Source organism: Vanellus vanellus, assembly GCF_965231255.1.
Source record: "Vanellus vanellus genome assembly, chromosome: 2".
NCBI lineage: Eukaryota > Metazoa > Chordata > Aves > Charadriiformes > Charadriidae > Vanellus > Vanellus vanellus.
Genome location: NC_138906.1, coordinates 114,514,853 through 114,586,941, shown reverse-complemented (window position 1 = coordinate 114,586,941; position 72,089 = coordinate 114,514,853). Strand labels below are relative to the sequence as shown.

At 38.7% G+C, this 72,089-nt stretch overlaps 1 long non-coding RNA gene across 1 annotated transcript; it reads left to right on the top strand.

Moving 5' to 3' along the window:
• The first annotated feature begins 13,306 nt into the window (after positions 1-13,306).
• Positions 13,307-38,071, top strand: LOC309686749. Its single transcript, XR_014270574.1, has 3 exons — positions 13,307-13,568; positions 14,716-14,752; positions 38,050-38,071. It is a non-coding gene; the product is annotated as an uncharacterized lncRNA (long non-coding RNA).
• The last annotated feature ends 34,018 nt before the right edge of the window (positions 38,072-72,089 follow it).

Sequence of the window (72,089 nt, the reverse complement as noted above, 5' to 3'; positions counted from 1 at the left end):
TGAAATATTCAGCACTGTGTTATTATATCAAACATGTGGCATCTAACAAAAATTGTCTGTGCAAGACCAGCTATTATCTGTTTCCATTATTATATTTTATGAGCAAGAATGGTTTAGGTCATATGCTTTTTGTAATAAGAGTTACACACTGTTTTCTGAGCTTTGCTAAGCATGAACACTTCCAGAACATGACAGATGTAAAAAGCTGAGCATACAAATTGCTATGCTATTCGTTCTTTAAACTGGAATAAACCAAAATGCCTTCCTTTCACTGCACTGCATACTGATGGGGTTTTCTTACTCTACAATATTCTGATGGAAAGAAAGTGTTTTTAATACAAATTTTGAAAGATGCGGGCAGTCTTATCATATAAATAACTGTAAACAAGATTGGAGAGAAATACTTCCTAAACCTCGATATCTTTGATGATCAGTGGTTTTCATTATAAGAGCCTCCCACATAATTTGGGACTAAGTGGCATTCCTGTTCCTGGCAGGATTTTACAGAAATCTCCCCTCCTCTCTGCCTCTCCCTCTCTGTCTCCCCCTCTTTTCCTCTGTGTCCCTCTCTCCCCACCTCCCTCTCACGCTCTTCCTCCTTCCCTCCCTGTTTTGAACAGGTGAATGCTGGGAAAACATACTCAAATTAAGACAGAGGTCACCAGCAGAATAGTGTAGAGAAGCTCTATACTTGAAACAGTTTGTTAATTCTTTGATATCAGCAGAAATAGCCTCCTGAAACATCTCTCTGCAACGTTTTTTTTAATCATTTTTATTTGTTTGTGCACAACAAAGTCGCCCAGATAATGAGTAGGCCCATCTTCCCCAAGGGAGAGCTCTGCTGCAGAGATGAAGAGGAGCTAAGACTGTTCAGATGGCCAGGAGAGGAATTACAGTGTATTTTTGGTTATTGAAAACTATCGTCTTATAGTCTGTGGTAGGAAGGATGGCCTAGAAGATAGAGCACTGAGGCTCGAGGCAGATGGGAGCATGATTTTATTTCTGGTTCGGGTAGGGACAATCTGTGTAGCTTTCTGCAAGTCAATATATCATGCTTTCTCCATTCCTATCTCTGAAATTAAAATAAATGGAAGTAGCATTTTCCTCTCTAAAGGAAAAGATAACTATGTGTGGCTGTGAACAACTTGGCAATGGTGAGGCGTGTCGTAACAAGCAGGTATATGTATAGCTAACTGTCTGGAGAGAATTATTTAATTTTTTTTTACTCACCTCTTCCATGATGCCCATCAGAAGATCTCACAATAGTGGCTTTGTGGAATATTTTGTGGAATTATCCTCCTAACAATCCATCCCTGTTTTTCTTTCATTTTAAAGCCATATTGTGAGCAGACTACAAAGGAAGTAGGAGGCATCCCTATTTGATACTGCTCATTAGTGAATTCAGTCTCAGAGCCCTGAAGAACATGAAGCCTTAGGTTAGTTCTGTTTTGACCAGCATCATTTAGGGTAGTGATCCTGCTACTTGGACTTTAAATTAAGAGCATAAAGCCTTGTGGAGTGAGATCAATAGTATCTGGTGTCTAGAGGGACTGAGCCCTTATACTCAGTAGGAATAAAACTTGTTCACTGGTAAAATGAAGAAAGGAAGTACTCCTTGGTTTGTGTGTGCAATATAACATATCCAAGATAAGAATTAAATTTTCTAGAACATAACTAAGTTAATTTTTACACCTGATTTTATCATAGTTTCCTAAGAAAACAAGGCTTATGTATCATACTGTTCACCTGTCCAAATATTCCTTCCTTCCCTCATTAATATTGAACCTCTTGGAGATTTTCAAGCACATGTGAAATAGTTTAAATGTTTCATAAATATTAAGTTTCTCCCAAATTTTGGAATCTCTGGGTACAGAGGAAAGACCCAGATTAGCATCTATGCTGAAGACAGGCTGTGTTACCATATGAACTAGTTAGTTCATTTAATTTGGTCCGTCAGTAGAGATCTACAATTCCCATACCAGCAAGCCCATATGTAACCCAGAAGCAGCAACAGCCACAGCATGCCTCTTTTCCAGCCAGTTATTTGGGAGATGCTAAAAGGAGCTGAGCATATTGAGAGTGGGACCTGGGTATCACAGATAACATGTGGAATATAGATGGGATTCTCGCTGTAAAACTTGTAGTGTGTTAGTCTATTTATAAAGCTTTGAAGCATCTTCTGTTTCAAATGGCATTTAAAGAACCCATTACTGGATCAATCTAAATGGGATGTTGTCCCATATACATGAAAGAGATAGCAGCAGAGAAGCTTTATGTTTGCCAAAAATATAATGATGACATACCTATTAGAAAGACTATCAGTTATATATACCAGAGTTATTTATGGAAGAAGCCAAGTATCATTTGGTAGAGCATTTAAAAAAATACTCAGTAGATCATCATGACTGTAAAGAGATCTTGTAGCAGTCATTCTTGGATAACCAATTTCCGTCCCGCCCCCATCTTATAAAAATACATGGTGTGATTTCATAACTGTATTATGAAATATAATAATTTTATAAATTACATGTAATATGTTTGTAAAAAGTTTGAGTAATATAGTTGTGAAATCACAGAATCCCAGAATGGTTGGGGTTGGAAAGGACCTTCAGAGATCATCTAGTCCAACCCCCCTCCCAAAGCAGGTTCACCATGAGCAGGTTGGACAGGAACACATCTGGGCGGGTTTTGAATATCTCCAGAGAAGACGACTCCACAACCTCTCTGGGCAACTTGTTTCAGTGCTCTGTCACCCTCAAAATGAAGAAGTTTTTCTTCGTGTTCAGATGGAATTTCCTGTGTTCCAGTTTGTGCCCATTGCCCCTTGTCCTCTCACTGGGCACCACTGAAAACAGTCCTCTTGAAACCCACCCTTTTGCAGGACCCTACACTTGCCTTTGCTGAACTTCATTAGGTTCCTCACTGCCCAACACTCCAGCCTGTCCAGGTCTTGCTGAATGGTGGCACAGCCTTCTGGTGCGTCAGCCACTCCTCCCAGTTTTGTGTCATCAACAGGCTTGCTGAGGGTACATTCTGTTCCCTCATCCAGGTCATTGATGAATATGTTGAACAAGACTGGGCCCATTACTGACCCCTGGGGAACACCACTAGTTACAGGCCTCCACTTGGACTCGCCAATCACAACCCTCTGAGCTCTGCCATTCAGCCAGTTCTCAATCCACCTCACTGTCCACTCATCTAACCCACACTACCTGAGCTTGCCTATGAGGATGTTATGGGAGACAGTGCCAAAGCCTTGCTGAAGTCGAGGTAGACAAGGTCCACTGCTCTCCCCTCATCTTCCCAGCCAGTCACGCCATCATAGAAGGCTATCAGGTTGGTCAAGCATGATTTCCCCTTGGAAATCAAACACCTTTTAGAAACATATTGCATGTAGTTTATAAAATGTAGCTGACTAAGTTGTTACAAAATGCTTTGTTTAAAGTCTATCTGCATTAGGTAGACTTTATTTTTATTTTATCTTTTCTCCTACTGCTTTTTTTTCACTTCTTGTTTATCAGAGGTGATCATACATCTCAACCTGTTTTCAGTATATTATCTGTTCTTTTATTTTCCTTTTATTTTCTTCTCTACGTTCTTACCCTATGTAATCTTTTGTATTCTTAAATTTTTCAGTCCTTTTCTGCTTTTGTTTGCTCAGTTTTCTTTCTCTTTTCACATGCACTCTTACTTATCTGCAAACTAAAACTATTTAAATGTGTCCTTACAGTCTCTTCACTCTAAACATTTCTTTTGCTACAAAAAATACAAATACACTGCCAAATCTCTGGTGCCTTCCTTAGCTTGTCACTTGCAGTCTGTATTCAGTAGCTAGATCTCATTGATGAAGTGTGAAGCACATTAGGGGACATCTATAACTACAGGTGTCTTTTGCTTGTCCAGCAAATACAGTTAATAGCTGAGAGAATTTATGAATATAGAGCCAAGTGCTCTCTTGCCTTGTATTACTTACACCTGTAGAAAATGACCGTTATAAATAGGTTTAATTTTATTTTCATTTTGCGCTCGCTTTATACTGTGCAGAACTACGGAATATGTACAAAATCTATATATTCTCTTGACGTTTGTGAGTTTGAAGAAAATACATCCAAATGCATGAGTCCATATTAAGTACGGAGAGCACAAGCCACTGAGAGGTCGTAAGGGGTTCAGAAAAAGTATGTTTCTGGTCATCGTTTTTTTTATGGCCTTCAATGTTTTAGAACACTTTTTTCAGCAATAGTAATAATAATGAAAAACTTTACCTTCAAAATGACAAAGGTATGTATATGCTTATCTTTATAGAAAAAAAAGGGTAGAATTATGTGGTTATTTTGAAGTATGGAGAGTTACTAATACACTGTCCCTCATCAATTTGACGGTATCAGCATAGAATAATAGTAACCCTTTAGAGAGTGGGGGTGGGGAAACTTTATTTCAGGATTAAGGAATTTCAGGTGTAGAAACGTATGTAACAGTTGTGGAGATATAGTTGCATCCTTGTCGTCCTGTTTGTCGCAGTTCTGACAGTCTCTTGCTCTTGTGTACCAGTGTGGTAGTATGGCTCCCAAGGCCTAGTTGGGCACCAGTATTTAAATAACTAGAAATAATTAACCGTGGGGTTGTATACCCAGGGAGAAAAAAAAAAAAATCATCAATATTTATCAATGATTTGGGGGGCTGGAGGGGTTAAGAGTACAGTTCTGATTCCTTTGCCGGTCAGTGAATCTCAGTTAACAGGAGAGCAGTCTCTTGTGCCACAGTTGTTGGCATTACGTCTAAACACCACTTATATATGTCTTGATCAAATGGTTCTTATCAATTTTAATATGCTGTTTCAGTAGTAAACTAATACTTGCTTTGAATAAGGGTATGTTAGCATATGTATTGAATTTATTGATTTTTTCACAGGGTGGACTGGGCAAAGTTAAAACTGCAGTCCATCAGCACGCTATATATTGTAAAATGGAATCGAGATTATCTACTACCACTTACCTGTTGGCATTCTTTTATTATCCTTCTAAAACAAAAGTATTACAAACTGAAATCCTTGAAGGGTTTTTTTTCCCCTCTCTCTCTCCTTCTCTCTCTGATTTATTTACTAACAAAACAAAGTTATATTTTGAGTCATTTATGATGATTGAATCTAAAGGCAGACAAACATTTCATGAATGGCACGTGATTGCTTGCCATTACATAGCTGAAGATCTGGTGGACATTCTCTGCCCCTTATGTACTGTGCTGAAATTCTCTAAGACGGTGAATCCATGTACTAGTAAATAAGACAAAAAATTAAATACACTGTGTCGCTGGGACTCGGTGGCACCCATTTGACTACTGGAAGATGGAAGAAGCATGCGCCATTGTCTCCTTTTCCTTTCTTGCAGGTTTTCTTGTAAGAATTTTTGGAGTCCAGGCTCTCATGTTTCCCTTAAGTCCTAGGGAGTCTAAACTCACAAAAGAGAAATCTATCAGTTCTTCTGTGTTTGGAAAAAATATTTAAATCCATGATGAACTTATAGTGGCCATTGCTTTACTACTTTCAGAGCCCATCTGACTTTTCTGCAATTAAGATATTACGTAGCAACTGTTTTCCTTCTCAAAGGAATTGAATACATTGTCATATACTCCCCTGCTAACTGTCTTCAGAGGAAAGAACAAGCAAAATATCTTTAACTTGCAGTGACATAATGCTCCCCATATGAGAACTGTCGGGGTTTCCTGTATAACGCCATAGGAATGCTAAGGAGAGGTTTGCTTGGATGCATTTCTCCCAGAGAATCCCTGTTGCAAATACTGACTTTTAAGTCTTTGAGACTGTCCGTACGAAAGAGCTGGGCAGTCACAAAGCAGCTTAGGAGTTTTAGGTTAAAAAACAGATACTGCTCCCCAATGGACTTGGGTCTGTGAAGATAAAGCTTATTATGACACCTGAGAGTTTACATTTGGCAGTATCTCTAGGGACTAACCTAAGCCGTTTTATCTCCTCCTTTACAGCTGTTTAGGTACTTCTGCTTTGATTGATCTGAGAAATAGGGCTCCTTGCATGACAATGGAGATGCTGTATAATATTAGTCCCTCTTGTGTTCGCTCCAGGTCTGATTCAGGAAGATTCGTGGCTTTCTCCAATTTGACTTTTCCCATGGGCTGGAAATTTCAGGTGCCAGTAATTGTGTTTCCTGGGAACGAAGACAGACCCTGCCTCAGAGAATCTAACTAGCCTTATCTCTTGACTTGCAAAGCCAGTAAATAAATAGAAGTAAAATCATTCTATTCAAGTTTCAACAAGCTGCTAGCACAAAATATTTTCTTTTCTTAGTCCCTTTGCTACACTTCGGAAGCACCAACTGTCCCACAGACTTAGGAACCTGCCAAAGATTGTGGAACTTTTGTTTGCATAAAACTTCCTGACTTCAGGTAAAAATGCAAACAAAAAGTTACGGGGATTTAAGACTCCCTTCACTCGCAAAACGAAAAGGCAATACACCTTTAACACTGGTATGTCAAACACTTACATATGAACAGTTGCAAGAATTTTGATTGCTTCTGTGTTGCCAGTATGATTTGCAACATTGCCTAGTTCACCTTCTTTTTTCCCTTTTATAAATTTGATCTTAGTATATCAGTTTAACAATACTTGCATCATTGTTGGCATTAGTAGAGCAGCCTTGATTTGTTTTTTTTTTTTTTCTTTTTTTTATTTATTGTAAGTTCTGTATTTTCGTATCTGAAGCTAATGTTCATGGAAGGAGTTGGTTTTTTTAAGCTTCTTCATTTTTTTCTCATTTTGGAAGCTATAGCAGGCAATGCTGTAGTTTGCTAAAGCCCAGAAAATCTCTGATCTTCCAAATAAAATGTTCCTGAAATAGAGGGGACTAGCTCGAACGGGCTTCTCCATCACTAGTAGGCATACTCCTTTGTCCTTTTGCTAGTCAAAACCTCCTTAGTCTTAAGTCTACTCCATAAACTCTTAAGTTTATAAACTTAAACTTAAGAGTTTTAAACTTAAGAGTTTATGGAGTCATTGACCTAATCCCTGTCCCACCTGTAACAATGCCAATTCACTCTCAGAAAAAAAAAATTAAAAATTCCAAACTCACACAGATTACTTCATTTCTAATGCTTGGACAAGAAAAGTCAACCCTCCCAAATAAACTCCCCATTTTATGTTCTTTCAGACTACCCCTGTCCAGACACCATACCCTCCCTAGGAACAATTATTACTGCATCCAGTTCTTACGGCCTATACATCCTGATCTTGAATATAGCAATGGTCTCTGTGTGATATGCAGACAAAACACAGTTGAACAGTGTCTGCTTCCCCCTTTGACAAAATGTGCAAAATTCTGCAGTGGTCAGAGGGTCAGGACCACTGTTCAGCTGGTTCTCTGGCTTCACATCTGTACTGAAAATGACTGCACATGGAGTATTCAGTATATATTATGTGTTGCTAGAACTCCTGGCCCACTGGCAGAGCCTATGTAGCTATGATGGTGAGACACGTGATGAATCGGGGCCTGTCATTATCACCTTTGTTTTAATGCCACCTATAATAAATATACAGACTCTACTCAGTAATAGGAGAGTTAGTGGCAATTTATTGTGGCCTTCCTCTAGTTGCCTGCTAGCCATAAATTATTCATTCCTGTCCTTTAAAGAGTAATTTCCCTCTTCCATTTCAAGATATGGTTTACATATAATTTCTAGTACTGTAAAATTTCAAGTTACAGGATGAATTACAAGAATTTAGTATAAGGGCAGGAAGAAATAGATTAAAATCTCCAATGTCAATTCATGTAGACATGTTATGAACATGTCAGAAGCAACCGATGACAGAGATGAAGAGGAAGTTATGTTGCAGATAATATAAAAAAGGTCCAAATATTGTGTCTTTTTAAAGAAACAGTGTTAAATAATAAACTTTTTACTTAACATATGATGGGCAAAGATACATGAAGCTCTGGATGCAAAACATGAACAAAAGAACTGATATTTTTAAAAAGTGCTTATGACTTAATGCCAGTACAATAGAAGCATGGGAATAAGTAACTAAAATAATAGTCAATGTGTAGATTAAAGGTTATTCTATTGGTTGAATGTTTAGCATTAAAACAAAGCAAGCATGGAATTGACATACAGAAATAGATCTATAAAAAGTACCACTTATATACGTTTATAATAAAGCTTGAGACTAAGAAGCAGCTTACTACAATGAGCAGAAAACTTCACTCTACAGTGTCACCATAAACAGTCCACAAAAATAGCCCAGCAGTTTACAGAGCTGATCAGGGCACTGTTAGTGGAGCTGAACAGCTTCAAGGCTTTGTACGTTTCCCAGGAAAAAAAAAAAAAGGATAATAGAAAAGATGGTCTTGAAGAGATTTTAGTTTTGAACAGTTGAAGCAGGTCAGAGGGAATCAGAAACTTTGCAATTCTCATTTCACAGCTGGAGAACTGAGGCACAAATGATTTAATTGACTTGCATAGGATCACACGCAACAGTTATATTAAGACTAGTATATAAATTCATATAATCTTAGTCTAGATTCAGGTCCTTAGGCCATCTTTCTTCTGTAAAATACATTTTTAATTTTTTTTTTATGGCTTCGGTGAGTTGCTTTCACTTAGGTGAAGCATCAAGACTGTTTAAGAGGAAAAAAATAGAGCTGAGATTTCAATGATGAAGCAATATCAAGCTTGTTTTCCCTTTGTTTTTGATTTGGAATTACTTTTGCTGGAGATGTAATTATAAATTCGTAAGTTTCAACTGATAAATATCTAGACTATACATGTTAAAAGCTTCTGTATTAACAATGCTGAAGTCCATGCTGGTATCCAATAGGCTCTTCTTGGAAAATTATTTTGTCTCCTTGGATGTGACTTTGACTAATTAAAATTTGATTTACTGCATTCCAGTAATGTGGAATAATGTCCCGATTCCACAAGTTACTAAAACCCATCATTTCTTATACTTAGGAATAGATATTCACTTAAGTCTTCGTTTGAATTGTTTGGTTAATTTGTCTAAATATGCTCGGCATCTTTGATTACTGTGTTAACATGTTTTCTTTCTTCTTTCATGTTTTTTTTTCAACTCTGAAAAAAACGGTATATAAAGCAGACATTGATAGGCCATTTTAATTTAAGCAACCCAATTTCAGTAAATATCTGAGAAGCTTGGTATGTCTAATTTCTAACCAAAATTACAGTCCTTATTATGTTCAGATCAGTATCTCGGCATAATCATTTAAATTTGGAACTGTTTTGGAATTGATAAAATAAAAAGTAGCTTAAAAATTACATCCAATTTTTCTTTTCCCAGACACCTTTTTTAATCCCCAAATTTGAAATATTTGAATTCTAAGTCAAAAATAATTCCCATGTGTTCCTTTCTTGATGCAACAGTAAGTTTCAATCTGTATAAAAGTAGATTTTGTGTTTAATTTCCAAAGCATTGGAATTCTATAGTAGAACTGCATAACGTGAATTAAACTTAAATTACGGTGTGTTTTTTTTCCTTCAGGAAGATCAATTTAAGTTCTACCCATAGCTGATATGCTTTGGGCACCTTTCGCTGTAGTGTAGAATTTATTTTTTGGATTGCAGGTAGGAAGATTTTATTCTCTGAAATGTAGAGGTGTGGAAAAGGAATAATGCAAATTCAAACAAGCAGGAAATCTGACTAATACTTAAGAGGAATAATAGAGTCCTGGTACAGTGCTAGCTCAATTCACTAAGCTTGAACCCTTTTCAGCGTAGGCAATTCAGCTGTTACATATTAAAGAAAGCAATTTGAACAGTAAGAATTAGAGGAAGCTCTTGGATTATAATTGTAATTGGGGTAATTTTGTAAAATTCATTAGCGAGATGATCTCATTTGTACAAATGTAAAACGTATCACTCATAAAGTTCTGTCATGTTTCCGTTGACCCAGGTGCTTATAATGTGTTAATTTCATCAGAGAAATAGCAGTGTGTGGAAATTGGGCAGCCGATAGGATTTAGTTATTTTTCATTAGCACTTGGACTTTGATAAAGGGGAACAGAAAAGAGCTGCTTGACCTTTCAGTGCTTAAATTATTAAAGAGCAAATAGATTTGAGGTTTAGATGCTTGCAAATCTAATCTCTCTTGTGGAGAAAGGATGAAAAGACATTTTGAGTTTGAAATTGCTCTAGTCAACTTAGTTCTTTCTTTAATGTATCTGAAGATGAATAGATGGCAGGCATTTAAAATGTAATATACAAGGAATAGCACATAGGGTATAACTAACATGAATTTGCCAGAGGAAAAGGACCATTTTAATGACGGATTTGTTTCTAAAATATCTACGGTCTTTAGCTTTAATCACTGAGTGAAAAATAAAGAGAATCCTCATTTCAGCCAGTACTGAGACAGGTCATACTACCTTGTCTGGTCAGAGGTCCCTCTTATATTCAGTCCTGCTGCAATAAAAAAAGGTAACAATACTCTCCTGAAGGTGACAGCCAAATAACTTAGTTTACTTCATCATGCTTTAGTGAAACTGAGGGGTTGTTATCTTTGCTGCAGTATTAGGCAAGTGTGTCCAGGTTCACTACCTTACAAGAATAGATGTTTACATCACCTTCTACTTTTTTTCCAATACTCCATTTAAATTCACAAACAGTATTTATTGTAGATTCACTGTAAATTAGTAGTTAGAGAAGGCAACACGCTCTCTTCAAAGTAGCTTGAAATCCCAGCTCTAAGCAGCTGTGTTTTGTTCTAGAAAACTAACTGCTAAAATCACATCAAACATTGATTTGGAAGAAAAAAAAAAAAAAAAAAAAAACCAAAACAAGATTGTAATGACAGCGATTAATTTTTAAGCTTAGATATTTCATGGCTAGTTCTTACAGATCAATTCTCATAGGATCAAAGAAAGGTTGCCATGTATTGACCTTCATTTACTACTCAGCATGGAATTAATCAGCTAATGAAAATCTTTCTGCTAGAAGTGTAGACTTTGTTGTACAGAACTGCAAAATGTACAGACAGTGGCCTTCAAGTGGACCCTCAAGACATTTGTTTGTCTTCCTGGCGGTACCAAATTTTACTTATACATGGTTTGATTTCTGCGTGGGGTTCAGCATCAGATTAAAACATCTAAATTTGGGTGTCCATTTGTAAATGTCTACATGTGAGCTGAGTATTTAGTCAGTGGAGCCTAGAAAGCAATTAAGTTGACCCAAAAGTAGACACCTCCTTGCTGGTCAGGTCTTTAAGATTGTTGCCTGTACTGAATAGCTCTCCAGTGACTGTAATGGGAGTTTACAGATGTATAGACATCTTCATGAAGACACTTAAATTTAAGTGTCTTAACATTAAACTAAATGTCCACTGTGGTGAAAGTCTACATTAGGCAGGAGAGGTATTAAGCAGTCTCAGTGGTAACTTTCTGGGCATTTTTTGTGAGCATAGGAAGTGCAGCATCTCCTACTAGAGGTGCTAGATCTTAAAAGCATAGTGAACGGGGTCTGCTGCACGTGATTAGTAGATCTGGTACAAAAACAGTGAGATGGCCCAGAGAACTGGCGTTCTTCTGCCTCTTGGTGATACTCAGCTATGAAGGCTCTGCAAACCTAGCATCGGGCTGTCATAGAATCATGAAGTCATAGAATGGTTTGGGTTGGAAGGGACCTTTAAAGATCATCTAGTCCACTCTCCCTGCCACGAGCAGGAACATCTTTCGCTAGATCAGATTGCTCAAAGCCCCATCCAACCTGGCCTTGAGCAGTTTCACTTATGGGGCATTATTCAAGCACTCAGCATTATCTAAACATGCAAAGGCAGCTTGAGTATAGGAGTAGGATGTTATTCTGGTTGTGCACCGAGTCAGTAAGGCTCCAGAGAGTGCAAGAGCTGGAGAGCTCTATGCTAACATTCAAAGCAGAGCCCCAGCAGGTGCAGGAGCTCAGTGGCTATGAGCTGGCTTGGTGACTGCACAAAGACCTCTCCTTTATTTCTAAACCAGGTTTGCTTTCAGAAGTGGCATAGCCATAGCTGTGCAGTGATATGACTAAGACAATAAGCCCTGTCGGGTCCCGACTGAGACCTGCAGAGCCCAGCACATGTGTCCCTGTACTTAGGGCAGAATCTTCTGTAAACATAATCATCTAGCAACAGATGACAGAGAGGGAACAACATGTCAGAAGACTGTGTGGATATCTCATCTTTAAGCGACATACCCTACTCAGAGATTGCTGCTTTTTATGAATTTTCAACTTGAAAGATCAGAAATTGTTATTAGAGTTAGATGATGTGCAAAAATGTAGCGACATTGCCTCTTTAACAGCTGTTACCTACACTGACTTGCTTACCGGGATTCAAGATTCCCAGAGACAAATAATGATTAAGAATCACTGCCCCCCAGTGAAGCAATAAACTTGCAAGCCAGTCCTCTTTAGAGACATGGACTTCCCACTTCACAAATTTGAAAGCACTGACTCAGGCTTTTACAGCAACTGCAAGGGGATAATGATTACACCATTTGCATATACAGCAGAAATCACAATTTCTTTGTTCCCCCTAGAGTGTCCATAGCACCTTTACAGTGGAGAGGGATGGACTGTTCCCTGTAGGTCCCAGTACAGCAAAGAATGCAAGTACAAACGGAATTGCGTTGCAGAATGCAGAAACACTTAAAATATGCTTATCTCTAAGATGTGTAAAAGTGCTTTGCTGAGTAAGAATGACTTTCATTAAAACATGTTTTATTCTTGCTCAGTAACAGTCAATATGCCACCAAAATTTTAAAAGACTGTAATTTACTCTATGTGTGCTTTTATAAATAGTTAATAATGTCAACAGTTAAGAAAATACTATTCCCCATCTCTTTGTAGTTTATTTCTTCATTTTTATCTTACTGCTTATTTCATTTCATTTAGACAGGTTAGAGGATGGGATCTATAGCTTTATACTTACTTCTGTGAACAAAATAATACTCAATTCTACATTTTAACACTAATCAAGCAAGCTTTTTGTGTACAAAAGTTTGAACAAGGAAGTGTTCTGTGCATTTGCTATATGAAAAGCTGTGGTGTGTATGGCTAATTTTGTTTTTCCAAAACAAAATGAATTCATTTGAAATGAATCTATTCCACAAATTCTTACACCTGAATTGCATAATGACATTTTCTTCCCATGTCCTTTGCTTTTAACAGTTCTTTTTCTCCATAAATACTGGTATGCTACTATGGTTTCAGAACGAGTTGACTGCCCGAGTCTTAGAATTACCCTTGTGTTTCTTTTGTTCTTTCCTTTCTACGCTCTTAGTGTCTACCAAATAGTTGTTGAAGAAGAACGCCCACGGAGAACCAAAAAGACAACTGAAATCCTGAAGTGCTACCCAGTGCCCATTCATTTCCAGAATGCCTCGCTTTTGAATTCCCAGTACTACTTTGCTGCAGAGTTTCCAGCCAATGGTTTACAAGCTGCTCAGCCTTTTACTATTGGTGACAACAAAACCTACAGTGGTTTCTGGAACACTCCTCTTCTTCCTCATAAGAGCTACAGCATCTATTTCCAAGCTGCAAGCAGAGCCAATGGGGTAAGTTTTATGACAGGTGGGGTTTTATGCAGTATTTGTGTGTAGATGGATGATTGGCTCCAACTATCAAGATGCCCGATTCGGTTGCTAATGAGAAAATGAAGTAACTGTGAAATTTAACACACTGAGTTTAAAAAATAACGGTTTTCCTTACACGATGTTGCTTGATGATTAAAGGTTACAGGAAAGAGGAGGGGAAAACAGCACATTTTGTCTATAGTGAGTAAGCAAAGTAGTGTGTTACCATTCTGTCTTATTATCTAAAAGCTGTCCAATGAGTCTGACTGGCTTGTTGTCTGTCTTTTTTGGTTTTGTTCTTGTTTTTTTACTTGAAGAGTGTTGTGATTTCTTCTGTTAAGTCTAAGCCAAACTTGATTGTGGATTTTAGCACATCTGTCTTGGCCTGTCCAGTCCTATTACCTTAGTTTGTAATGTCTTGAACTCCCATTTTCTTATTTGTTTGCCCTGACTGAATTAGAAACTACTTTTTTTTTTTTTTTCACCTTTCTGCAAACAGTAAAAGAAAAATAAGTAGATGGAACTGAAATGAAAAGTGTGTAAGAAGGTCTTCACAGATCATGTTTCGTCAGGCTAATTCTTCCTGGAATTGTTTTTCATTTCCCGGACAGACCTACCCAGAGCCCTTCAATTCTTGATAAGCTTTGGCTGTCTGTGCTGACAGCCTGGAAATGTTTTCTGCCAGAAACCATAATGGTCCCTCTTTCATAGTGCACTGACAGTGCAGAAATGTGAAACACCATTGATTATTTTTACTTTCTAAAATTGTCTAGCATGATGCCTCAAACTATACTGTCTGAAAGAAAAAGAAAAATCTCCCAAGGTCGTTATGTTGCCAAAGAATAAAAAAAAATGCTGCACACTTGCCTGTGCTCTTGTGAATATCCTTCACATACTTTCTGCTTTTAGAGAAATCTTAAGTGAAATGTTTATGTACCATACCCAAGCAGCGTTTGGCCATATTATGAAAGCACATTGGAGTTGCTTAATAAATGGTTAAATATGTCATGAGGCACATTAAATGAACACTTCTCTGACATTTTATCAGTACTTTTAAGAATAGACTCATGGATGACTTTCTTTGCTTAGAAACACAAGATGTGACCTTTTCCCTCTTTATTTGACACAGGAAACCAAAATCGACTGCGTCAGGGTAGCCACAAAAGGTATGTTCATATTAAGTCACGTATTCTGTATTTCAGCCTGCTGACCTTTCCCTCACATGGTCTTTGCAAACTTCCAGAAGTTTTTGTATTGCTAAAAGGCATCACTAAACCTATTACAGAATTTTAAATGATTCATTTGTGTCTCTGGCTGAGATTTAGGAAGTTTGTTTGTTTGTTTGTTTTTAATAATAAACATATTGCCCATTTTTAGTTGTCTACTTGAACACAGGGTTTTTAAAATATATTCTGTGGGTTTTTATATGATCTCACAATAAATATTTTTGACTTTTCTATATATAGTAGAATTGTTAAACTGCCAGTTGCAGAGTGCCTACTAGCTGCTTATACATCCATGGTGAAAAATTACCCCTTACTTGTAAGCAATTATCTTATCTTAATTGCTTTATAAAGAAAAGTGGAGAAATCTTGTTCTTCGTTTTCATGGTACAGATCAGCTATATTTATTGGACTGTCAGCACATGATACTACCATTTGTGAGACAAGTTTGTATAATTGAGACAGTGCTAGCTGTACTTTTGATCCCCAAACAGGAAAAGATAAACATGCTGCTGATATATTTAGCTTTGGAGGCTAGGATCTGGCTGAGGTTATCTTTGTAGTCTCACCTTTTTAGTACCTCTAGCTTGTGGCAACTTCAAGGCCTGAAAAAGAAGCGATGGGATAGTATGATTATTTGGAGACTGTAATAGAGGAAAAGGGAAGTGCCGTGAGTAGGAACAGGTAATACCACTTTGCAATTTGGGCACCTGGTAAGAGTATGAAACAAGAACTACTTCATCCTCGTACCACTGTTCCTTGTGGGAGATCATGCATGTCCCATAGTGGCTATCTCTAACGTAACTGATTCCACCATGAGTTTCTTCACATGTAGACTTCACAATTCCACCACCACCACCACTAAATCTAAATAGGATGGATGAGAGTCTCATTACTTAAAAGTAACAGAAAAGTTAGCACACAGTTGCCTCTGTTGAAAGGCTGGATCCTCGCAAATGTGAAAAATACAGTTTTTATGGTGCTTTGAACTGGTTCCTGTTTTGTTGGGGTTTTTTTTGTTTTCCCAAACAAAGGAAGTAGTTTTAATTCTAATTTACTGACTGCTTGCAAAACCATAGAAAACTTTCAAATATCTGACGTGAAACCCAATAAAATATAGATGAGAAATTAATTCCAGATTCAAGTGGAATCCTGTGTTGATGTTTTCCAGTAGCTTCAGTGATACCAGGAGTGGACTACATTACCTCAGAAATCATAATAGGTGATTAGAGGAATGGATTTTAAATTATTTGAAGATTTGTATTCCTAACCACTAAAGGATGTTCAACTATTTCAATTACCTGACTGACTGAAAAATCTTACTCTCATTTGAGAAGCAAGGGTAACTTTATGGGTTGGAATAGCTCCCATAGCAACAAGCTACTTTGAGCCAACCCATTTGGCAATGGACATGTGAGAAATGCAGCTTTTATTTTAAACAGATCTCCATACATTTCTGTTTTGAAAGCACGAATTCTTTGTGGTACCTTTGTGAAGCCTGTAAAATAATGTGAGAGGTTGTTGTAAGGACTTTGAAACCAGAGATGTCCTCTATGGCATTTATAGTCCCTGGTGCAAAACTTTCTTGGGGGGCTTCCGTAAAGCACTGATTTCCATGCTTGTAAACTGAACAGCTGTACTATATTTTTAAACTATTTTAATTTAAAAAAATAAAATGGAGGCCATGACATATTTTAATACGATATTAATCATACCTGTCTGTACAAATTTTTTCCCTTTAGATGTAACAGAGATACTTGAGAGAAAATCAGATTTCTGTACTCTCTTTGGGATTCCCACATACGGACTAGAAAAAATAGCAAAAATGCTTAATGTCTGTAGGTCCGAAGTCACCACACCTGCAGTGGGACAAGACAGAGATTTGTCCTCTCCCATTGACCTCCCCTTCTGTCCGCACCCTCCCAAACAGCTTAGTACAGCATTCATATTGCCTGTGCCCCAGGAAACAAAGGCTGCTCTGACCACTGTGCCTGATCTCTTACAGACAGGCGCCATTTTCCACTGAATTTTGTGACTACAGTATAGCTACTAGACAGTAAGCTAATTAAGTTCTATCATGTGCTCGTTGTGTCAATCTGTTTATTACAGTGCTTCTTACAAAAGGGTGGCAAACACTCTCCAGCACAACATCTAGTTTTCGTATACTAATATAACTTCCCAAATGTTTGTATTCTGGGCTTCTGTTATCTTTAAAAGTTCAAGTTTGGTGTTTTTTAAAGCTAAAAGGAAGTGCTTTAGGCCATTCCTGTATAAAACTGATACAATCTTCTTTTAAATTAAGGTCCAATCCTGAAAATACATACAGCCTTGTGTCGGCCATTGGAGGTAGTAGACATACTCTAGAATTTAATACGTATTTGGAAACCATATGCTTTGAGGCCCTAATCAAGTCAGTTATGTGCCTAATTATGAGCACAAAGAATAATCTCACTGACTACACTGCAACTATTCTGTCTTAAATTAGACATGTAAGTATTTTACTGGGTAAATGCCTGAGCCATAAAGTATACCCTGTAAAACAAACATGACAGTGCAGCCAACTGCTGGCTTGTTTCTTGATTCCCTGACTGCAGAAAGCTTCTGCAATCCCATTCCTGTGGAATTTGAGGATTGCACCAAGCACGCTGGCAGCCCTTCCTGGGATCCACGTCACCCAAGACAACCTCCAAGCCACTCCACTGAGCCCGTTGTGCTTGGCCAAGCCACCTCGTTGTCTGTGTCAAGCGTGTGTGGTTAGCCTGTTTGTAGCCTGCCCTCAGGACCAATATGAGAGTTCGGAACCTGACATGAGCATAGCTATATCATTTGCTAAGCTGTATTTCCTTTAACTATCCCAAGTCCAGAGAATCTAAAAATCGTTGGTGCCCTTGAGACCTTCTTAAGATCACTGAGATTCTGTTTTTTGCAGTGTTCGTTCCATGGCCCACTACGTACTCTTGTATTTTTTGTTAAAATAAAAAATAAATTCATAAGTGTAGTATAAAGATGCAGAGCGGTCTTGCCCCAGATCCAGCAGAATCCTTGAGCAGGTACTTCACTTTTCACTGCAGTTGGTGTTAACAGGAATAATGTATGTGCTTTCTGTCATGTGTGTGTCCAACTGGCACACACTGACCTCTGTTGCTGGATGTCATGGTTTAACCCCAGCCGGCAGCGAGGACCGTGCAGCCGCTCGTTCAGTTCTCCTTGCCTCTCCCAAGGGTGGGGAGAAGAGGGAGAAAAGGAGGGGAAAGGAAAAAAGCCCACAGCATCATGGGTTGAGATAAAGACAGTTTAATAGAAAAATAACGGGAAAGGAAAATAACAATAATAATAATAAAAATTATAATAGTAAAAGTATATACAAGATAAAGTAATACAACACAAGTCACACCACCCGGTGAATTGGTGTTCCAGCCCATCCTGAGCAGTCATCACTGATTCCCACCCCCTGGCCAACCCCCATTTATATGCTGATGACGAACATTTGTATACTCAACATTTATATACTGAACATGAACATTTATATACTGAATGTCTATGATATAGAATATTCCATTGGGCAGCTTGTTCTGTCCATGATCCTTCTCAGCTTCTATGGGAAGCTGAAAAAAGTCCTTGACTAACACAAGCCTCACCTGGCAACAACTGAAACAATAGGCATTATTGACCTTCCTTTCATACAAAATCTGAAACACAGCAGCCCCTAGAAAGAAAATTAACTCTGCCCCAGCTGAAACCAGGACACTGGATCAGAGCCAAGTGCACTTGATGGCCTATAATCATAATGACTAGCATCTTGTTAGAAAAGTACAGTCTAACTCTAGTGGGTGAAATGCGTGTGTAGGGTCAGTAGCTAGATACTACGTTCTCGTTCCGTCAAGTATATTTTAAACAACTTCAATTGGTAACATTTTAAAAAATGCTCTTGTTTCATGGCGATTATATTTTGACAAATTAAACCTCTGTTAAATGCCTTCTTTCAGAGATCATATAAAAATCTTGATTGCAATGGTTGTAAGTGTAATTTAGGATCAGGATATGGGGTTGTGTAGAGCTGCAAGGTCTCCTCAAGTTCTCCTGCTGAAGTCAAAGGGAACCTTTGCTACGGCCCTTGCTAGGAGAAGGATCAGACAGCATATTCTTCTGATGAGGAGTCTTCTGATCTTAGTTTTCTGTAGAGAAAGGCTTCTAGGACCTCTGTGACTATTTGGTATATATACAAATGTGGAGACTGCAGGTTTCCACTCCCATTATTTTTGACAAGATAATTAAACAAACAAACAAACAAAAATCAGGAAGAGATTTTTGTACCACTGGTAATAAAGGTTGTCATATTTTGCTTGAAATATGGCTTTCATATACCTACTCTTTCTTCAAGCTAAATGACTGCAAAATCTCAGCAGACAAAGTTGAAAACATTCCAAAACTCCTCCAAGTTTATTGCTATCAACTTTGTGGTGCTTTGTGATTTATATTAAGACTATATTTCCTGATATGACTTACAACACTGTCTGGATGGAAACATCTTGGTTATCTCCTAGGATTCCAGTTCTCAAGAGGGAGACATTATTGTTCTAATTTTGCAATATTGGAAGGCTTTCATTAATTATGAGAGAGAAAAGGATATTATAATATTTAAAATCCAATAGCAACAGTACTCTAGCAGCTACTGTCAACACTGCATTTCAGTGTTGCAGAGGGATATTTCAAAATATTATGCAGCAGCAGTTTTGAGTTTAATTGTCTGCAGATGGTAGATGATCTATTTTCCTCACTCGTTGCCACATTTCTAATAGCACCCAGGCTGTTCTATGTAAATGAGTGATCTTTCATATAATTTTGTCCTTAATTTTCCAATATTTTTTCTTTGCATCATTCTCCAGCTGCATCATGTTGGATCTGACCTTTTAATTTTTTTTATATTCCTTAATATATATGTATCATAGTGTGCTTAACCATTTAGAGGCAATCCTAGAACTGCTGGCAAACAAAGAAATAAGAGATTTTATTAATGTGAGCCATAGTAATAGTTATCTATACCAGTCAGTGATTGTTACAGCTCCAACAGAAAAGTCTGAATGCTTCAGGCCCACAAACGATCCAGGTTTCTCATCTTTTTCTTGTCTTAGTATCAAAACATGAACTTGAAACTCAGACCTCAAACAGTTACATACGTGCCTATCGAAAAGTGTGTCCACTCTCAGTGGTCATCCTCTGTATGCTGAAAGTTAAGCGTATGTGTAGTGTGTGCGTTTTCAGAACAGAGACCCAAGTGGGTACAAGAGAAATGAATCTTAGCTAGCTCAAACATGTTACATGAAAATTATCTTAAAAAAGAATTATAAGAAAAAAGGTACTACTGTGAAATAAGAAAACAAAAAGTGAAACTAGTTCAGAGTACCTGGAGAGGTTAATACCAGAGTAATCTGACTAAGCAGTTAACTTTCACTTAGAAAGCCCAGTGCTGTGACTGGCAGAGCCAGAGTCTCCGGTTTCCTCAAATGCATTCTGTGTAAACAACGTGCTTTGAGTCCTCTCCCTGAATGAAAGTCACATACGAAAGCTTATTAATTTGCAGAATAACCAAACTAACAACTGAAGATGAAAAGGAACTTGTGGGAGTTTTTTGCTTTTTATTTGTAAGAAGTTCAGACAATAAACTATTGACCAAGATTCCTCTTGCTGGCCTAGCTTCAGTCTGGCTTTTTTTTCCCTCATGCATGCTGACCTGGAAATCTTCCTTTGCCTTAGCTGCGATAATCGTGACTCAGCTTACAACACCATACATTCGCATCGCCCCTGCTGCAGGCGACGACCAACTAACAGGTCAGATGTTCAAGTACAGACAAGTCATCATGCCCATTTTGTCTCATTTTCTTTGGCTCCTTTTCCCTGACAGTTTCTTCGTTCTCTGCGCATAAATAGTTTTCTATGTGAAAAGTTTCTTTCTGTTTATAAACTTTTCTTCAGCTCCATTAAATGAAATTGTGTGCTTGGCACCAAAACTTACACGCACATCCCTGTACGTACAACTCCGCTGCATGTGCCCATTGTGTGTGTGATCTGTGGAATGTTCGTTCAAGCCTGATGTTGTAAAGAGATCTAGTGTCGCTCCATCCGTAAATTAAGTGACAGTTTGAATATAGATATGTATCTGTGTACCTGTTTATTTTTTTCCGCGTTGTTAGATCAAGACGCTAGAATTTTTGAATAATATAGGCTCAAGAGTTGCATGTGTAAGTTAGGACAAAGATCTTGTCTTAATGGATTTTTTTTTTTACTGCAGAATGTTGGGAAGATCATATTTTCTGGCAACACTTCAATATGCAAAACGTTAAAAAAATAAAATCGATTCCTTTTTAATTATGTCATACATGAGTTCTAGGATTAAAACAAGATAACCTAGCATGTGACATAGGAGAATGAACAAGACTGTAAGGTTTTTAAATCTGATTGTCAAAGTAAACTCAGTACCAGAAGACAATTATTAGGCTGTGTGTGGCTTGAAGGCCAGTTCAGAGTGTACCAGAAAATCTTTATGAACTAGCATAAATGATTCATTTTGTCAGAAAATAAACGCATGCGTAGAGCTTTTAAGGGATTTGAAAACCTTTTTATTTTCAAACAGGAGCAAAAAGCATTACAAACTCTAGAATCTAAGGTGCGTTTGATGGAATATGTAACAGTGGAAGTTGGAGCCGGTCCATCAGCATTTAGCATATGATAAAATCTTTGCCTTTTTCAAGAATACTGGCATAGTTACTTGGGAAGCGTGTAAATGTTGCTACCGTGGTGCCTAAGGGATGAGGTGGAGTTCAGATGCTTAGCATCTGGATACTGCTATAGTCAATAAGAGACAGTTAAATGATTCAGCTTAAGATAAGAGGATTAGTGACATGTCTGCTATAGCTTTTAATTCTAGGGTATGTGTTATAATAACAAAGCTAAGTGATCCATAATGCCCAAGTTGCCATGTCGATCAAGACAAAATTGTTGCACGTATATTTGTATTATGTAATAACACATGAACTAACCGGAATACCGTATTGAGATGGTGCCAGGAAGTACTAGCTTATTCTTGTTAGGGCTGCTTGTCAGAAGCTCTGTCCACATCCGTTTTTATAGCTCAATTCTTTTTTACTTGAGAATACAAATAAAGCTTTGGAGGGACAAAGAGCATCTCTTCCACATCCTTGAACAAGTTTTGATTTCTTCATCACAGGATTCAAACAAGCTTATGTATTTTTCCGTATGGAGAATTAAATGTTTTTCTTCTCTTATTTTGCTTTTTATTTGTTTGAATGCAAAAGTGGGTATCCACAGGAAGCACTGGAGATATACCTGCTCCACAAGAGGGAGATGGCTATAGTAGTTAACAGTGAAAGAACAGAGATATGGCTAGCATAGGACAGCCAGCAAAGTATTTGTTTGATTGCTTTGTCACTGTTGGGTCATGGCATTGGCAGTCTGTGGTTGTCTGTCAGATCTGTGACTTTATTTCCTTTTTTTTAAAAAAAAAATCTATTCTATCAGAAACTAATTTTTTATAGTGAAAAAGAAAGTATCAAATGATACCTGGAAACAACATTTATGGCTATCTGTGAAATGTATCAAAAAGCCTCTGAAATCCCCTCATCATTTTCGCAACCCCTTCTCATGCTTGAAAGACTGTGTGATCAAAAGGAAAGAAGCATCTTCCTTCTCAGTTGCCACAACTGCAATAGGGATTGAAAAATCCTCACCCAGTCCGCATGGTTGGTCCCATGACAGCAGCAGGAATTCATATTTTTTTTATGGAGACATACCGTGTCGGGGTCCCTTAGGCAGACTTTTCAACTTCGGGGCAGTACAGCAATAATGGTATCTGCAGTATCCATGAGAAACCCAAAGATTTTCTTAAAGGAGATTTACAGGAGCTGGACTGGACAGGAAGCAGCAGGGAACGATGCACATTCTCTCCACATTTGTCTCTTACAGATTCCCAGAATGTGGAAAGGATCTACATGTAAAAGGACTTCTTTACGTGGATATTGTAGGACTGTTGTGAACCGTAGTTACCACAAGCCCTACAGTTGTAACTGTTAAATAATGGTACCTAGTATTTCCTATTCAGTGCCTTTGCCTCACTTCTTTGCTCAGCACCAAAGTAATTACATTTGAGATCAAGAAATTACGTTGGTCTTACACCATTTGAGGAGATACATAACCAGCAGTGGGGAGGTCAGGGTTGGGATTTTCTTTTTTTCAGGTGGGAAGACGAAGCTTCTTGCATAATGAAAATTTAAAATCTTGGCTGAACACTGTTACCAATTTTGAAAGGTCTTCCTCTTCAGAAAGATCATAATAATACAGCTCAGCTTTCACGCCGACCTCCACCTTTTGTAGGTGGGTTTCCTCCACCCTTGTAATCAACTCATCCTGGAGCTTACTGGTGCAGTTTATAAACAATGCATTATTAGCTCTTCGTAGTCCTTCTTTTCTCCTTCCTTTTTGTATGAAAATAAAATGACTTCCATCTATAGGATTACTTGCTATTTGCCCTAAATATCTTGACAGCCACTCCTTGCTTTCGTAGGCCTTTGCAGCTTGTAGCAACAGGAACTTTTCCTTGCAGTTGCACTTCAATACCTACAATGTATTTGCCCTTAAGTTGTAGTATAATATAACACGGTTTAAAGGCAGCTGTGTCCTTTTGATTCTTACAAGACAAAATAGGCAAATAAGTGTTGTTAGTATTAGTGAATACATTATTATCACTGATTCAATAACTTAGTAACTAAGGAATTCAAATTTGGGGGATAGTGCTTAGCTTTCAGCGTTAACCTACAAAAAGTAACTACCTTGAAATCCACTCAAGTGACCCTATCCTCCAACAGACAGGGGGAATATCTATCTAACATCTGTCAGCCGGGGGAAAAGACTGGGTATACATGAAGCGTAATAGACCTCACGGCACCGTCTCCATGTTTTCATAAACAAATAAGGTTTAATGGTACAGTTGAAATCATGTAGAAGATTAACAAAAAACTTATCACGTACATAGGTGACTATATCATCTTGACTTTCAAGTTGAATAACAAATAGATGTTTTTGAGAAAGCCTGAAAGCGTTTGCAGTTTGCTTCACTATTTTGTAAGAGACACTTCATGTAATAGGTTTAAATTGGCCATATTTCTTATTCACTTGGCCCTCATCTATTTTGTTCTGTCTGCATTCTGATAAAATAGCATGCTTGGAATTATGATTAGGGTGTTCATTCTTTCAGGCATTTTCTTAATTGTTGAAATATGTCTGAGCTACTTATATTTAAATTAAAATATTTCCATTTGTGATTTAGTAGGGCAGCCACTACTTTACTGGATATTGTTAAGACTGATTTCCATATAACGCCCTTTTTACTACCCATTGTTAATTACACATGCAGCTGGAAGGAGAGCTCTGTATTGTGCACTCTCCATAGATTAAATTCTTCGTACAAATCAGATACAACCAGATATGTCAGAAGCTTTGTAGAATAACTGATACTTAAGAATTGGGAAGAATTTTTAAAAAAAGATAGTGGCAATCTTAAAGCTTAAATGACTTTAACCATGCATACCTTAAGGTCTAGATGAGCAGCATATTTTATAACCACGTTAAAAGCAGCCATAAAATAATCCCAATTGGTTTCTCCTCCCTTATGAAGTTAGTGGTATAATAAAATACACATATCTTCAGATGTGTATTTAATATATAGCAAGATTTATTGCTATAGTCTGGGTCAGATTCTGTTCTTGGCCATTCCACTGTAAAAGTGAAAAAAATCAACAGAAATCATTGATTGTTTAAATCACAACTTCACTGATTTTTTTTCTTTAGGTCAAGGGATTTACTCCAGATTTGTGTTTCATTACTGAAAACACGGTTTATTTATTAACACAAAAACCAACACCGTGAATTTGAGAAGGACTGTTTTCCTTTTTAGGTACTTTGTTGGAAAGAGCTGGGGTAATTTCTTTATCAGTGTTTGTGGTTTCTCCTTTACAATGTAATGCATGTGAAGTATAGCAACAGAGGCTGGCCAGACATTCGCATTCATTTTTCTCCATCCTGAGCCACGTGGCATTGATTTAGATGTATTCTGACATGTTGAAACTTGAAGTGCTATGTTGGGTAATGGAGAACCCATGATTTCCTAGTTGAAACTACAGCGCTGTCTGTAGTAACAAAGCTATGTGCAGATAAGTCTGTCTGCAAGTTGAATACACTGTTTTAGGAGCTTATTCTTCTCTTGATACTTCTGAACAGCATGTACATCAGTGGGAGTTGTGTATAGTTATCCAGGGGAGAGCGAGCACCTGTACGGTGCAATGTCAAAGCCATATTACGATGCCGTTGCAAGGCCGAGTGACAAGGAAAGCAGAGTGAGGATGGATCCGACTCTCCCAAGTAATGCTAAGCCTGTTTTTACATGATGGCCCCAGCGTTTTTTGTACCGATTTTTCAAGGATTCTGGTCCTCTTGCTCAGCTAGGCAGAATGCAAAGCAAAAGGAAATCTTCCTACTTTCTGCCGCACCGGCTGAATGCATTTCAATGGGCTGGAGTGTCACTTGTGATTTATTGCCCATTTTTGTTCTTTTATGTGTTATATTTGTCATTTTTGCAGTGACAGTTTCATCTATAAAACAGTATAGTTACAAGAAAATGTTAAGAGGATACAGGAGTGCCGTGGGAGCTACTGTTTCCTTTTCTCCTTTTTTTTTTCCCTAGTACATTAGAGAGTCAAATGTCAGGTTTTCTGTTTTTTAGATAGTGTAGCCAAAGCATCTAGGATTTTATACGTAAGTACATTTTCCACCAAAAAGGGCCTAAAAACAATGTCGATAACAATTCACAAATGCTGAAATAACCCCTAATATGAATACAAGCCCTTTCCAGCTGTAGACAATAGAGAACCTGAGCTGATTAAAGTCAGTTGCCAGTGTGATTCTTTTAGTGATATTAAGTACTCCAGTTCACATTTTACATTTTACAATAAGAATTCCTACAAGGTTTTCTAAAAAGGAATTAGCAGCCTTAGGTTTGAATGTGTTTGACTCATTACAGAGAAGCAAGGGGCTCCGATCAGGCGTTCAGGACCTCCTCCCATTCAGCTCCTCTTACTCCGAACAGGTTGGGTTGGGGACGGTGAGACCTCTGCAATGCTCCTGCATAAAGAGGAGAGTAGGGAGGATAAAGTGCAGAGAGTCATGCCAGCAGTTCTGCTTTGGCCAGTGATGCTTATGGTTGGCCAAGGAGGTACGGGTTCATCAGCTACCCTGGCACTGTATTGCCAGAGCCAGCGGTGTTACAGACCTGGGACGGGAATAGCTGGAGAAGATCCCATGACCTAGAAGAAAATGTCAATCTTTCCCCACCCTTTAAGAAGGATCAAATAGCCTAACTAGGTATGTTTTGCCCTGTAGAGACTGGTTGTCTTTTATTCAGAGGAGTTAAAAAGTTGATTACCACAGAGTTAATAGGCAGTCATTGCAGGAGCTGTGTTACATCCCTCAAGTACACAACTGATTTGGAAATTCGAATGTTCCAGTCCATAGCCGAGAGAAGAATATGATTCCGAGTGTCAGCGTCAAATGTCTCTTTCATGAAGAGAGCGAAACAAAATTTTACTTAAGCTACTAAAGATGAGCTTGAAAAATAATCTATTTGCTCAGTAGCGTGTAATCTTAATATGAGGATACCTGTGAGGCAGTTTGAGGTTGGACTTGGGGGAGGACACTTTCCTTAATCTCATTACAGAGAATGGAAACATAAAACCCAGTCATGAAAATAAAAATATGAATGAACTGACCAGGATAAATTCTTAACAAACTGAACGAATCTCTGCCCTCTGTGTGGTATCGGTCAGTATCACATCTAATCCAAAATATTTCAGCATCAGCAGTTTACAGAGAAGCAGAAAATATAAAACAAAGCAAAAATACCAGTAGGTAATTTTTAGAGCATGGTTGTATGTCATATAATATGTTTCTTAATTTCTGTGTAAAAAAAAAATATGCCTCTGATTTTTACATTCAAAGCAGAACGTGTTTTGCATGTACCACAATGAAAAATTAAGGCGAGACAAGGGAAGAGAGAGAAACTCAGAGATATAATTAGTAACTAAAAAAACTCTGTGAATTTCAATGTTTCCCATCTGTAGTTACTGACTGTATTCATAAAATGCTAAGCAATTAGAATTTTAATTTGAAAGAAAATGTGGGACCAGTTGTGGGTAAAATAACCTGCAGTTCTTAGGAACTGCAGATCTGGTGTTTGTATCACTGGAGAGTTTGACCAATGTGTAATGCAATATTACACGGATTAGCCCTGTGTTAATGTATAGTTAAACGGTAAAATGTGTTATGGTTAAATAGAGTAGTGCAGCAAAGAGGAGAGTAATGCTGTTGACTTTAATCAAGAGACACAGACCACACTACCTTGGGCAAAATAATGTTTCAGCAATTCACTTAGTTTAGATTTTAGATTTCAGTTATTTCAAACTGAAATCTTAATAAATATCTAAGCATTTGTCTTCTTGGAGCAATAACTCAAGACTACGCAAGCCATGACTGTAGTTATTGATGGCATTTTAACACCTGCTTTCCCATACATTATATTGAAAATGTCCTTTTCTGCAGTAATGAGAGTTTGACTGCAAGAGCCAATGATTTTAGAGCTCTGGGAAAGGCATTTAAGTATATGTGTGTATTTTCAAGTCTTTCTTTTTGCGAAACTTTGAACTTTCATTGCCGTCTTTTTGTCTGATTTTCTGTTATTGCTGACCACTACGAAGTTTTAGCAAACTCCCATGCAAATGAAAGCTGAGTCAGTGTTGCATAAAAGGGAGTGGAAGTTGCTGTCTCACATGGTTTCAAGCTGACAAGAGGGGAAATACAGCAGTTCAGGTTCTGTTTCATCTTTTGAGTTCACATCGGAAACACAAAGGGAAACAGAGGAAAAATGGTAAATTGTCATTGGTCAGAAGCAAACAAAGTATTCATGAAACCTTTTTGAAGCAAAATGGTTATATTTTGCATTTTTCCGTGTGCTGGCATTAGATTAGACAGCTTCTGGTTTTGAGTAAATGTATTGATAATTAAAAGTGATGCAAAAAACCCTGACAGGAATGGCTATATAAGGCATTCTCAGTCAAATAGGACAGATGGAGATTTGTCTGTAACCCCTAAAACCTACAGGAAATATATGAAAAATGAAACGTAAACCAGTGATAACCATTCAGAGGAGGCCTAGTCTATTCTTGTCCCTGTATTAGAATCTTGGTTCATCTACCATTGCCTCAGTTTGGACAGGTTTTTTTATTTGCAATACTGTAAACACTTCTGAAATGTGAACAAAAGAATTGCTACTGTATTGGCACAAAGACAGATTTAGAATTCTGCGGTATTATTTTTCCTTTGTTGTGCTGATTCTCCCTCCCAGTTCCTCTAGCCAACCTTTCTGCCCCAAAACAGTGTTGACTCTGGAAATGCTTTAAAAAAAATTTTTACGTCTTTCTTCCTGCTTTTTGTAAATATATCACAAATATATTTTTATTTTTCTATGTGCATCATTGCATATATGATTCCATTTGTCTTTGAGTAGAATGAGCTACGTTATCTTTTCCTCCAAAAAAAATAGGCAGGTAGTTAGTAATGATAAGTAAATTTTGAGCGTGGTTGTTTTTCAAGGATTTCTGAAAAACCCTTCATAAGGGATACAATGGGAAGGGAGGCTGGGGAGCCTGGTAGTGGAAATCACCAGAAAGATCAGCCTCATCTATGAGCCAGTGGCAGCATAGGCCAAAAATGCATGGATGTGGAGGCCCACCACTGGGATTCCTATCCTACATTGGCCTTCTGCCCCGACCCCCTACTCCCCCATTCCTCCTAATGGCAAAGTAACCAGATCTTCACTCGCCTTCCATTTGGAACTGTTCAGTAGTGCTCCTGTAGTTAAGTCCTCAGCGGCAGCAAGATCAGAAGACAGTACCTCACTCCACTACTTCCTACCCATAGCTTCAGATTACTCAGTTCCCATGCTGGATGTGTCCCTTACATTCATGGATGGAAAATAAAACAGTTGCGTTTTTCCATGCCAAGAACATCTAGTCCTGTAGCTGAGTTTCACCCTGAGTAGGTCAGCTCCAGAAACATTACTCTGATCTGACTTAACATCTTCCCTGCCTGGTGGGGACCAACATGTTACCTCCCCTAAAGAGGGCAGAGTCACAGTATCACAGTATCACAGTATGCTAGGGATTGGAAGGGACCTCAAAAGATCATCTAGTCCAATCCCCCTGTCGGAGCAGGAACACCTAGATGAGGTTGCACAGGAAGGCGTCCAGGCGAGTTTTGAATGTCTCCAGAGAAGGAGACTCCACAACCTCCCTGGGCAGCCTGTTCCAGTGCTCTGTCACCCTCACTGAGAAGAAGTTTCTTCTCAAATTTAAGTGGAACCTCTTGTGTTCCAGCTTGAATCCATTACCCCTTGTCCTATCATTGGTTGCTACTGAGAAGAGCCTGGCTCCATCCTCATGACATTCCCCCTTTATATATTTATATATTTATATATTTATATATTTATATATTTATATATTTATATATTTATATATTTATAAACGCTAATAAGATCACCCCTCAGTCTCCTCTTCTCCAAACTAAAGAGACCCAGCTCCCTCAGTCTTTCCTCATAAGGGAGATGCTCCACCCCCTTAATCATCTTAGTTGCCCTACGCTGGACTCTCTCTAGCAGCTCTCTGTCCTTCTTGAACTGAGGGGCTCAGAACTGGACACAATTTTCCAGATGCGGTCTCACCAGGGCAGAGTAGAGGGGAAGGAGGACCTCTCTTGATCTGCTAACCACCCCCCTTCTAATACAGCCCAGGATGCCATTGGCCTTCTTGGCCACAAGGGCACAGTGCTGGCTCATGGTCATCCTGCTGTCCACCAGGACCCCCAGGTCCCTTTCCTCTACACTGCTCTCTAGAGGACAGAAGAGCCCTCTTCAGGCTTCATATCCACACTTTACCTGTTTGTAGAAGATAGTTGAAATAAACTTGCAGGGATGTCTGATATTTCTTGACCCTTTTCAGTAGTTTTGGGAGTAGATTTGGTGTTGAAAGCATGAGAGTCAACCAGAGGTCTCCTTCAGCATAGGTGAAATTCAGATGTCCTTGTGAGGGTGATGATACCCGCTACTTCTATAGGAGGTGCTGGAAAGTGCTTCTGACTAGCTTAGAAAATGCATTATGTATGGGCAGGATCAGTCTGGACTGACTGCTTCCATTTCCTTAGAGCTAATTTGAGAGTCACTCTTCTAACCTGAGTACTATTGGCTTGAGGTTGTGTAGAGAACCATAAAATCAAATGTTTTAGGGCTAAAAGCTCTCCTCATTGTAAATTATACCTCTAGGACTTCTTGTTCACAGAAGTCAAATTTATAAGATGCTGCTGCGCTTCCAGTGGCTGCAAGTGGGACCTCTTACGCAGCATCAGCTGGTAACCAGCCCTACATTTCAAAATACTGAGACATCTGCAGTTCCAGCCCTTGTTGGTGCCTCGTTCTCAGACCTCCTCATCCTTACTCAGTACAAGACGTACATGTATACAGCTAATTTGATACAAGTGTGTTCTCGTTGCTTCTCAGTCAACCTTCTTGATCAGAAATTTGCATCTCATGGAGTCATATTGACCTTTGTGGTGCTTGAGGAGTCAGAGGGCAGTTTGGTAAAGGAGTCCAGTTTCTTCTTTGCATAGTAGTCAGGAGGATTTTATCTTTTATTTCAGTGGCGGGGTCTGTCTTTCAAATATGCTGCCGTGACCTTTCCCTTTCTTGACATATTGGTCTGTGATGTGCACCATTGTGGCTGCTTCCTTGGCCGCACGGAGTGAGTACTTATAAATATGTAACCCGACTTTTTTCATCATAAAATAGTCTAAGGTGTGTGGGGGGTACCCTTTAGGGCCATTTGAAAACTTAAGGTTCCAAAGACTTTATGTTTTTTCCTTAGGTAATTATTTATTTCCAAGAAGGAGATACACCGTGTCTGTATATTGTAGAATTGTTATTAAATTCTGATTGTGGTGTAGCTGTTGAGTATGCTTTAGACGTTCCGTAATGATCTCAGTGCTATTAAAGCGTAAGGACTTAAACTTTCTTCCTTCCAGTATGAGGGAGAGATTCCAACTGCTTGGTTGCCCACTGGAGAGGAAAATTTTTATGAATTTTAATTATTTAAATTTCCTTGATTAAGAGAAAAGGGGAAAAAAGAGCTAGCAGAAAGGTTGGTAATTTTGTTGCAAGGGAGCAAATGAGCTGTTTATCAAGGGTTGCTTGCTTGTCTTCTTGTAAGTCCTTTTTTAAAAAAAAAAAAACAACCACAATCTCCAGAAAAATCCAGTTTAAGGACCCAGGATTAATATCCCATTAAAAAATAAATAGTGATGAGACCAAAAGGTACATGTCAAACTGGGAACTTTATTTGTTTTAGGCATGTTTTGTAAAGAGCATTATTATTCCTGACAACCAGAAACACAGATGTTTAACAAAAAAAGTCTTTTTGCTCACATGCACCAACATGAATCATCCACCAGTGAGAGATACAGTTCATTTGATAGTCTAAATGAGTCATATTCATCAGTGAAGTAGTTCTTTGCATTTCTTTTCATGAAGTTCTTTGTCACTCATATTTACATTTTCGTAAAGAATATCACAAACAAAATTAATAATTCATAATTATTGTTACACAGTGCAGCCTTATTTTGATAGTCCCTTCTTAGCATAGATCTTTTAATAAGGCTGTTTTTTCCTGCATTTAAAAAACACCAAATAAACAATGTACCAAATCAGCACGGTTGTCTTGTAGAAGTACAGAAATCTTTTTTAGGAAAGGAATATATGGACATAGCAATACGTATTGTACTGATGATCATAAATTATGGAGAAGATACACTCCTGTGAAAATATAAATGCTGTTTCCCTTTTTCCCAGACATTCAAAAAATAGATTTAGTGAGTGCTAACACGTCATAGGAGGGAAAATCGGGATACATGGATTTCAACACTTAAATGGCTCCTGTGCTTAGCAAAACAGAAAGAAAACATAATCCCTGCCCCATGGAAAAAGCAGTTTATACATAAGCATTTCCAAAAGCATTCAGGAACAGAAAGGGAAAGATACTGTAAAAAGAGAAGTCGAGCAGACCTTACTCTGAGGCATTTACAAAACTAATATATTCAAGGCATGGAGCAGAGAGAGAAAACTGCAAAAAATACTGATCAAAACCACCTTCTGTCACAAATTATACCCTGCCCAACACCACCTCATAACTTCTACCATATGGTCAAAAAAGCTGTTTCAAAGGAGAACTGGGAACACTGATTTGAAAGCTAACAATGAGGAACGGGAGGGAGAACTTTCTCCCTTAGCTGGAGTTCCACCAGGAGTAATAAAACAAAGGCTTTGTTAGCAGAATACACGCTGGCTAGCAGATGAGGACTGAATGCCAGTCACTTACAGTATAAACAGACTAGCCAGGGTGGTAATTCATTTCATCTACAAATCCGTATGTGTTTTGGGTCTTCTCCAAGACAGTCACAAATCCTGGCATCTGGAATGAACTTGAAACTCAAATAAAAAGCACGTTGGACTGGCTTGTCTTTTCGTAACGCCGGTAATGCTGCCACAGACTTAAAGAAGAAGGTACAGTTTTTTGCAGTCAAGGGGGGAGATGGGGGTAGAAATGCCGAGGAAACTTCTGGGGAAAACTGAACATTTTGTGCTACTGCCGTATTCGGGTGTATTTTGCAATCTGTGATGTAGGATTGGAATTCCTGTTGATCATCTGACATTTATAAGAAGGACCTACCTCCGTGGAGTACCTCTTTTCATACCAGTAGCACAGACATATTTGTGTGCTTTCTTATTTTGTCATACTGCGTTTTTTTGCCAGCCCTTTAATTCTGGCGCCTCTGCTTTTCCTACCTTTATGTTTATGAACCTTTATGTTACTTCCTTCGAACACCCTAATCGACGTCATCCACAAAAGCATTACTCTGTCCCTCAAATCACTCCTGAAGATATCTTCCTGCTGTGTTACTAACTGGAAATGCTGACAGATACCAGCTAGCTAAAAGAGCAGGAAGGATAGAAGCGTTCGTTTATTTGAGTATTTTCAATGCATTTTCTTAGGGGTATTTGCCTCCCTCTCCCACCTACGATGGCTACACCTGCCTATTACAGCCAAGCTCAGCTAGACAGCGTGTTTTAGTGGCAAAGGTTGCTTAGCTGCGTGCTTGCACTGGTCTTAGAACAGTGGGGCTCCCAATCTGATTTAGAGCTTCTAGATCCTACTGTCATACCGACAGTAGTGAGTAATGATGATAGTAGCCTTTGTAATTTGTGTTGTCCTTGGAGAACGTGGGCAGAGTCTTTAAAGTTTTCTGATCTTTTCAGTCTTCTTACTTTGTGGCAGAGACCACGGGACTCTTGTGACAGGTTTTCCAAGGAAGCATCACATCTCTCTGCCTCCTTTCTGCTTTGTACCATTTTGCATGATTTCTGCTACCTAATCACAGCCCAACTGTCGTACACACAAGGGTATAACGTTTCTTTTTCCTGACTTACTGTGTGAAATAAGTTAAAAGTAGGTGCTGAGATGTGATAGTTGGTTCGCACTGCCTGCATTCAAAAATCATGGGCTGGTTACTAATACAAAAGCTAGTCTTAAGTTTCCCTGGAGACTACGATGGTCTGGACAAACTGTTTTATTACTTTAAAGCTTTGTAAAGCTAGCCAGTACATCAGTCGCTGGAACACCTGTGAATGAAATACGGTTGGAAAGGATTGCAAGTGACTTACCAAGAAAGTACCTTTGGAGAGCTTAAAGTTGCAGAAAGGAAGTAAAAAAAAAAGGCAGCAACTATGGTCAGCCTTGAGTGGAAGAAATAAAATTAGACCGGTCTAGTTAATTAAAGAAATGATGTTACTGTCTTACACTTTATTCACTGCAGGAATCCTGTGGAAATACTTTGCTGGGTTTTGTGGCACCTTGGGGTTTATCTGTAAGTGTATCTCTTGTTTTTCACTTCTGGCAGGAAGCACTCCAGTTTTTTCTCATCAAGTAAGGACTTTTCAAAGTCAGCACCTTAATCCTTTTTAAACCGGAAGGAAACATTTCCTTGTCCTTTCATTTTCTAAGCGTCTCCCTTGAGCTGTCCTGCACTCATTCCTCTTTACTGACCTGTTGCCTTTCTAGAGGTGGACCACAGTAGATGTGTCAGTTCAGCCTTGATTCTTCTAACTCCACTAGCCCAGACAGTCTCAGGGAGAAAACAGAAGTGAGATTATTGTGCAAGGTTTAGTGTCAGGCTTCTGTGTGCAAGGGTAGAACCAAAAGCTTAAAAGTAAAATGAAAAAAAAAAAAACAAAAAAACACCCACAACAAAAAAGTCAGTAGGTCCTCTGTTGTGAGGAAAATGCAGTGGGCTTAGCTCAGCTGTTGGCAACAATATGCAGTCTGTCATTAAAACAGATCTTTTACTGGAGGTATAAAACTCCACTGGTCTTGTAGTTATGTATTTTTAAAGGCTCTAGGGTGGTCAAGGAAATTAAAAATGACTATGTCAGACAAACTGGTTAAAACAACAATAATAAATAGAATAAAATGCCAGGACTATAACATCATGATACAGTATGGTATAGTTAACACTATTTCTGTAAAGAAAAATTACATTTCACTCAACTTTGTTAGTATGTGTCAGTACAGTGAAGTAAAAGAGAACCACAACATCATTTTTTTAGACTTGCAATAGTAATTTTCCACATCTCTGTTGAAAACATGCAAACAAAACTAAAAGCACAATTTGCAGTTTATCGAGTAGCAAAATGAATCTCAGAACTACTGCCCCTAGCTGCTGGGATCCCCTTCCACACAGTTCACCTTTCTCTCCGCAGTGCCGGTGCAATTGCCTGTGTGGCTATAGGTTCAAAGTCAGTTAAGAAGTAATTATGAGGTGAGAGACAAATATTACCCTGGATCAAAATCTACCTATCATACAGAAACCAGAGAGAAGTGAACTGCCAGCTTTTATCGTAGCTACTGCACTTAAGGGTTTAATATTATATGCTGTACAGAATGTTTATTAAATATGTGGAAGAGGCAGCGTTGAGGCAGCAGCTCTCGGGTATGGCACTCGGTGATGTGGATTAGCAGAATTCACACAGTACTATGAGGAATTTCAGCAGGACAAAAGCAAACTGACGAAAGAGGTAGGGCCAACTCAAATTTCAGTCTTGAGAAATACTACGTAGTGTTCAGCAGAGCTAAATTTGAATGACTTCTAACTCACAAAACAGTCAAAATTGAACACTGCACTGGAGAAAGGAATGCAGGTTTCACTGTAAACAATGCGCCAGTGACCTGGTCAGTGTCCATCTGATGTCAAAATGAAACCAAACAGAATGCTAAGGGGGATAAAGAATGGGGTAGAACACAAAATTTTTTAAAAAATCCTGTTGTAGAAAACCTGAGATATGTTAAAGGAATAAGCAGTATTAAATAAACTTAAGAAAGTCGATTCAGAATTTCTAATACTAGAAGATTCAAGGGATGCTCAAGAAAGGTGAGAGTTAGCAAATTTGGTTCTTTTTACCAAAGTGGATTTTGGAACCCACTGACACCAAGAAAGGAGCAACATTCTGTCAGGGAATGAATGAGGTGCTGAATGGAACTAAAGGAGAATAGAGTTAATGCCAATATTTTGGTTTTTATAATAATGAATGATAGGAGTTTTTAAAAGGCATGTCAAATATCGTGTTTCCAGTTTAAGACAATCTCTATTATGAGTCAGGCTGAGTCCATCATGATCGCAAGCTTTATTCTGTTTTTAAATGAGGATGGCATTACCATGCACTTTTCTTAGATAATTTGAGATGATCCCTCAACTGGATAATCAACAGATGATGCAATATGGGAGTTTCAGTGTCCTGGTGTTAGGCTCTGTATCTCTCCTGGTGTAGGCTTTCTTTGGAGAATTTGCAATAGCGGTGGATTCCCCAGCTTGTCCGTGGCGCCCAAAAGGGTAGTGCTTTGTGTCATTGAAGGCATTTCATGGAAGTTGTGCTTCATGATATGCAGAAAATGTGTGTGCTTTGAATAGGAATTTGATATTATCTTCTCTGCATAGTTCACTGAAGTGAGGACCCTGTGCTGTCAGAGAGACGTGATACTGAGATAAAACACGTTGGGTAGTTGAGAGTTGCACGTGAAAATGCAGAAAGGCTGCCTTCACTTACTTTTAATGTCTAGCGTTCACGATCCCAAAACTAGTGCTGGAAGCCTTACAAAAGGAATGAAACCATAAGGCAGAATTTGATTTTAAGAAGGCATTACTGATGAGTATTCCAGTAGAATGAGGTAGCCTGAAGGAGATAATGAAGAATAGACTTTGGAAGGAACCAGTCTTAGAAATTACGTCTGAAAAGATAGTGCTTCTTGTTGTCTTTGCATTCTTCCTTGCTTGGGTTTTAGATTTAAAAGAGGACCGTGAAGTCCTTATCACGTCTTACCGTTTGCAGGATATTTGATTCAGTGCTTCCTGTTTGCCACGTTCAACTAACAGCTGCCTTTTGCACAAAGATACTCTAGATGTCTTCTGAATGTCTGCTACACATTTGAGTGCCGTCCAGCTTACAGCAATGTAGAGTTTAACAAAATTATTTATATATGGCACAGGAAAATAAAAATAGAACAGTTTATAAAAGAATTTTATACATCTGCATTGAAGAAAATACAGAGCCAGATTCTCTTACCTTTACTCATATGGAGTAAGAATTTTACTAATTCAGAACTGCAGTGTATTGCTTTCAAACTAATATTCTGGTGGGACTGGGCAGAGGCGTAGGCAGCGGATCATCTTCTTTGAATTAGCACTCACACAAAGTACCGTGGCCAGAATTTTCCAAAGAACGTGGTTCCTGCACTTACCTCTAGTTATATTTTGATTAAACATTGCCACCTTTTCTGTCAGCAATATGAATTGCCAGGTTGTCCTGGGATTCCTGGTGGTAAGGAGTTTTGAAGATGTAGGCCAAAAGTGTAACTGTGGGTGCTCAGAAGTACTCACTATCTTAGAATATCCTGGTTACAACCGAAAGTATCTCTGCATGTAATTTGATCACCATTTTTTTTCCAAAGAAAGGAAGTGAGGAAACATGTAAAATATAATGGGTAAAATATAATTCCCAAAAAAGCCATAGCAGGAAAGTGATCCATAAATCCCTGTGTCCACTTTACGGCATGGTGCCTTAAATGATGAATACTGTCACAATGTGATTTAAAAAAAATGGAAGTCCATAAAAAAAAATCAGTTTAGTGAATTTAATGTTGCTTCCTTAACATTTTTCATCCTGAACTCGTTTAGCAGAGGAAATGGATATTTCATCAGACATGGTTTTGACGTTCCATCACATTATACAGTAAACAGTACAAACGATGTTATTTTTTTTAAATGGAGAAGCTGGAAGAGCTAAGACAGTAGCTGCTGTAAGGCACTGGTTATCTCATTTAAACAGATATTAAATGTGGGTGCCAGTGGTGTGATCATCAGCTGCTTCCCACTTTGTGAATAAATTGCTTAGAAGGAGTCTTTTTGCCTACCAGATGTGACCTAGATTTAGATTTCCAAAGGCAAAAAAAAAAAAAAAGTCTATTGTGTAGAAAACAATCGCGGGTAAAATGCATGGTAAATGAGCTTATCTCACTTTTCCAGGTGTTTAAGCTAATATGTTATGGAATTACAGCTTCATTTATGAAAAATAATTGAGGAAAATGTTCCAGCGAATCAAATTTGGATAAAGGCTTAGGATAGTTATTGTGTTGTTAGCAAGTTGTTAAATGGCAGAAAGAAAAGGGAACCAGCACAGATAATAAAAATACAGAAATTTGTGAATCTGTGAAAAGGCTCTTATAAAAGGGTCAGGGCTGGCAGCGGCATCCCACCTGTGTTGTGGTCTAGCAAAATGTCATGGAACAATATGAAGAATTATATTCCTGTCAATGCATATGAAAGCAGGATTTTTTCTTAAAATATCAAGCATTGATATCTGTTGGCCCTGGGTAAGACTAAAGACGTTGATAAGTTAAATGTATAAGCATCAAAAGAATAACATCCTTATTCTTTTTCTCTCTCCTCTTTTCTTTTTATTGATTCCATAGGGGCTGCCACTCGAAAGCCGGACCCAGAACCTGAGAAGCAGACTGACCATACTGTTAAAATTGCTGGAGTCATTGCAGGCATCTTGCTGTTCGTCATTATATTTCTGGGGGTCGTGCTGGTAATGAAGAAAAGGTGAGCAATCAGTAGATGTTTTCTATGTGCGTATTCATATCACAGCATCTCCTACAGCAGTTCTCAGTTTGATATTGGCAAAAGCATCCAGCCACCTTCGCGCCCTTTGCCACAGAGTTTAAGAACTGCTCCTTCCCGCCCCCTGAAGCTTTGCTGTTTTTTTATAAAACTACAATATCTGTTTCATCCCACAGCATTTTCTGTGAATTAACATTTGTGGCTTTGTCGTAGGAGAAAAACAACTCGAGGTTAATGATTCTAGCACTCCGTGCATTAGTACTGCATGATGGACTCTAATAATAGAACAGTTTCTCTATTCTGAAAGTGTGAGTCTCCACTCTACTTGACAGATCATCTGAAAGTTAGATGTAGTTTCATTCTTGAATGTAAAAGAAATCCTCAGTCAAACGGGAACTAGAGCTAAGGTAATTTGTGCTGAGAATGGGGTCTGTATTGTTCTGCATAAACTTCATTCCCTGAAAACAAATGAAAATGTTACAATGGTGCTGAATGTTTCCAAACGCTGGTTCAACACACACACGCATTGAGATTGATTAGAAAATCATTTGTAAACCGCTACAACATAAGAAGTGTGAGGCTTTTAAACCTGGTTGCCTTTCTCAATGCTGTAAAAAGGAAAAATAATAAAGGGAGAAATACCTCACAGCTAAGGAGGTGGCATGGGTAAGAAAAAATCCGTGTGATTATAGAAGCTAAGTCTGGATTGGGACAAATTCTTTAGCAAATAGAATCAAGGTTTTAGGTTGTATCCTGAGCGATGTGTAGAGATGGGGTTGGGAACGTGAGAGCTGTATAGAGGGGCTGAGTCACGAATTCTTCTACCACGCCTGCCATAGTCTTCTTACTGTCCTGTAACCCTTCACCTCCTTGCCAGTCACCCTGTATTATCCCCTTTTCTTCCTTTGCGAGCAATCTTGGCCCGATTTTGCTCACCCCGACACTATGTGATTTAATTGCATGTTAACTAGTTTGGCGGGTCTGAGGTAGTCCAAACCCCAGAGCTGCCTGAAATTCTTCCAGAATTTGAACAGTGGAGGTGCACAGCTAAGGAGGCAGCTGCCTGGCAGTGCCTCAGGGCAGGCAACAGAAGTAGCTGCTTTTCAGTCTCCTCAAAGACAGAAGCAGGACCATGAGTTAGAAGGGCTCTATGCAGCGAAAGGTGAGCTGTGGCCAGGACTGAGGGCTAGGTCGCGGCAAGAGGTAGGTGAAGCAGTCAAAACCTGCCGTACAGAAGAGGTTGGGATTTAAGCCCCAGGGTAAGCCTGGCCGAGGCAATGAAATTGCCCCAGTAACCAAATCTTCTCAATAAAGTACAGCGTAGCAGAGTTAAAGTCTGCGCTGACTTTGCAGTACATTTTTCTTCCCGCGTCTGGTTTCTTGCATCATTCATACCTTCAATTTTAACAGTTGAACTCCCAAACTCCTCCCTAGGGCCAGACACAGCACTTGGCATGCAGGGAAGAAGGCTTCTCGCAGTGTCTGGCCAATCCTTCTTCACACAATTCCTGACTGGCGGTCATCACTCTTTCTCTTCCAGTTCTGAGCCCTTCCTTAAGCGTTTGCACCAAAGGTAGGATATATTCCCCCAAGGGAGACAAGTTCTTCTTAATCATGAAGGGAGAGCATTGCAAAACGATCCAAATAGTTTCAAAGTAAATAAGGTGTCAGGGTCTCTGGCTAAATGGATGCTATACCGGCTCTTGCTTCATTCTCTAGGGAAAAGCACTTTGATAATCTAATTGTTAGAGGCAGGAAAGCTCGAATCCTAAGTGTTTGCATGTTAATGCAGAAGGATACTTGATTCCTTCTGTCTACCATAGCACAGTAATTATTATTCATAGTAATTCTGTTGTTAGAAGAAAAGTGCATTATGTGAGCTTCTGTGGGGTTTGGGATAAATCTGCTTGTGACAGAGATGAAACTATTGAAAGTACAAGTCCAGGAACTCTCTTACCAAATACATACAATTTCATTGTATAGTACAGAAAGAATGATACCAATAAGTAAAACATATCCCAGAATGACGCTGCAGCCTTGAAGAAAGCAAACTGTGAAATGAGTTCAAGTGAATATTAAAAAGTCAGAATGGTTCAGCTGTGTAACAGGATGTGACTAGGCTTTAATGAGAGTTTCAGGAGGTAGGTATATTGTGTCCCAGACCTCTAAAGCAGATGCTGTAGCATAGAAGGTCTTGAATACAATTACACTCATGACTTAAGCAAAAGATGAACCGATTATTCAATAGATTGTTATTGGTGCATTAATTCACTATGCTGCTGAGAGCCCCTATGGTTTCACCTTGGTTCAGTTACTGTGTATACATTATGCACTTGAAGAAAATGTATAAATCATTCTGCAAGCTTAGTATAACTGTAGTGTTTTTGCAGTTTTATGATACTTTAGGTGCTACTTTGTGAAACAATCTTATCGAGCTAGCGTGTCGTTTGACTACTGCACTTGATCATTTTATTTCATTTACTTTATCAGGAGTTTTACTGGAGTAAGCATCTGAGTGAAAAATAAAATTGCAGCTTGTAATTCAGCTGCACCTTTCCCCAGAGAACTACTTTCCTCTCTGCACTGTTACTTGCAGAGTCTCCGGGCTGCATTGCTCTGCCCTGAGTCTACGTGTTCTGAAACTTGTCTTCCTTGGAGTTGGCTACAGCAATATCCCATTCACACTCCCCTACCCCAAGGCGTATCCCAAGGCATATCCCAAGGCACATACTGTCTGTTATTCTTTCATGGAAATGGGTCCTTGTAGACTTGATCTCCAGATCCTACCAGTAGAGTAGATTTACTCTATCTCTGGGGCTTCACGGTGCTTAATTAACTTTATTTCAAACCATTTCTTTCCATTGTGAAGAGATTTGGAAAGCGGTTTCACTGTACGTGCTAACCATTCCTTTATCCAACATATTTATTTAATAGCCACCTCAATTCAGCCAGCAACCGTTCTTCGCATGGTCGGTGCCAGGCACCACAGATTTTCACAGATCAACCGCTTTGACTTTTACGTCAGTAGGCAAGTAGACAAGACCGACACTCAAAGCCAAGTTTTCAGTGCCTCACAGACATGCTTTGGATATGGCCCCTATCAAAGCACTAGGTAGAGAAGTTCTGCAAATATCAATCGTCATTAGGCATCATTATTAGTTTGAATATATAGCGGTCTTCTGAAGTAGTTACACTGGAAACGGGGTCACAGAGAGATTAGGTGGCATAATTATTCAGTGTATGGTACAGAGTCACCAGGGGGGTGGGAACATCATGGACGCTGAAACATTTTCTGTGTGGACACCTACACTTGACTAAAGTAAACCAGGTCTGTATGCCTGTCACCTGGGTCGGGGGAAGGCCGTTAGTATTTTCCTGGTTTTCTCCCTACTTGGTTGTTCAGAGTTCTTTATCTGTGCTGTTCTATCTTTTCTTTATCCGTTCAACCGCATTCCTGCATAAAGATACCATGTAATGTAGACTATCAACCTGCAAGCTATTCCTAATACCAATATGGTCATATAAATGACATGATTCTTCTCTGTGCAGTCAGAATAACGTCAGTAGGTTTTCCTCTCAGCTTTGCTCCGAATCTCTCACATAAGAGTTAATACAAAGTCAGTGGAAACCAATCCATGTGTTTCCACAATATTGCTCCACAATAAAGGGGATTTTGAATCTGATCCTGAATATTAAATCTCAGGCAAGGCCCTTGATCTCTGCCAGTCTTTGATATACCTGTATAGGACTCTGTAAAAAATAAAAAAATAAAAAATAAAAAATGCAGCAAGTCAGTTCACCTTTTGGTCAACTTAAAGTAGAGCAGTGAAAATGAGAGAACTGTTCCCACAATCTTTGGAAAAGCAATAGCAATTAAATCAAGACTTGGAAGTATCAGAACCTTACTCCTTTATTCTTTTCTCTTTTCCTTTTTTTTTTTTCCCTTATATATTCTGTTTCAGCTAAGTTTAAAAAATATGCAGAAGCTGAGAAATTAGATTTATTGGTCCAAGGTTTGCTTAAAAATATATATGTCTTTGGGGCGGCTGTTTCTTTCATGGCTACCATCTTGCTGCTGCAGTGGGAGTGCAGCAAGGAAGCGGTTATTAAAAATTAATTTCATTGGCTTCTGCTGCAGTTGTAGGATGGAGTTTTTTCTGATCATTGCATTTCTCCATAAAAAGGTTATTTTCTTTTGCCCGTCTTTAATTTCTGTTTTCAGCTGCCTCTATGCCTGAGCCTTCCAGTAGTTTCTAACGTATGTAATTGTGGCGTCTGTTTAACTCCGAGACCCTGGTTCTTGGCAGTGGATAAGGAAGGCTTTTGCACTCGGTGGAGCTGGGCTGGGAATGCATTGGTCCCGTTCCCTGAAAACAAATCAGGCTGTTCCGTTGTACATCTTTGCCAGCAATTTCAAACAGTTAGGGTAGAAACTGGAAATAATGGGGCTGAAGGAAAACTCCAGTCTTCTCCCAGTGCTACTCCTGAACCTTGTTTTTCCCTCTGGGCCAGCTACCAAAGAGAGACGATGAAAGAAATCACTCTGGTAATTACACCGTTCCAGAAGTTTTCCCTTCCAGTGGGACAATCCTCCTGCGGCCAGCTGTGTTGGTTTTGATAAATTTTATAGTGGGGCCTTATTCTACAAGTGATATTTATGAAATTTATTTATGTCTTCAGTCCTGAAGGATATAAAAGTGCTTTATATTATCACTGTACATAGAAACAGTTTATTGACATAAAATAACCTGTCTAGTGGGAAGTGACTGAAGAGCCATGCACAGAAGAAAATTTGGCCAAGGTTGGCCAAAATCTTTGGGTCGCTCTCTCTAACAGAGAAAGACTTGTCATACGTAGAGAGAAAGCAAGTCTGTATACGTTATGTAGGAAGTAAAATGGAACTTGTCCATATTTCTTAAAAAAGCTAAATCTTTTCATGAAATTATGAATGGTGCTTTTGCATGTGGCCCGAGGACTTGCAAGTCTAAAACTTTCTGTTTCTTTAGGTTTTTAGTTTTCTTTTTTACCTGTTTTTTTCAGTGTTTGGTATTCTTGAGAGTCAAAAACACGGTGCTTTTTTCAAGGACTTGCATATGGAAAATCTCACAATTGTAAAAATATAAAAATAACTGGTGCTTGAGACTTAATTTTTCTCATCTTATACAATTTTTAATGGGACATTTGCACAAATGAAAGCTCCTGGATTTTCAGCATTTTTTTCACAAGGAATAATTTATCTCTATAACACATTTGGCAGAATTCTGCGTATGAGTACCAGCAGTGCTTCACTGATTAATTGTATTTATTGTTGTTTCTCAAATTATTATACATCTTTTAGAAGTATGAGAACGTTTGAACTAATTACATTAAATCTCTGTCATGGCAACATATGGCAAGAAACAGGGTTGGCAGTGTCATGAGATTCTAAATGAAAGTGAGAGAATGAGTAATTCTGAAAAGAAGGGCAAGGGGAGATATAATTATGGCTGCACCGGAAAACAACCCCTTGCTAATAGAGCAGGTAAGTTGATCTGCTTTGATAGGACCTGATCCTGTGCTGGTGGAAGAAGCGTATAACTGTTTTGCAGCTTTCCCTGTACTCTATTCTTGGATATCTTTTGAAACTCGACTTTAACAGGTGTGCATTTTGCCACGTGATTAAATTTTCAGTAGCTAGCCTCTTGTGTTTGAACAATACTGTTTGCATCGGAAAAATGGGAATAAAAACTGGAAAATATTTCGAACGGCATCTTCACACAAAGAAGATGAGAGAGAAAATTTGATGAAAGCCTAGTTTTCAAAGGGATGCCTGAAGCATGTAGCTAGAGGCAAGTTAACGTTAGTTATAGTCCTTTGCAAGGCCTGTTTACATGTTTCCTCTGTAGTCAAAGGGCTGTACGCACGTGCTGTAAAAATTACAAATGCCTACGTGGTTCCTTTCAGTCTTTTATCTTACAATATGGGAATGCTACTTGACGTTAAGCTCAGAGACGTTTTAAGATCTCCAGCCTCTTTTTCATTGCAGTCAATATATGGAATTCGTTTAGGTTGGAACTCGCCCCTTTTGGAGAGCTGCAGTCATGCTTGTAGTGGGCTCATAACTGAGGGAGGGAGAGATGTAAAGCAGAAGAGCGTAGCTGAAGGCCTTCTGTACTTTGTGCTCATGCAGAACATGTCTGGGCGGAGGATCTGGCTGTGCAAGAGGTGGTGCAGGAAAGACCGACTGGATCCATATTTCTCAAGATGGTGCTGCTAGGTCTCCAACTTGTTCTTTGTGACATTCACGTGGGCAGAAATAGCGGGTGTACAGGATCGGTTCTTATTTTTTTTCTCTGCCACATGGGGAAGTACCACCAAAATAATTTTGGCCAGCAAGGGTAGCCTTTTTACTTGCATCGCCAGAAGTAGTTTTTTCTTCAGAATTTAAATGGTTATTAAAAAAGCTGAGATATTAAAAAAGCTGTGGCCGTTGATTTTTCCCCTCTGGAAACAAGTGCTGTCCATGGCAGAACTGATTTCTTTAAGTAAAGAAAGGGATATCCAAAGATTCTACAGTACTAGGAGAGGAAGAGAAGCTACTTAATAAATGCTCTGAAATTCTGCATTGCTAAACTTCTGACACCATGTTAGAAGTTCCATGTCCTTATTCCTAATGCAGTTGAGGTGTAATTGGAGGGGTTTTATCACTTTAATTGGGAGTGTTTGTGTGTGTAGTATATGCAGAGATAAATCTACCTTAAGTATTACTGAGATAGTAAGTGTACTTTAAGGTGGTTTGATTTAACAGTTGGAGATGCATTATATATTGTATTGCTTAAATTTTTATGGAGATTGGATATGTCACCTGTCAGTTCCAGACGCATTGCATGATATGCCCAGATATGCATTCTTGCTACCTTTCATTTGTGTCACCAGTTCTGGTCTCAGTTTCATCTTGATTTTTCATACATTAATATTTGGCTTTTCTTTCCTTCCATTTCATCTTTTCCACCACTGCCTAATCCTTCCACCATCATGGCAGAAGAAGCTATCACTCCTACACTTATTACCTGTAAGTAACTTCTTTGTCATCAGAGACACGCTTTCTGCCATGTTGTTCCATGCATAAGTAGTGAATGCTGATATTGAAAGTTCCTTTATAAAAACAAACTTTGTAAAAGTTTTACCAAGACATAAACAACATGGTCGATAATGTAATGAAATATTTAGCTTTATAGCAGTTTCTTATGCCTCGTACTGTGCATTTGAGTCCTTTGAATATCATTCTGTAACGAATTTTCTTAATTGAAAAGTAGTCGGTATAAATATCACTACAATGTCTATGAGAAATTTCATGCCTAAGTAACTGTTTTTAGGATTTATGTAGTGGTTTCTTTCTCATTTGTTCTGTGGAAAATATAGCATTGGTTAGACATGTACAAGCATTTCCATTTGTTGCTGTGTACATATTACTACTATTTCATGAATAATGATCATGCATAAACGTCATGAGTTACCATTACTGGAGTGAATTTTAAAGGAGAGAGCACTAACAAATGAGGGCAAGATGACGCATAATTTCCAGTAAGTAACAACTTTTCATTTTGATACAGTCCTTAGTGATACCATTATATGATTCTTTATTTACCCAAAGCCTTTGTTTCGCTCCCTGCTGTCAGCAGGTGATGAATGAGAAGGGTTCTTCTGGGAATTTAGCAAATCCCTTTCTCAGGCTATTCACCTTTCCTCACTTTCCAGGTACAAGGGGTACACGATAAGTTTGGGATTAGCAAAATATTAGGGGTCTTGCTTAGTTGTGAAATGAGGTGCATTTAAGCTTGTTTAATCTTGTTGGCCAGCAGCAAAAATCAGCTGTCCAGTAGGTATCTGTCTTATTTAAAGCTCGGGTTTAAAAGTCAGGGGAAACTAGGAGATATTTTTATATAGTTACAGAAGATGGGGCGTTACTTACATGAGGCAGACTGTAGTACTAGTTTTCAGGTACATATGGTCGTAGCATGTTCTTGAAAGGAACACATTTCAGTATTTTTTTTTACTTAAAAACAATATTAAGTTTCTTATGTCCCTTTTTAGTTGCTCTTCAAACTTTTTAAATAAATATTTCTAATTAATATTTTGAAAAAGCATCAAACATTCATTTATAGAATTTATGGAAAAATTAGTAAATGTTTTCTAACTTGAAAACTTGGTAAGCTGGTAAGCGGAACCATGCTTCAAATGAATTAAAGCAACTGAAAATTAAACCTCTTAGCTGAAATTCCCTAAGACTTCTGAATATATTGAAACTGCCTATTTACTTGGTAATTCAGATTTTGTATTACACTATTTGACACTTTACATACAGTGCAATTTTTTTAAACTGTTCTTTAAAGCAGTGTATTGATGTGAAGGTCAAAAAAAATTATCTCTTCCACAGATACAGTATTTCAAAATTTGTTTCTGTTCCCAAGATGAAAAGACCGTATTTTCCATGAAATAGGCCTTAAAAAAAGAAAATCAGATTGGGACCATTTAAATGTTGCTTTTAAAATGTCAAAAGAGTATAATACAGTAAGTCATATAGTATGTTTTTGCCATAATAAGTAAACATATTTAAATTAATATCTTAATATAATTTGTGTCTCGAGGCTAAGTCAAAAAACAAAGTTGAAACAAATGGAACATTAAATGAGACACTGTTTCATTATTCAAAGAAATTGGATTATGTCTTTTTTTCTCTTTTTCCACTGACAATGGAAAATATGTGAATTTAAATGTTTCTCTAAGTTTTACAAACAGGTTTTGTCCCCAGTTTTGCAATCATAGAGACTGTCAATAATGGAGGGAATAGGGCTTCTCATGATTATTTGGAAGGCTCTCACAGCGGCTTCAAGAAAAGATCTGTCTTTTTGTTAGTGCGATACAAATTCAGTAACTCCGTAGTTTGGGTACATTAACTCTTCCAAAAGAAATCATGTGATCTTGACCTTGTATTGTTGTGCTCCCTGTCTGACAAAAGAAGGGAAGTAAGAGCCCTGAAAAGAGCAGACGAGATTGGCCCCCAGTAGGAGGAAATATTTTGGACCAAATTCTCCACCTGTTTACGCACCACACAATTTCACTGAAATTGGTGGAAATCTTAGACGAATGAGGAATTCATTACAGTTTTATTTTTAGCTGCGGAAGTTGGTATGGATTATAAAATGTTCTATATTTTGAGAAACATAATTTGAAGTACTCTGCCATTGCTAATTTACCACTTCTATACTGAGTATCATATTCAAATTTACTGATTAGTCATTGTAAATGCAAGCTGTAACATCCAAGCGAGCATCTATGCACTGAAATAGTTACTATTGTCTTGTGTGCCGCTTCCCTTGTGTGCTGTGGGCTCCTTTTCCCTAGTAGACTGCAGTCTCTGCCACTTCTAGATCCGTCCTAAATTAAAATTAAAAAAGGAAAAATTGGCAGATGCCTGGAGCTGCTGATGAATCATCAGAGGTGGACCTACAGCTGTGCATATTTGGCAGAGAATTATTTCCATTTTATCTTGTGTTTACTAGTTAGCCAGTCAAGAGACGTTACAGAAAAGAAGTTGAGTACTGCTATCGAGAATTATACTCCGTTTTAATGGGCTTAAGTGCCTCTGCCAGCGCCTTTCCTCCCACTCTTGCTTTCCTGAGAACTGGTACAATTTTTACCCTTCACCTCAGTCAGGCAGCGGATATTTTTTTGTCTGGCCGTAGTTAGTCGTGTATGAGTTCTTTTGTTCTTAAGATTAGAGCAAATTTAATAGTGCTCATTAACTCTGCAGCAGGTCTTTTGACTTTGCAGTCGATTCCAGGTGGGAAAAGAGAAGAATGGAGACGTTGTTGTTAGTGACACTTGTAATGACTGGTGTTCTCAGCGTGGCAGCCAGCGCTGGCATGAGTGCTTTCTCCCGACATGTTTTCTGATGGGCCAAACCCCTGCGACATTGGCCAGAGAAGGAAAGGTACATTAGTAGTTTATTGTGTAATTATGGTTAAATGAGTTAGACAAGCCTGTTGTTCAGGTGACAACGAGCGCCACTGTGCTAACCGACGGCCATTAACTTTCGTGTTTGAGATTTTCATTTTGATAAAGATTCTGCTCTTGGAGATCATTAATCGTTAGTCGGGAGCTAACATAGCTGTAGATTCACGCAAATTCAAGCATCAGACAAACAAAATGAGTTCTTGGAGCATCTGAGTTTACTGGAGACACTGGCACCTGATAGAGAGTTTGGGGAATTCAATTTACCCCAAATTCTGGGGCAGATAGTTACAGATTGTAGCTGTTATAAGTCACTTTCAAGAAAAAGCTTTATTACATTACTATGAGTAGGATGTATGCCCAATTAAAATACACAGTTGCGAAGGTAGCTTTTGATGTTGTCCCTCAGTTTGAACTTGATATCAAAATGGTATGTTATGATTATTATTGCAATTAAGTACTTATGCAACAACAGGGCTGCACAGCAGTTAGGTGCATAATGTTATTCTATTTTTGTGCCTTTTCACAAGTCATTTCAGCTTGTGAAAGGTGAAGTAGGGAAATAGGAGACAATTATTGCCTAGTATTCTTATATAATAGTAATCATGTTGAGATCTTAATGGTATGAAATCTGATATTGTCTGTCCCAGCACTAATTATCCAGCTAGGTGGCTTAGAACAGAAGTGCATCACGGGTATGTCTTCTGTATGGAAATCTCAGTCCAGAAGACTAATACAATGTTGAAACATTACTAAAATGGACTATATAGGACTAGAGGTCCTCTTGCTTGGTACTTTGTATATGACACAAAGAGGACAAAATTCTTCCTACGAGAAAATTGATTCTATCGACATTTAGCTTTTTTATATAAATGTGAATAAAAACATACCCTCCTTTTCATGAGAATTTGACAGTTTGGTGCCCAGTTAAAGTACACTTTTCTTGTGCATGTGACGAGCTCAGGAGCCTGAAAGTCTGTTCCCAGTCTGGTTAACTCTGTGTCTCTTGCTTCGCTAGCAGATTTGCAGCTCTGGCTTCTGGAGCTCTGTACGGAGACTTAATTTGTGGCTTATTTCTCCAGTCCCATTGCAACTGACCTAGTACTTATGGCAGAAAGTACAAGGTTAGCGGATTTGCAAAATGACCCTAATAATCAGAGTCATAAAATTTCCAAAAAAATCAATGATGTCGAAACTCTTAACAGTGATTTCTGGATAATTCCAGGAAATATGCAGTCATCACGTTTAAAACTTCTGTAGTAATTTGAAAATGGTGAGAGAGGTTAGAAATAGTTCTGTATTCTCAACTGCAGCTGCCCTTGGAACTAGAATAAGTTCATCTGTTGGCATCTTGCAGGTGGAAGAGAGCACTGAGCAGAACAACATGAATGTGTTTGAACTAGTTGATGTGTTTGATCTGTTAGACTATGCTTATGATCTCTTCTGAATCTTTAAAAATGCATAGTTACATAGACTTGTATCATAGAATCATGTAACCCAAAATAAACGTGAATTTCTGTAATTGTTTTGTGAGCCGGATTTAAATGATTTGGGGATGTCCCATGAGTTTTGTTACTTCTGACAAAGTCTATAATATTGAACTCTTTGGATAATCTGCAAGTGCCCAAAATAACAAGGAGAGTGTTTTACCAAATCACCATTGCTGAAAAATACATTTGTGGGCTATGTGCCGTATGCTTTGAGTACAAAGGTACAATATCTAGATTTCATGCAGAGATACTAAGCAACCTCAGAATTAGAATTTTACTTTTAATTAAAATACACCACATCATTTTTAAATATCTGTCTGAAGTCATTATTTCTTATACTAATTCCTTGTATCTTCTGATTCTTTTGGATCTAATTGTATTGCTTTATAGTCAAGGCTTACGTTCCCATTTCTCTTTGGAAAAATTGTAAATAATCCTTAACACTAAGACTACTAGTAAGTAAATCCTTTTCTTTTTGTTTTATTAGCTCTTATGTGTATGTGAGCCCCCCCAGGGCAGTGATCTGACTATATGAAATAGCTTTTTTGGGGTGCAAGAGAGATCGGATCATTTATGTGGTGGAATAGCTTTGCTTTAGTTCATCTTTTCTGGGCATTTAGACGTCTACAAGTAACATTTACAAGTTACTTTTCCAATACCTACACGTAGGAAACCCATAGTCATTTCTGAAGTTACCGAGACTTTTCAAAACCACATCAGCCCAGATGTGTTGAGTGAGAAACCATAATCTGTAATGTGCTGCAAGTTTGGGTTTCTCAAAATAAATGGGTACTACAGAGAGAGTGAGGTGATGTATCAGAAGTGATTGATTGCTATGCTGGTCACACAATCGCGCTCAGTTACTGTCCTTGCTCCCTCAGTGTCAGGCAGTAAATTTGCAGATGAGTTGGAGTTTGGAGATTTTTCTGTCCTTAAAGGGGCAGTTTCAGTTTACACTGCTTGTTTTGTGAAGGTACCAGACGTTTAGTGTGGGAACCAATCTAACTGTAGAAAAAAATAAACGCATACATCTTTGAATTGAATACTGAGATGGCTTTTAGAAATAGTGGATCCCATGTACTCTTGTAGAATAAGCCTGAAAGCCTATCTTTATTATATATAACACTGAGATGTAATACACATATTTGGGATGGTAAGAGAGGATAGGGTCAGGTATTTGTATTAGAGTTACCTTTGTATTTGCGTATTTGTATTGCTGTCCCATATTGAGTCTTGTTCAGTTAATGTTACCAGTTTACCAGGGTGGGCTGTCTTCTCTATAGAATTGTGGGTTGAATTAATTCCTCAATTAGACCATTGACATTGTTTGTAGCTTCCTAAAAAATTTGGTTCCCAAATCTGTTATGCTTACTGTCAACAGCAGTCATTCTAGGCTCTGAACTTTTGCAATTATCTATCATCATTGTTAAATTAGACTTTCAAAGAGGGTATAAGGTGAATCATTTTCATTCCCTTTTTTTAAGACTTTTCGCTCAGGAAAAAAGTGGGATTCATGCGTTTTTTACTCTGAAATTGTGTTTCTGTATACATAGGTAGCTCAAAACTGACTTCAGATTCTTTCATTTTAAATATCCAAACAGAAATGAGAGTTTTTCCTTATTTTAGCATTAGTATTTATTGTACAAGAGGGGTAATGGCACTGGAAACTTATTTTCCCTAAACCCCAAACCAGCCATTATGCTTTGTGTGACCGTAAATGTGTTAGCAGTAAAGAAGCTATACTGCATATTAAGACCAATACTCACTTCATAATTTAGTTGCTAAAGGCCTTTATTTTTCTAAGACTGAAGTGTTAGTTTTCAAAATGGCTTTATGAAATATCGAACTGATTGACAGAAGATATCTGTAAAAGGTGGGACTACAAGGAATAAAGTGAATGTTGCATTGTATCTCTCTGGGACTTAAGGAGGACAAGCAGCAGAAAAATGCTTAAAGAAAAAGGGGTAGAGGAAATCATATGGTGAATCTAGCCTAAGACTTCTTTGCTCCAGTAAACCACAGGCTTAATCACTTCTGTGATACAGATAAGAACAACTGTAACGAGATGTTCGTGTCTGTTGAGTGATAGCAGCACAAGGCACCGAGGTGTTGTAGTCATTAGTATTGCAATAACTTCTATTCACTGATTATGGTTTTGTTTGAGCTGTTTATCTGTAGCCTTTTCTCTGGCCCCTGAATCCCATGGGAGACACTTTGGCTGAAATACTTTTGTTGAGCCTATCTGATGGGGTTATGTCCAGGTTAATGATAATCCACCTCAAGGTAGCATCTGTCAGTGTTCACTCTTAATTTCACAATGACAATGTTCTAATCTTGGCTCCTTTCCCTTTTTCTCCTTTTCATTTCCTTTCTTATCTACAGTATTCCTTGAGCCCCCTTAAAGTCTAGACTGCCAGATCCCTGGAGAGAAGAACAGGGGCCATTTGGTTTCCGTAGTGTCTAGCTGACACTACGGAATCATTCATTTCCAAATTTTCTTTCCGTCGTTTTTCTTGGTCATTGTTTTCCTGCAATTAATTACCTAACTCTGGTATGAGAGGATAAGGAATCATACCTCAGTTGCTTTCTTCTGCTACTCCTGGTCCCTCTGGCCCCCTGCTTCCATTTGTGAGAGTCTGTGCAAGGATTCTATCTGATCAGGGTCCTTCCTAATTTCAGAGCAATAGCCCACATGCAAAATGAGCTAGGAGGATTGCATCAGCTGTGAAATTGAGCCTCACAAAAACTAACCAAGCAAAGAAACACAGGAATGGACCTGTGCGGTGTGGTTACAAATCCAGCAAAGCCTGGCATTTTATCAGTCCCAGACACCCCGTTGCAAAAGAAAATCTTGTACAAGACCTATCATAGATACTAGAATCATGGCTCTATTTCATTTACAAGTGTGCAAGAAAGGTTTTATTTTCACTACAATTATTATTATTAGACTGTAGCTTTTAGTGTATGCTACAGAGAGAAATCTGTAGGGCTGTCAGAAAAGTCTTGCGTAATTCCGTTAGTTAGTTCCTGTGCCAACCAGACAGCAGCGGTGATCCAAATTAAAAGAGGTAGTGGTTGGAGCAGAGTAGAGTTTTGTAGGGCTTGTACCATAAAGTACCTGCTCCTGTGAGTACTGAGCTGGTGAACATAAGGAAGCACATTTATTTTTCTTTCTAGCAGCTGAAGCTCAGGATCACTTCTGCACTTGATCTGAGATCCCTCGATGAGACATTGAACCAAACGTCTAGGGCTATCTAAATTATACTCAGTTCACCTGCAGAGGGAGTTAGCTTCTCTCCTTTCTTATTCCCTGATTCCTCTGGTCATAAAGACACGAGTAAGCGCTACCAGAGGCATCTCTGGCTTGTCCGAAGGAAAGGCAAAGCAAAGCATTCGCTAACCTGCACATTTTACTGTTGTACGGGAATGAGAGGATCGGCTGGTTTAGAGCAATTACGCCACTCCACCTCTCACATTGCAAAGTGATAGCGTGCTTTTCTCCTGCGTGGTGATGTCAGTAGCCAAAACTAGGTCTTCCAGTATGGATTTGGCCAACATGTTCATATTGGGTATAATAATGCATGCGTATTGGCTGCAGCAAGTAAAGGTTAGGGTCGATACATTTTAGTTTGCTTAAAGACGTGTATTGGATTATGCTTTAGTTATAATGGAATGTATTTTGCAGTTTATGGTCCTATTTGGCAATTGTCCATGGAAGGGTCACTTCAGAGGGTCTAGTTTTATGGCTTACAGTGTTTTTTCAAAAGCAGATGAAATACTGGATGCTTCGTATTTCCTGAGATTGTTAAGGCAAGATTGTCATGTTAATGATAGGTCATAGAATAAGGCCCTGATCCTTAGCTGTAACATCCAGGTGTTACTGGCAGTAGAACTTTACTTTCTGTTTACGAGATAGGGAAGAGTCACGTCTGCATTTTAATATTCTCCAGATTAAGATTATAGAAGATATTTTAAACTAAGAAAAGAAGAGAAACACATAAGGATCTTAGTAAACCATAGGGATTGCCTACTGTAGGCTTAAGAAAAAGAAATGAAAAGGAGAACAAGGTACATTGGTTGCATGTTGAGTCCTAATACAGGCTCCCAGCAAGAATAGGTTTCTTTTTTTCCTGAACAGGTTACTGCAGTTTCAGCTGCCTTTTGTTGAATCCCAAAGCACTGTAAACTGATTTTGAGGCAGGAATACTGTGTGTTCGTGTGTTCATGGAAGTGTCTTGTCCAGTTCTCTGTCCACAAAGGATTTTATCTAACTTACTCCTTAGATCCTACTGTTGTTGTCTTCCTTCCAGCTTCTTTTTCTCTTTCAACACTAATGTGCGTGCCCAGCTCTTAAGCTTGCCTTCTTGTTCTACTGACCATTTCCGTTTTCATCTGTTTCTCTTCTTCCTCTGCTCCTCCTTTTACTTACTCACGTTTCCTTCAGCCCCTTTTCCTCCCCCCCAATACTATATTGTCTGTCCTGTCCTGAAAAATATTTCCTTAAAATTACCTTATTTTCATTCTCTATATGGTGCTTTTTCTCCTGAGAAAAAGGCTGCCTAATTAGTTGTTCTTGCTCCACGTCCTACCATCTCTCTCCTCAGAACCTGTAGAAGGGAAGAAGAGGCAAATCTGAGAAGATTAGAATATCCTTCTGTTACTGTGTAACCTTTTTTTGTAATTCTTGCTATTCTTGGTACTTACCAAAGGGCTATTGCTTAGATAGTCTTACTCTGTGGGAACATTTAACACGGTAAAATTAAGGAAAGACTGAGTTACATGTCGATGTGAGAATTTTTTTGCATTGGGGATTGTTTCTTTATTTTCATGGGAAAACAGTGAACTGTTTTTATTTGCTTATTTTTTCTTATCTAAAAATGGATTTTGCCAAGGCTTTAAAAATATTCACCTCCAGGTTGAAACTTAGCGTGCAATATTTTACATTCAAAAAAGAAAAGAATTATCTTAAGCAACTGAAAATGATGTCACCGTGAAAGTTGCAATATAACATTAATTATAAGAAGTGTACTTAAACACCCGCAGTACTGTGTATTTACTTATGTCAAAACAAGGTAATGCTTATTGTATTAAGAATAGCTTTTCATTTTATGATTGCCTGTTGTTCTTTGAATCATAACCTTCACTCGTTTCTTTAATTTAGGAGAAAAAGCCATTAAACAGAGATACTTCCTGAAAGTGTGTGCTGCATGAAAGCTTTAATTAAATCTACAAGTAAAGCTTTAAAAGAACAAGAATCAAATTAATTGCAACAAGGACCATGCATTTATTTCTGTGACAGGCCTTTGCGTGTTAGAGGAAAGGCAATCTGTGTACCCTTATCTGAATTAGTAAACTCAATATCACTTTTCATTAGTGTGGTAGGTCATTGCCGTGCGTCTTCAGTGTGACACTGTTTACATGTTAATGACCTCACAAATAGAGTCTGTTCCAAATGGTTTGCAGTAGTAGAAAGTTGTAAATCCGTGAAGTGGAATGAACTGTCCTCTGCTTTCTGCATCATTGCTTCTTGTGAGTTCCCCTCTAGACTGAGCTTCATAATTAGGCAGCAGTATAATTAAGGCAAATTCAGTAAATGCAAATAGGGCAAAAGGATTTATAGCTGATTATGGTTGTTACAGCATACCTGAAATAAATTAATTTCTAAGCATCGTTATTAGTTGACTTTTCAGTGACATGGACTCTAGAAGTAGAAAGTATTGTTCACAAAAAATGTTCACAGCTTAAGTTAGTGAGTGTCAGTCCATGATGATTTACAGATCATATGATGATACTCAGATTTACAAAGTGCTGACGTACCCATGAATAAAACACAGAAAGAATCAGTAGAGCATATTGATTTAGTTGTCTGGTGTATGATTGCTTTGTATTAGATGAGATTTTTAAGATTATAAATATATTTCTCCCCCACTGTATAACGTAATGAAATCAGCATGCTCCCTAAAATCATAGCCTTAAAAGAAAATGTCATATTTACATCTGGTAATTTGACTAGACAGTGGAAAGCTTCACTGCTTTAAAATCTTGGCATGATAAAGCCAACATTAAATGAGTAAAAAAACCTCGCATAACCACTTAAATTTGATTGCCTAAAATATCTAAGACAAGGACCATTCTGATAGCCTGCTGTGTGAATACATTTAAGTGCGGAATGCCCTCGATTCCCATCGACTTCAGCACCTTGCAGAGTCTGGTCCTGTATTTGGATGTCTCAGCCCTGCCATAACAAAAAGACCATTTTTCACTGGTCATGTGCAGCGTGTACCTGGGATTGCAAGACATATACTCTGTGGTTCTGCCTGCAACAACCTTGGGAGTTGCTTTGCGGACAGAGAGTAATGGTTTCTGCTTTAGTTGCTCACCTAATATGCAAAGCGAGTTTAATTATATGCTGTCCAACCCTCTCTGCTACATATTTTTCCACTTGCTGGTTCTGGGTGAAATACATACTTTCTACGTGCAGAGGTTGCTAGTAAGTGTACAGTGCCCCCGGAAGCGCTGATGGCTAATCTTGCCCTCAGCATGCATAATGCAGCTAAGTACTAATTAAAGGTTAAAGAATAGGGATCCATCTTTTCTCTGCCTGACGAGTAGAGGAGTGTGTTCTCCATGGGGTCAGATGTGACTTTCAACTGAACAGAATTGCTAGGATGCTGCAAAGCCTGACTACATGAGACTAAAATTCGAGAGACTCCAGGTTTTCTCACAGCACAACAAAGGACTAATAAATCACTGTCTTGTGCTGTGTAATGAATTAGCTGGTTTACTGTGTTTCATATAAATATGTAACGCTGCAAGGCATACATGGGTAGAATGTAGATTTGATTTCGTAAGGCACATTTTTTTTTGTCCTGCGTACTGACTACTGAAAATTATCCGTAGCCCAGTTGTACATTTTGCTATTAAAAACAAAGAGATATAGTTCTGGCAAGGCAATAAAGTCACCACAAACATTCTTGCCCTCTCTCAGATCCCAATAATAGCCGATTAAAGCAGGTTTGCTTTACTTGTAAGTACTGCCATGACTGCTGCCATGCAATATAAGAGAAATTAACTGATGAGTGATGGAGCTGTGGTGGCAGATAAAAATCTTGGCCATTCAGTGGAAGTCTGTTTTTGTAGGGGTACAATTTCCCCACAATTTCCAGAGCTTTTGTAATTTTAATACTTCTGCAAAACCTTTCGCACCAGAATGGACTATAACTTTGCAGTTCTTTGAAGTCATCCTTTCAGAAATCCTGGTGTTTACTTCTTTCCCGTAGGCTTCTTCCTGGCATAATAATCTAATAATAGCAATCACTTTTTAAATAAGCTTCCAAATACGTTATGGAAAGAGCGTGGGAATCAAGAGGTCTGGTTTCTGCCACCAACTTGCTGATGAAAGTTCTTAAACCTTCGGGTGCCATATTCTCCACACTAATTAAATTTTGATTGCTATTAAATGCTGCAAAGCTGTGCTATCAGGGTTATTGGAGGTCTGATAATCAGAGAAGCAGAGTACTTCATGCTTCCTTTATCATCACTGAGATTTGAGAAAATTCGATCTTTGTGGTTCTAAATAGAAAGCTAGCACTGCCTGAAAATATGTGTTGTTGGAGTATTAGTACCTGAAAATCTGTGATCGCCAGCTAAGGCAGGATTAGCCACATGTACTTGCAGAAACACATGCTCTCTTATGAGTAGCCCTTGCAAAAGCACCAGGGGAGGTGTAAAGTGTTTTCTGCCACTCTAGCTGCTTTGACACTCCAGTGGCTGCAGAGCTGCCTCCTTTCCCACAGTAGGAGTAAGCAGCATCTGAGCTTTACTGCTTGAACTCTTGTGCATGTGGATTACTCTTTTGACAGAAAAAAATAGTCATTATTTAAAGCCCAGATGCTGCAGTAGTAGGTTCCTTGGATAAAGGTATGAAAACAGTGAAACGGAATAATACAATAATTTAGCATCTTATGATTTTCAGAAATGCAAAAATAAAATGACTGAGCATACTATAACACTTAGAGTCTAATCATTTGCTGTCTGATTAGAAGCCAGATAGCCATAGGCTGAAAATAAGATGGAAAAGGTCATATGATTAAATTAACTGCATTCAGACAGGCATTTCTTACAAAGGTTTTTTGCTATGATTAAGGAAGATCAACAGTAAGTCAAGCAAATAAGATCGTTAGTGACCCTTAGAAAGGGAAATTAACCTCAATGATAAATAAAAGGTTACTGTCCACTACGAGTACTCCAAGATATGCTAGCCTTGGTTAATCACATCTTTCACTTTCAGCTATGTACTCTGCATATAACTGCCATTCTGATTATTTACAGAGGAATGCACATCCCTAATACCGGCTCCAAATATTAAAATTTATTTTCCCTTTCCTTTTAACCCATACTGCTTTTTGGTAACACAAGAAATGCCTGCTGCGGTCCTAGTGCTCATTCCATTAATATCTTATTGAATTTGTCACTGTTTTCATATTTTGCTGTAAACAGATTCATCTGAGCAGTGCTGTTTTCCGCATCACTTAATCTCTTGTAGGTGTTTCCAGTCACTACATTATTGCCTGGTGGGTTAAAAATGTTGACAACAGGTTAACATTTTGGATACATAATTCTCCCTTTTTAATGGTGGGTTTCTTGTGCTTTTGTGGACATGCTCAGGAGCCAGTTTTTCCAGCTGCATCCTGCCAGAGTCAGAGTCTAACGAAAATCTAGACTAGATTTCTAGTGTAGGATTTTCATAATATATCTCTTGCATTCAACTAATCGTGGAGTATCTAGACTTTTATAGTCAAACTGGTTCTCTTTCTCCAAGTCTTTTACTATGAGTCAGGAAGTGCAGTGGTCCAAAAAGTTGTAAAACCCAATAAAAAGTCACTTGATGTTATTTTGGTATTTGTGAATTCGCTGCGAATGAAAAACTGCACTGTCTTCCGTTATCTGAGAGTCAAGAAATCCGTACATATTGGAGTCGCTAACCAGGAATGAAAACACAGCAGGAAAGGTCACTGTCCTGGTTCATGACTGCTGATTAGTCACCAAGTTCAAAGCTAAATTGGCCTGTTTTCATCTTCCCCCTATCTCGTTAGCCTCCACAGTACCTGTGATCAAGGATTTTCCTGTTGGGATCTTCTCCATAAATATTCGTGCAGATCTTGTGTTTGTGACAAAAGGGATCTCCATGCATATGAGCCATTTGTTGTCATTTTATTAACTTCTGTGTGCTTGGTTTCTATTTGGTGTCGAGAAATGTCCCCTTTGCAGGTGTTACAGTGGGCTGTGACAGAATGGCTTTGCCTTTCTGAGGAAAGAAAGTGATGGGGTGACTTTTTTGGTTACTGGTTTTGCTGTCAGATGCTTACCAGACAATAAACCAAACCAGCTATTTTTAAAACACTCACAGGCCAAACAGACTAGGTTGCATAGTTGAGAGGGTGGTATAGTTACAAGGACACAAGAAATAGTTAAATGGTTACTCGGAATGTATGCATTTTGAAGTGGCATAATCCACTCAATATTGAGTAATCCGTGAGAAACTGGATCGAGATAATAAACAGCCCTATGTAAGATGCTATTCCTTCGGTGTCAACTAACAAAATGTTAATGCCATGGTTCTTCCTACTCTCCGCAGGCTGTTGTTTTATTGCATCATGTCCTACAACGATACTGTCGCCTTTAAAGAAAAAAATCTTTTCTTTCCTTGTCTGTCCAAGGTCAGTAAGAAGGAGCACACTAGTTTGTGTCATGTGCATGCAAGTCATTTCTCAGGAATGAAATGTTAAAGAGAGGTTGAATAGACCAGCAAATGTCCTGAAAGTTCAGATACGGTTAGTTTGCCCTTGCTTTAGCTAGTGAGAGTGATTTGACAGCTGTACTTTGTAGTTTCTTCCTTCTGGAGCATGTCATCCTGCTTTGATAGCAACCCTTAATCTATTATTAATGCGGTTGTATGTAGATCAAAACTAAAGATCCTTAGTCATGTCAGAAAGTAATGCTAGTCTATTTTTGTATCATTTGAGGATCTATCTGAAGCGAAGGAAATGAAGTGCCGGAGTACTAATGTCAGGTATTCCATACCTCTGTTCCTCTATGCAAGCTGTAATCTGAAGCTCTGTAGGTGTGCGCGTACGCGTGCGCTGCACAATAAACCTCCTCAGGGTTTTGTCCCAAGAACTAGTAAATAAATGCCTCCTTTTGAGTCTTTTCCTTTTGTTGATTTTGAGCCGTGGCTTTTTATCAAGCTTTGAAGAAGAGAATTTGAGGCTTTTTTGGGTGAAGTCTTACTAACATCTAAGTGCCAACATTTTGATGATAATGTGTGTATACCAGCTTTCAAATTTAAGGGGCTTAATTTAGTCCTGTGACCTTCTCTAATAACATCGTTATTGCAGGTTATTGTAGAAGTAATGCGGTGTGGGTTGTGTTCACTCTCCCGTTCTGAAATGGGGTTTTTGTGGGTTTGAGATGATGTGACAAGCTATAAAATTTTACTGCAGAGGAACACATGGCCTGCTATGACCTCATCTTCAAACAAGCTTTCCCCTTCCTTTTGTTCATACTCCTTTTAGATCAGGCAATGTCTGCATGGATGATCTTCAAAAAACAAGCCATTTGGCTTTTCACGTTGCTGTCTCATAACACAACTTTTTGAGAAGAATTTGGAAGCCTGTGCTTGGGTGCTTCAGGGGGCTTAATTCTGCTTGTTCCAAGTCTCAAGTCGTAAGGCATTTACAGCTTACCAGCTTTATTGCAGGAGAAAACTGAAGCAGCACGTAGACACCGGATAGTAAGACATGAGACAAATGGCTGTGAACTGGTAACAGCCAGTGGGCCGTGTAATCCCGCTGACCTCCTGATACCTTCCTGGAAGGCCAGTGTGTCCCTCCTGCAGGACCTCCATTGCCAGACAGGTGGACACTACCATACGTGCCAGCTTCTTGAGTAAGTTGGTTAACTTGGATCTGCCAGGAAACCAAATGACCTGGGATTTGGGATGGTCGTTCTCAGTCTCACCTGGGCGTCAGGATGAAGTCAGGGCATGCACCTGGCTGCATGCACCCGGGGCTAATGAGCACTCCTCGGTTCCTCAGTTTAGACATGAGCTGGGAGACCAGCTGGATGCTTTATCAAGGAACAAATGTGCCCCGAAAGGGAACAGCTAAGGAAAATAAATGTCCTGGGAGGCAAACGAGAGAAAGAAAATATCTGTGACTCTGAGGTAGTACTTTCAGTAGAAGGTAAAGTTTCGATGCTGGCAAATTTCCCTCACAGCACAACACCCACAAGTATCCATTTGACCAGAGAAATAATTAGCTGGTACCACATGAACTGTAACTCTTGGTGATACAGAAGCAAAGGTATGCTGTGGGAGGAAAAGTTCCTGGGATCCTTCTCCTCTTTGACCCAATACCCACACACCTTGTCACAACATTGTGCCACACAATCACCCTTCTAGTATTGCTGAAGTGGAGGTGGATACAGCAGGAACTCAAGACCTGTCACCTGTTGTGGCTTGCTGTGATGCTGCAAGATCCTCTTTTTCCATATGACATAAAAAGCTTTGGAGAAACAGGTGGCAGAGGTCCACAGAAGCTTCAGGGTGGCCCAAATTTGAGGTTGCAGCTCTCCGTGTTTTAGCCCGTAACATGATGCAACACGACATTCTGTTATGACATTCTGCCTCTGCAAATCTAAGGGAACAGGACAGTGTTATGTTTCCTTCACCATCTAGTCAGCTCCACTACAAGACAGTGTCATATCTTTTATTACTAATAGTGGAAAATTTCCTAGAGTAGCTAATTTACCAGTGATATTTAGACATCTAAACATGTCAGCTGCATTTCTTTTCTTCCTATATGCGTCTTGGGGTTTATATACAGATGGCATTTTTACACTTATATCTAATAGCTATTAAAATTTTCCTGTGCCTTATTTCTTTTGAATGTCTCTTTACCAAGCCTGTCAGCTTTTCATCTCTGAAGCTAAAAATAAATGTTTATACAGAAATCAGAAGAGATTGAAATTACGGGTTGATTCACAAATAGAAAAAAGAAATTACACAGCTTTCATTAATTACTCCATGGATACTTTTGTTTGTGGGAGTGGTGTATTAAGCATCTATTTTTTTTCAGTCCTGAAGCAAGTTAAGTAGCTGAAAACATGAGATTAGAGAGAAACAAGCCAAAGTTGCACTTTGCGTTTAGTCATAGGAAATATCACTTTTTGTATTACACTGAAAGAGGGATTGCATATCCACAGCTGGAATTTTTGCTACCCTCATTGTAGCAGCAGCAGCTGCCATTTTTCTATTCCATAGCATTAAACCAACCCATAATTTTGCAGCAAATTCTGCCAGAAATGTGCATGTGAATACTGATACTCTATACTGAACCAGGAGTCTACATCTTTTTTTATTTCTGGGCAGCGTGTAGAATGCTAAAGGAAATGGCATTTTCACGTTGACGTGGAACAATAACGGTACAAAATCATATCCTTGTGACATTTTCAGGTGGCAAATGACTCAATGAGGAGCAAGAAGGACGAGTAGTTCCCAAGTAAATAACGACACAGCCATAAGGAAACCAAAGAGCTACTATACCTTAGTCCTTTCAGTGATCCTGCAGCTGAAGATGTTCATTTTCAGAAAATGTATCTTTCATATCATTATTTAGTTACACATGATAATAAGGTTAAAAGTGTGATAGATGAATCAGCTTCCAGAAGTTAAGTTGATGTGGCGGTATAAAAGGCTGCATTTCTGGAACAAATTCCATTGAGGATTTTAAAAAGAATGACGTTTCACAAAGAACATCAGAGGCAAAGCCAGAAGCAGCGTTCTGTATCTCAGCCTGCTATTCACATAAAAAAGTGTTTGAGCCAAATGTGTCCCTCAGCCTTCAGCTGTTCATTTCTAACGTATGTGTGGCTTGCACATGCTGCAGTTCTTACATTCAATGCTCAGTCTTCGTCCAAATATAAGAGCGTTGACTCCAGAAACAGAGAATTCCTGACTACCAATACTGTACCTCACTAGTATTTATGAAGGTTCTTCCTTTTTGCTCCATTCGAATAGATGCAGCACTATTTCTGGCATCTAATGATTACTCTCACATATGCAATTATGCCAAACGGATCTAAGATAAACAAATCAGAACTGCAAGCAAACCTTGCATTTAGCCAGCTCTTGAGTAGGTTACTTTTAGCAAAGAAACAGACCATCTTTCTGAAGAGACATGTTAAATTGCAGAAAAGCTGAATCCAGCTAGAACAAGTTGTTAAGAAAAGCAGCCTACCGTGGCAATTTTGTAGTACTGGTTTGTTTTGACACCAACTATTTTTCTCTCAATAACTGTCAGTGAATTCATGTTCACCTGATATTTACTCTCATTATACAGTTGGCAGTTAAAAGGCTATTTCTAAAGTCAGGTGGCTGTATCTCATCTTCCAGCTATACTTAGTCCTCATTCCTTATCCTTTTTGTTTGCTAAACACCTCACTTTACTTTGCAGACATTCACAATACCTGATGATATGGTAAGGCTGCGGTGTTTTTTCACAGAGATTATTTTTTCTGTTGCTCGGAAAACAGTTAATTGTTTGAAGACCGGTTGCGTAAATGGTATTTTCACATCAAATATGTTTCTATTTTCGTGTCAGCCAAGTGGAAACTGAATTTTTAGTACAGAATTTTATTGTGGCGTTGAATGTCAGCAGACGTATAACAAAAAGAAGAGAACTCCAAAATAAATCAATTTACAATCATAAACTTATGTAATACCACAGTCAACACCTGTCCTATTAGCAAGTAACAAAGCAAAGAGTAGGATGTTTTCCGTCTGTTCTATTGCAAACTACAAGGGCATAATATGATGGAAAAAACATACACAAACTGCTTTATGAGCAGGAACTCCTTGACTTGTCTAAAGTAGCTATGGTTATTTATTAGGCCTTGTTTATTTGCTGTGATTGTAATAGAGGAATTATTTTTCGCCTACTCAGTCTGAAAATAGCATAAGCAAGAAGAAGGACTGCTGTAGCTGATACCTACCCGCCTCTTCCATCTCATGAGAGTCAGTGTGGAACTCCGGTCCATGGCAGAACCTTTGGGTGCTTTCTTTAAAATGTTTATTTTGCGGAAACAGGACTCTTTCTACACTCCACTGTGTTAATGATGTGTACTTACAGTGATGCAGTGCAGAATGTGACCATAGTCAGATTGCTTTATCTCTTTTATAATATTTGAGCAACGAAGGATTCCAGGCTAGGCATGCTGGTAGTTCTTTTCAAGTCCACTTTTTATTTTGACATAGGTGCTAAAAGGAAGAGTCAATTTATTTCTTTCTGCCCAATCTGTGTCTTTGCATCACATGTTTTTAAATGCATTATCAACCCTGGTAGACAAAGATCCCGTTTTTGAAGGAAAAAATAAAATCCTTAGTAGAATTCTTACTTGGTTTTGACTACATTAAACATATTTGGCTTCAGCACAGTCAGAACAAGAGAGAGTTTCTTAGCAGGGTATTTGTAGTTAATAGAAAGGCAAGTGGACTTTTTTTGTTGAGTATTTTTCTCCCCCCGGACTGAGGTACCAGCTATGTACAAATTCCTACCATATATCCAGACCTTTAGAGAGGAGCAGTGAAACTCCTGATAAACCTTTCTGTAATTCTTCATTTACTTGGGGCCATTTCTTTGATGAGTTTGGGCTATTCCAGGCATCAGATGTATCAGTAGGTAAGCAGATACAGAGTTACAGAATAATTTATGTTGGAAGGGACCTTGTGAGGGCATCTGGTCTAATGACACCCATCCCCTCCCTCCCAGTATTGAAGTCACTGGGTCTGTTCTAGCAAAATGCCCTGTATACTCAGAAATGCCTTTGATAGAGCAATCACAGGCACTTAGAATCTGGCACAGTAAATCATGAAGACAAAGAGTAGGAGCAGCTGTGTTATGTATTTTGTAAGCAGAAAGTCCTAAGATACTTAGAAAGCAGGAAATAACTTCACCAACTTTTTGTCATTCTGAATGACCTTCCAAATATTTGAATTGCTTTTCAGATACCTGAATTTTTTGAAGCTTATCCCTCATAAACAGTACCTTGAACATTTTTCTGCCTAGTTTATTAGGTGGTGAGCTGTATCATCGATTTACAGCTGAGTTACATGAGGTTTTTTCACTAAATGAAATGTGAAAAATCTATCAGTTGTGTTGCAATTATGCAGCAAGCCCTCTATATGAGTTCAAGAAAGTTCTTGTGACAGTGTGCTGGAAAGACCATCTTGGCATCGCAACACTTCTGGGCTGGCTGTGTCCTGAGTCAGTGCTCTTCTCCAGAATAAACCGCACTGGCAATACGTAAGCTGGTTTGAAGGAGCATGCGCTATGGGGCCCTGGACCCAGCTCATTCTGTGTTTCCTTTCCATGAAAACCAGGTCATGAAGGATGAAAGGAATTAGACTGAAGCAATTCAGTATATTTCCTAGGTATGCACGAGGAGCTGGGACCCGAAAACTGTTTCCAAGTGTCCTGTTTTATCTTTAGTTGGTATCAGCTGTAGATGGAAGTGCCTGATAGATACTGTATGGGCATCTGGTGTGAAACTAGAGTAAGGACAAGACAAAACTTTCCAGCTCTACGTTGTGTCAGACCCTCTGACACTGTTGAATTTATCTCATGGCTAGTTGGGCTGCCTTAATGTTTGTGGAAACGCTGAGCATGATTGTTCCCAGCGCAGTAAGTCCACTGCACCACGGTTAGTATGTGTATGCAACGCAAACTGTGTTTGGCATGTTCGTTGTCAGACCTACTGAATATTGTTGGGTAGATCTTGGGGCCTTCTGTAGCTATGGGCCTGGAAACTGGTCAAGTGGGCCTATGCTCAACAAAGCCAGGCTGAATGCTGACTTCTCGGTGACCCACTCCCACAGCAGGTTCGTTGTGCACAGAGGCTGTCCCTTTGAATCAGAAAATCGTGAAAATTGTTTTACCGGAATTAATGGAGGAAGAAAGATCTGTTGTATCTTTGTATTGAGATGTACTGAGAACATTGTATCAAGATTATATCAAGCGTGATCCCAGACTCATAAATTTTGTTCCTGATCAGCCTGTGATTTGATACCGTTACCCATCTTGTGAATATTTCAGTTACACCTGCAGTAAAGTGGGAAAGTCGTATTAGGCAGTACCAATCCCATAGGCAACATTAGAAATCACACAGTTCAACCATGGCAGGCAAGATGCTTTTATGGTTTGTTTATTTTAGCGCATAATGACCATTTAAGTAGTACATGTATATATTGGCATGCTTTCCTTCAATGTTTAACTACATGCCACCAGCACAGAGAAATAAAGTCAAGGTGTTCCACTCTTGCCTCCTGACTTGCTGCATGTTAAAATAGCAACACGTGTGCATGACAAGTGTTGAATTCCATATGTCTTGAGAGAAGATTGCATAGAAAATAAATCCTTGCATATACATTCCCGTTTTAAAACTTTGTAGTGATAGACTTAATCTGAAACTGGAGACAGAATTTTGAAGCCGCCGTTTGTGGCAACTGATAAGAATATGATCACATTATTTCTTGTAGAGCCTGAAGGTGCTACTGGCCATTGCTCTGAAACCTTTGTTTTTATTTGTAGAAGAAAATTACATTCAAAGGTGCTCCAGGGCATATTTTACTCTGCATTGGGTGTTGATATGCTCATAAATGTATAATCTACATTGTGATCTTGTAATATGTTAATGCCGAGTTCATAAGATTAATCGGGCCACATGCTGTCTCGTGATTCTGCTAATACAGTTTTGAGTAGCATCAGCATTTTCATGCTTTTAATTTGCAACTGACCCTTGCATGGCAATACATTATGTAAGCAGACATCTCACAAGATGTTTTCAGGGTTCATCATCCAGACTGTGCTGCAGATTTCCTGCATCTTGACCTGCCTCTGTAGTTTGCCCCCAGTTACTATAAACTTACTAAAGACTAATGTGCACTGGCCTTTAGAAATTGCAGTGTTTAAAATAAAATATATAACTTAAGTCACTTTTTAAGTAAACCATCTATTAAGCAATATTTTTGACCACTTCTTTAATTATACATATAAGAACCGATTTTCCATTTTATATCTGAGCCCTCCAACTTCATAATCCAGCACTTGATATCTTATTCAGCGTTAAATTGCAGAATCTGGAAAAAAATAGCTACTTGCTACTGCAGTTGGTGTAAAGGGGTGAAAAATGAAAATAATAAATTGGAAAAATAAAGATGCCTTGTATACATACTAACTATTTAAAATATGGGCTGCGTGACCTTACCGGGGAAAAAAGGCTTCATAGGAGAAATTTCCTTTTATTTGTTTTTTTTTATTATTATTTTTTAAAAGCTCAACATCCAATTCAACATCGTAAATTTCCCCCAAAATACTTTAAGAAAGACTTGAGGTTAAAAATGAGTATACTTTAAATATAGGAGAACCTCCTTAGAATGTTGCTATTAAAGATAAAATAAAACTGCAAAAGCCAGAGTCGCGAGTACACTCCAACTTCTTTGGGATACTTTGGCAATTCACATCAGCCATTAACTGGAATTAACTACCTGGTTGAGTCAATTTCAATGTCTGTTTTCCACTGCTAAAATAGAAAAATACAGCCGGAATGTATTGATCCAAATGTTCTAAGTGAGATATCTTAGAGGTAAAGCCTTTACGAGCATCCTTAGCTGTGATTCTCTTTGTCCACTGCAAAGGCAATGGAAATATAAGTCTGTTCTGTTTCTAATATCCTCCCAGCCTACTCCTGAGAACTAAGAGAACTTTCTCCTTCATTCCTGGAAAAAAATAGCCAGCTTAGTCATGAAAGGCCTAAACCAAATCTTTATATACATTCCAAATCCACTTCAGCCATCCAATACAGGCACAACACTCTGAAAGTAGAACCAAACACCAGATTCAGCTTTAGTAGGTACATTTTTGAGCTTCACTGTGTTCCTTTACAGCTGGATTCAGTTTTGGGTTTCCGTTTTACAGTATTAGTAAATCACCAAACTCCCTTCACTCAGTGGCTCAGACAGCAGCATTGCAAGAGAGCTGAGGGCATATAGCTCTCACTGAAACTCGGGGATGATTGTAAATCTGCAATTCTCCGCCTTATGCACTCAATGAGGGGGAAAGATACTTTTTTAAAAATTAATACCATACTGGATCATATTCTATACGATACAATATGATCTATTCTAAGAATAGAGACTTTCAGGCAAGCCATTTATGAGATGTGGGGGTATGTAACATGTCCGGTGTTTTACCACATTAAAGTACCTCTCTATGCAGCAAACTGAACTGAATTCAAACCTTACGCGTGGTCAGCATTGCTCAACTCCTACCTTGTTTATGTCTGGTACTGTTTTTTTTAGGACTGCATGTCTGTCTACAAATCTTTCTGCTGAAATCTGTCACAGAGGGCTGTACTCACTAAGATCTTAGTACAAGTATTCTGACTGGAATAAATCAGACAAGGCAAGTAACAGGGTAGAACTGTAGGTAGCATCTGTCCTTGCTTCATAAAGATACTCCACTTAATCGAGATGGCAGCTCCATTTAACCCAAATGCTCTTCACTTATTTTCTAATTTTAATTTAATTCAGCTGTAAAATTTGTTGACAATGAGTGAAATCTAAGTCACAACCTAAAGGTTTGGCATGTTATCTGTATTCTACTTTCTTTGTACTTTTAGTGACTGTCTTTTTATTTGTTACATGGTAGCAAGGTTTGGCCCATCTTGGGTGGGATTTTTCTGACTGATCTGTCAACAGAATAACTTGTCAGAGTGTAAAATACACCAGATTTGCATGGTTGCTTAATACCCAAATACTGGTCCCCCTTCTGATGATACCAAACTGGGTGGGGTGGCTGACACCCCAGAGGGCCGTGCTGCCATCCAGCGTGACCTGGACAGGCTGGAGAGCTGGGCAGAGAAGAACCTAATGAGGTTCAACAAAACCAAGTGCAAGGTCCTGCACCTGGGGAGGAAGAATGCAAAGCACCAGTACAGGTTAGGGGCAGGAAGTAGCTTGGAGGAGAAGGATCTGGGGGTTGTGGTAGACAGTAAATTATCCATGGCCCAGCAATGTGCCCTTGTCGCCAAAAAGGCCAATGGAATCCTGGGCTGCATAGGGAAGAGTGTGGCCAGTAGGTCGAGGGAGGTCATTCTCCCCCTCTACTCTGCACTGGTGAGGCCACAACTGGAATACTGTGTCCAGTTTTGGGCTCCCCAGTTCAAGAGGGACAGGGAACTGCTGGAGCAAGTCCAGCGAAGGGCAACTAAGATGATTAAGGGCTTGGAGCATCTGCCTTATGAGGAAAGGCTGAGAGAGCTGGGACTCTTTAGCCTGGAGAAGAGAAGGGTGAGGGGAGACCTTATTATGGCATACAAGTATCTAAAGGGTGGGTTGAAGGAGGATGGAGCCAGGCTCATTTCAATGGTTCCAAGTGACAGGACGAGGGGCAATGGACACAAGTTAGAACACAGGAAGTTCCGTTCAAATACACGGAAACAGTTCTTTACGGTGAGGGTGACAGAGCACTGGCACAGGCTGCCCAGGGAGGTTGTGGAGTCCCCTTCCCTGGAGATTTTCAAGACCCACCTGGATGCAGTCCTGAGTAATGTGCTCTAGGCAATCCTGCTTCAGCAGGGGAGTTGGACTAGATGATCTCTAGAGGTCCCTTCCAACTCTGATAATTCTGTGATTCTGTGATTCTGTGATTCCAATTCCAACAGATAAGCATACAATTTATCCAGCCACAAAAATTTTGCGTGCAGAAAATTGCACCTTCCATCTTGATATGGTTATCTTACTTTGCCAAGTTACATAAATCAATACAAAACCACATGTGCGATGTTATGCAGGAAAATTTTGGCACTGCTATTTTGATTATCACTGCACATGAATTTCTAAGAATGCGGGATCCTCAGACTGGAAGGCTCCTCAAATCTAATCACTTTCTTAGTAGTAATGTCATAAAATTGCTTTCATAAATTTATACTTTAAAGCATTCTCTGTTTTGACTGCTTTGGTCCATATATGACTACTTCCAGCACATATAGTTTGTAGATAATTGTTCTTGTGCCAGCATTGGCCTCTAATTTATGTGGGTTTTTTTATCTCCAAGCTATTAATTGTCAAAGGCAGAGATGTAGTTCTTCCTAGCTATAGGTGGTCTTCATGTGTCCATCTGCATATCTGTACATGTCCTGTGTGGAACTCATGTCCTTATTTGTGCCTTTTGAAAATTCTTCTCTGTTAAATAAGGTCTCCATTCTAGATAACCCAGAAGCCCTTCTTTATATCTGATCCAATTTGAGTTAATTTTTTTTGACAATCTGGAGGAGTCCACATGAGGTCTTGCCAGTGCCTCGTACCCTGGCATTAATACTCCTCTATCTCTGGAAATGTCTGTCCTGTTGCAGCCTAGAATTGGATTTCCTTATTTAAGGCTGCATCATATTGATGGCTTACAATAATATTGCTATAAATAATACACCCAGGTCTTTTACCTTCTCTGTCATTTAATGTGTTCTCAGCTTTTACCAGAAATTCTTGATATTAGGAGTAAGTGTGTAATTTTGTACCAGATTATGGGACTTAGAACAGGAAAGAAGGATCTTCAAATTGGGTCCAAAGGCTGTGTTAAAATTTCTGGCTCTGCCAAAATCTTTCTGCATGTCCTGGGACAAGTCAGGCTTTCTGTGCCTCTCTGGAACAGGAGAATGTGATATTTCGCATCAGACCACCAGTGGGAGTATATTTTCTTTGCTTCTTACCAGTAGTCAGACTGAGAGATGACTGAAACCACAAAATTACACACAATTAGTATTCTTCAGCAATAATTTTCTTTAGCTCTAAGTTAAGGTTATTACTGTAAGGTTCAGTTATTCCATAACTCATCAAGCAAATCATCAAAGGTGTGAATATAATCATTTGAGCCATTCGACATAATATGTGTTTTCTGTTCATGATTTACCCTTCTTACGCTGCTTCTTCCTGGTCTCCATGCTGAAAGGGGTTTCTTGAACTAAGACTATGTTTATTTCTTATGATTGTGGTTAACATGGGGATAAATGCCTGTCAGGAAGAATGACTGACATGAATAAAGGTATAGAAATGGAAATTGCCCCTGTAAGGTGGAAGCAAAACTCAAAACTCACGATGCAGCCAAGCTGGAGGAAGCAAATGATGCACCTGCTCAAATTCTGAAAGAACTGTCAGATGAAATGACAGGTCCGCTAGCAAAAATCTTTAATGTAACTATTGAGTCAGAGTGGTTCTACATGACTGAAGAACATTGAATGTAGTGGCCGTCTTCAAGAAAAAAAACTACATGTGCTACTATTGTCTCAGATAATCTTTATTCAAGGCTTTAGAATATTATTTGAAGAAAATAATTTGGAAATGAGATTAAATGTCAATAGGATCATATGAAAACAGATTTACCAAGGTAGGTCATGCCAAATTAACAGGATATTTTTTGATCTTCTACACAGCAGGAATGTAGTCGGTCTGTCTGTCTGGAAATCAGTAAGACAACAGGTGCAGTGCTGTTTGGATGTGTATTTGTTAAACTAAGCAAGATGGCAATTATTACGGAAATTGTATGGCACGTGAGAAAGTGATCAAAGGAGAGGTGGCAGTGGTTGGTTTTATTGGTGGCAAAACTTTTGACAGGAGCAAAACTCATTGACACTGGAGCTTCTTAATTGTCGCTCTAAAGACTAATGTTTCCTGATTTGCCATGACTCATTGTGTCACAAAGATGTGTGCTAATGAAGTTTACTGATGAGTTAGCAAGCATTATAAATATATTGGAGGACTGGGAAATGAGGGTGAACTCGGGACCTTGAGGACAAAAGCAGTGGAGAGGGGATGGTGGAGTTTAATAGTAGAAAGCACACGGTCTTATAATCAATGCCTTTTAGCAACGCATAGTATGCACATTAATTGCTAACTAGGAGACCAAGAGGTGGCATGGTATGCTGTTTGGCAGTGTTGTCCTTTGATTCCTGGGTTCTCAGGGGCTGTAATCATTGTTGAGGCAGCCCCAGGTCTTTACTCGGACAAGACGATTTCACAGTGATGAGGAAAATAAGGCATAACTGGTTCATTGAAGCAAGTTGCACTGATTCCATCTTTGTTAATTTAGCTGACATGTTGTCTTCCTTCAGATAGTCTCTTCTGTTTCTCCTGGCTGTACATACAGTCCTGTGCTAATCTAAAGCTAGGTAAAAGGTAGATATTTTGACAGCAAAAAGTAATCGTGCACCTCTGTGTGTGCTTTGCAGTATTTAGATTACTCCTTTGAACTTCCTGAAGTCATTACAACACAACGCGAGCAAGAATAGGATAGATC